The sequence below is a fragment of the Calypte anna genome, chromosome 2 (genome assembly GCF_003957555.1).
Source record: "Calypte anna isolate BGI_N300 chromosome 2, bCalAnn1_v1.p, whole genome shotgun sequence".
Classification (NCBI taxonomy): Eukaryota; Metazoa; Chordata; class Aves; order Apodiformes; family Trochilidae; genus Calypte; species Calypte anna.
This window is the reverse complement of record NC_044245.1, coordinates 98,290,109-98,350,445: the sequence shown is the minus strand read 5'-3', so window position 1 is coordinate 98,350,445 and position 60,337 is coordinate 98,290,109. Positions and strand designations below refer to the sequence as shown.

At 40.4% G+C, this 60,337-nt stretch overlaps 3 protein-coding genes across 5 annotated transcripts in view; 2 read left to right on the top strand and 1 right to left on the bottom strand.

The window, feature by feature from the left end:
• The window catches only part of MPPE1 (metallophosphoesterase 1), a 23,344-nt gene extending 19,644 nt beyond the window's left edge, over positions 1-3,700 (bottom strand). For both annotated transcript variants that reach the window (XM_030446557.1, XM_030446558.1), the window contains exon 1: positions 3,593-3,700. The gene's annotated coding sequence lies outside the window, so the exon portion shown is untranslated. The remainder of the gene's footprint in view (positions 1-3,592) is intronic.
• A 154-nt stretch (positions 3,701-3,854) lies between these two features.
• On the top strand, positions 3,855-24,515 carry IMPA2 (inositol monophosphatase 2). Of its 2 annotated transcripts, none has more exons than XM_030446560.1 (8): positions 3,855-3,964; positions 10,310-10,447; positions 14,992-15,096; positions 16,258-16,303; positions 18,652-18,760; positions 22,257-22,365; positions 22,868-23,019; positions 23,859-24,515. In XM_030446560.1, the coding sequence occupies exons 1-8, from the start codon at positions 3,855-3,857 to the stop codon at positions 23,972-23,974; spliced, it is 885 nt and encodes a 294-aa protein (XP_030302420.1). In that variant the 3' UTR covers positions 23,975-24,515. The 2 variants fall into 2 exon arrangements, with proteins under 2 accessions (XP_030302420.1, XP_030302419.1); XM_030446559.1 differs by lacking the exon at positions 3,855-3,964 and adding an exon at positions 4,916-5,020 and having other exon boundaries at positions 10,314-10,447.
• A 20,007-nt stretch (positions 24,516-44,522) lies between these two features.
• On the top strand, positions 44,523-59,476 carry CIDEA (cell death inducing DFFA like effector a). Its single transcript, XM_008505516.2, has 5 exons — positions 44,523-44,629; positions 48,774-48,930; positions 49,128-49,274; positions 51,844-52,025; positions 55,144-59,476. The coding sequence occupies exons 1-5, from the start codon at positions 44,601-44,603 to the stop codon at positions 55,274-55,276; spliced, it is 648 nt and encodes a 215-aa protein (XP_008503738.2). The 5' UTR covers positions 44,523-44,600; the 3' UTR covers positions 55,277-59,476.
• Positions 59,477-60,337: the final 861 nt, after the last annotated feature.

Genomic DNA, 60,337 nt, shown 5'->3' with positions numbered 1-60,337 from the left:
TAATGCTATGCTGTGTAAAAAGACCATCTGCATGGATTCCCACTGAAGTGCTTTAATAACAGCACAGCAAGCCTCTGGCTGTCATGCTGAGGAAATGCTCTTTTGCACTCAGGCTAATAATTCCAAAAGATTACTTCCTCTTTCTTTCCCCTCACCCTTCTCTGTTTTTATTAAAGCTGTTAACCACTTGCTCTCCCATTTAATTCCCTATTAAGAGATCATCCATCAAACCCATGAAGTGACAAGGATCTGCACTGGAAGATATCTGCAGATTCCACACTGATGGCTGGATAGCTGCAGAGAGGTCACCCTCCCACTGCAAAAACTACAACCAATTTTATTTCATCACCACAGTGTGCAACTACTGTTAAAGAAGAGAATGGCAAGCTGTTGGCTGAGGCATAATTAAACCAATTTCAGCTGCAACAGCTTCCCCTCTGAATGACCCTGCTTTTGCACCACAGACCAAGCAGACAGCAACTGGGAGCTCTGGGTGACACGCAGAGCAGCCACACTGACCAACGCTGCGCAGCAGTTTAGGACAGAAAGTGAAGGAGACTACTCCCTCCAGCTGAGCTACATCTAAGTCAGTAAGGGCTTCACACCCTGGAGGAGACAGAAATACACAATTACACTCTATTTTCTGCTCTGAGGTCAGAGGGTTTTCCCCTCTGCCGAGCACGCATTGTCTCAGGTAAGGAAGTTTGAACTCAACACGAGTCTGATCGAAGCCCAGGAGGATTCACAGACAATACACCTGAGAAACACTGGTATTTCAGGTTCATCCAGGATTAAACACGAGGCATGTGTGTAGGTTACAAAAGGCATGTGAGAGGAATGGGCTAGGGTTTAAGGTTATGAAAGATCAAAGGTTATGAAAGACCTTGGCAGTTATGAAAAACGAGCCAAGATCCAGCAAGGCAGAGAGCAGCCTCGACCTGCTTGGAGGTGAACGGATGTTCACAATCACCCAGCAGCCCACTGGAGGAAGCTCCTGCTGCCTAGCAGGTCTAGGCTAAGGAAGATGAAAACAGTTCAGTAGCAGAATAACAGAGAAACACTGCCATCTGTTTATAGGCATTACCAGCAGCTGTATTTTTTCACAAAATATTTTGAAGGGGCTTAAAAATACTAGCTACAGCCACTGATCTGGCCTTTTAGTTCTGTTATAAATCTGCCTCCACAAGCCACAAAGCTAGAATGAATCTGTAAAAAGCGATGGTTCATTCAGTTAGCATTTTTCAGTTCAGCCTTTGGTGATCCTTTTATTTTATGAAGAGAAGGTTGGTGAAATCTGACTGAGCCAGATGGAGTTGTTTATTTACCACATGGTACTCACACATCACTTAGAAGGAGGACATACTCCTGCATAGAAAAATATTAAGAGCATTTCCCCCCACGTTACAACAGTATTCCTCTGCAATGTGATGATGCTTTTCTACAGTTCCCTTCAGTGAGGATATTTCTGCATCCTCCTTAATACACTGCCATTCATAATGCTTTGTTAAAACACGACCTAAGCAGACCTCTGTGCCCCTTTAGATTAATCAGAACAAATCTCCAGGCATCACAGCAGACCTGAGACACAGGGGAGGAAACCATCTGCTCCACATCAGAACAGCATCGAGACTGTTTCAGCAAAAGGTACAGAGCATTTTACTCTTGCAGAATTCAGTAACTAGAACATCCTCTTTCATCCAGAAGAACAAAACCCACTTTTATCGTGGTCTGAGATGCTTCCTAGAATGTAAAGCCATGGCTTGCTGTAGATTTCCTTATTTACCAAAGTTAAAGCTGTGTTTACTACACCTCACCAATACACACAACTCCCCAGTAAATGCAGTTAAGCATTTGCTCCAGCAGAGAAAAGCTCTAGGGAAAGTCCTTAAGTCACCTCAAGCTATGCTGAGTATGGCCTCAATAAAAAGCACAAATTTCTAAAATCTGAGGAAACTGAGATGAAGGATTAATCCAGAGCAATTCTATTCCACAGTACCCCAAATAATATTACACATTTGTAGGGTTATTTCTCTTAATGAAACTAATGTTACATAAGGACAAAGCAGATATGAGGTCACAGGGAAGAAGTGACTTAGAAGCAGAATCATCGGTTGGCAGAAGGACTGACAAACATTTGCTGAGGATTTCTTTAAACAGGATTTCATAACTTCATAATTTTTATTTTAAAATTTGGGTATAAAAAATTCACGTTCTCATGATTTGTTATGGTTTGGGGTTTTTCTGATTCAAAATGGGGACTAAAAATGTTTTGCTAAGTAGATTGACAGCCTTGCTGCCTTTGTGACTTTCACTGACACTGCGAAGCTTAGAAATTTAGAGAATTAGTTCTCTAATTAGTTTTGTCACTTAGTTTAGAAGGAAAAGGACCAAGCTTTTTATCTTTTTAAGTGTCAATTATTTTTGTGAGCTATGGCAGGTAGTGTTATGTTCCTCTTATCCCAATGTTAACTGTCTTGTACAAGATAGAATAAACCACCAAATAAAAGAAAATAGATGTACAGTCAGGGCCTGTTAGGTTAACTACAATACCCAAGCCAATTAAACTTTGCCTAGTCCCTAGAAAATTTTCTAGCCCCTAGAAAATTAATGATTAATGTTGTGTTCATATCAGAGATGGTAAGTGGTGGTGTTATGCAATTTTCTTAACGCAAATATGGTCACCATCAAAGCATCTCCATTCCAGCCCAGAAATGTCACTGAAAATGAAACCCCAGACCACAATGCAGGTGCTGAAGGACAGTAACAGATTTCATACACTCGGTGTATTCAATGCCTTTGTCAAAAAGCTACCCTGACAGACTTCATCTGTGGGCTTTCTTTTGTCCCATTCAGTGCCAAGAGCGCACCAGAACAAATAGTTCGGAAAAGCCTCACTTCAGCAGCTAAAGTGTACGCTCCCAACACCCGGTCGGAGTTGGAAGTATTACGGACTGGGTGCCCTATTGCATAAGTACGTCCTCATCAAAGACCGCCCTTTTCCTACGAGGCAGATGTAGGATGGCCGAGCTCCCTGCCGCCAGCCCCCTGCTCCGCCGGCTCCGATGCCCGGCACTTTGGCTTACGAGAGGGTTCTGGAACAGTAGGTTCTCAGTTCTTGACGAATCCAAAACGACATACAAAGAGAAGTGGAAAACCGAAGGGGCAGTGCGTTTGTTAACACACATTTGAATTCCCAAGCGCTAACAAGCTGCGGGGAACTAAAAATCTGCTAAAATCCCTCCTTCTCCTCAGACCTTCTGCTCCCGGGGCCACTTTTCCCACACCTTTTCCTTTCACTCTGGGGATGGCCGACTCAAGCCGTCAACCCTGAGCTCTTTCCCCCACAGCCGCGGTAACGCGGATCCCCGGTTCCGCCCTTCGCCCCCGCCGCACGGGCAGGCCCCGGCCCTCCCGGCCCCGGCCACCAGGCCGCTCTCGCACGCAGCGCTCGGGGGAGGAGGGCAGCGGGACCCCCGAGGGGCGGCCCGGGCCCCCGGGAGCGGCGAATCGTTGTCTCGGAGGAAACATTCACCGCTCCTCGCTCGGTGGCACCCCCCGCCTCTCCCGGCCCTTCTCCGCCCCCGGGGCTCACCTACAGTCAGCGCCCAGCAGCCAGGCGCCGCGCTGCAGCCCGCCTTCCCCCATTGATCGCGGCGGCTGCCGGGCCGCCCCTCCGCCCCCACTCTCCTCGGCGGGGGCGGCGGCCGGGGCGCGGAGTGACAGCGGCGGCCGAGGCGCACGAGAGCGCGGTGTGTGCGCCGACACACTGCTCCGCGGCCGCTTCTCAGAGAGGAGCCGGGCCTCCCCCCTGTCCCTCGGCCCCTGCCCCGGGCACGGAGCCGCCACCGCCGCTAATGAAGCCGTGCGAGGAGGAGGAGGAAGAAGGGGGAGCGGCGGCGGCCGGAGGCGTCGGGGACCCCTGGAAGGATGCGCGGAGTGGCGGGCAGCTGGCGCTCCGTGCCGGCAGGTGAGAGCCGCGCCGGCAGCCGCCCGGGACACTCCGGGGAACGCTGCCCGGTGGCGGGAGCGGGGAGTGGGGCCGCGGGGCGGGGCGGGTCGGGCTGTCCCGCGGCTGGGAGCATCCTTCTCCCGGGTGGTTATATGGGGTGCGCGTCTAAAATTTTAAAAATAAAAAATTAAAACAAAAATTAAAAAATAACACAGAGAAAGGGCCGTGGGGGCACTAGGGTGATGCGGCAGAGCTGGTGAGGAGAGTGGCGGGGCTCGGCCCTCGGTGGCGGCAATGAGGCCCCCCCCTTCCCCTTGGGTTCTCCTTCCCCTGGGGGTCCCTTTTTCCTCGGGGTCCCCTTCCTTCGGCGGTCCCCCTTCCTTCAAATTCCCTTCCCTCGGCTTCCCCTTTCCATGTGGGTGCCCTTTCCCTCGAGCCCCTCTCTCTGGGCTGCTTCCCTCAGAGGCTGCATCCAGCACAAGAGTGAGGAGGCACCTCAAATGAAAGCAGATATATTTTGTGACCGGGAGTATTTTTTATTTTAATTTTAAAAGTAAATAAATAAATTGAAAGGCAGAGGATTTGTCAACATGAAGGTGCTTTAGTAACTTTTTCAAATATGCCCCAAACATCTATTCTGCTGCTGTAATGTTTTGGCGCATGAGGTGATGCTAAGTTTTAGTTTATTTATAACTGAGGGTTTATGCCATGCATAGCTTATCCACAATATTGTGTATTTGCACTTTACAGTACCAGCATTTGGTTTTGAGTAGCTTGTGCAGAGAAAAATAGTTATAGCAGGGAGGTTTTGTGTTCTTCTTATATATACCAATGCCTTCAGAGTGACTGAAATTCACTTGCTAGGGATAAATAAGCAGTGGTTCTGTGAAGATCTACAATGGCTTATTTAAGATCTGTGTTTCAACACAGCAGAAAGTTAGTCATCTCAGGAGACATCCTGGCCCCACTGTGTGCAGCAGCAAAACTTCCACTGACTCCAACAGAGCCAAGAAGTAGGATCAGCAGATTGTTCAGATGAGAAATTGGGTAAAACAGAAACCTCAGCAACATGTATGTCTCTTATCCTTCCATTCTGCTGTAGTTTGAAATACACTTCATACTTGTACACCAGGATTTAGGGAGCCCTCTTTTCTCTCGAGTCTAGGACTTGTAATTTTTCCTTAATACTTATTATTAAATGTATTTTCTCTGTAGTAGAAGACAGACAAAGATGAACAGAATGCCAGAGGAGAGGAGACTTGTTTTAATAATACACAGAATAAATGGATAATCCAAATTGGGATGACAGGTCATGCTCTCACAGACTCTCCAAATGGGAGTTTCTCCAGCATATTCATTCTGCCAGCCATTTCACAAGAGAGACTTTCATTACTTGCTCAAGCCTCCACACCTTGTTTCTCAAAATATAAATTCATGAAGACAGCCGTAACCATCTCCAGCATTTTAATCATCCAGAAGCTCACAGCTGAGTACCTTTTCCTGGAAGAAATAAACATTCCAGAAAATTAATCCCTGCTTCTTTTTAGTTCACAGTTTTCCTTCAGTACCTTGCAACTGGCAGGAAGTGGCCAATTCCTTGTCAGAACAAATTTAAACCAGTCACGGATGTTGTCTAATTGTCTAAGTAGAACTTTGGAACTGGGTACAGTTTTTAGTAACTTTGTAATGCTACAGAGTGGTTTTTGTAACTAAAAACATCAAAGATCCTGGTGGAAGAAAAAGTGCAGGTAGGGCTGTATCTTTTATTAAGTTTTCAAGCCACTATTTCAAACTATTCATAAAGAAGCTACAGATAAGGACACAAAATGCAGTGTAACACAGATTGGATAGGACTGGATTTTTGTTGAAAATTGCCTGATAAAATTATCTTCATTTTTTAGCACCAAAAATAGTCAATTCCACTGGTCAAGTTCATCTTTTTCTTGTGTTTCCCTTCCCACCCCTCAGACCTGTCCACCTCCGTTTCTCATCTCCATTCCCAGACATCTTCCCCTTTGACTTACACCACTGTTTGGGTTATATCATGTCATGCTTCATGAGTGCAAGTAAAATATATTTTCTTTCCAACAGAAAGGCTTCTATGCTCTGGAATAGTTTCTTCTAAGCTTAAAAGGTAGATAGATAAATGATTGCTTGAGTATGTGTCAAAAGTGATGTAGCTGGAGTGACTTCTATGTCCATTTTCCCATCCTGTTACTTAGTTCCATTATTTCTACAATCTCTGATTTGCTATATACGGCTGTTTCATAATGAGAAATGATTTTGTAATCTCTGTAATTGACCTGCATTAAAATTGTGTCTAACATGCTCCCTTAGGCCACATGCAATTGCACTTTTTTGAACCTCTCTTCTGCTTTTTCTGTGAGTAAACTCTGCCTGTTCATGAGAGGACACCCATTGGTTTAATAGGACTTTTTGCTGAAGAACATCAGGCACAGTAAGTCTCTGCATCTTTGATGCTACTGAGAGCACTGAGTATTTGCACAGTGCAATTACAGTTGGAGAAGCTTCACCAAAATGAGTAGATGTGCATCCTGGTGAAAACAAGGGTAAGAAACTGAGGCTAGAAGCTAGCATGTTGAAGTTCACACAAACTAACTTTTCTTTTTTGCCTTTTTTTTTCCCACAAAATAATTTTATGAGGCATTAGAGAGACCTAGCAGAATGCTTTTTAAAAAAAGGCAAAAGTTCCACCGGTAGTCTAAAAAGCCAAGATTTTTTTCTCAATATTTGCTTCCAGAGGGTATTGTTACACTTCTTTCTATGGAACATGAGCAGATTTTTTGCAAACCAGATTGGCATTTCCTAAATTATTTGTAGGTACCTCTTTGATTTTATCAGTGAACAAATATTCCAGGACAATATTTCAAGCAAGTTAATCCATCTTGGAGCTCCCAGAAGTGTGTGGTCCTATTAGTCTGGCAAATGAAGAAGGGAGCAGGGACAGCCTGGGTTTTGCTCTGTGATAGTCTTCATGCATGTGCTGGTGTAAATGCCCCTCCCTTTGCATAACTCCCTAAATGCTCTCAAGCAAGGTATTAGGATAAAATCACACCAATTCTTTATTAGAGGAGGGCCAGCCAGGGTTCTGCTGTAAAAAATCACACTCCCAAAAATTAGCTGCTTAGGAATTGCTGTAAAATCTCAATAATCTATGGACAATCTATAATACAGTGGTAAAGCCTAGTAAATTACATTTGCAGCCAAAATGCAGCAGGATGGTTGCCAACTTCATTGTACAGCACTGATAAGGAGCAATCAGCTGTTTTCATTTCTGAGGGCCCCTACATAAGAAGGGTGTGGATCTGTTGGAGCAAGTCCAGAGGGGGCCACAAAGATGATTAGGGGGCTGGAGAACCTCTCCTGTAAGGACGGGCTGAGAGAGCTGGGGTTGTTCAGCCTGGAGAAGAGAAGGCTCCAGGGAGACCTCCAGGGGCCTTGTTACCTGAAGGGGACCTACAGGGAAGCTGAGGATGGACTTTTTACAAGTGGAGTGAGAGGGAACAGTGTCAAGCTGAAAGAGGGGAGATTTAGGTTAGATATTAGGAAGAAATTCTTTCCTGTGAGGGTGATGAGCCACTGGAACAGGTTACCCAGAGAAGCTGTGGATGCTCCCTCCTTGGAAGTGTTCAAGGCCAGGTTGGATGGGGCTTTGAGCAACCTGGTCTAGTGGAAGGTGTCCCTGCCCATGGCAGGGGAGTTAGAACTAGGTGATCTTTAAGTTCCCTTCCAACCCAAATCATTCTATGACTCTATGAATTAATTAATTTTTAAAAAAGTTTTTTCATTTAACTTTTGAAAGTAAACGCTGTAAGTACATTGTAGATCTGGTTACCATAAGGCTGCTACAGAACCCTCTGGGACACTAAGGTATTTTTAGTAGCTATAAACTTGGTGAAGCATACCAAGTAGGACCCTGCAAAAATCCAGTTTGGGACCTGATAAATGTCCAGTAATGAAGGACTTAAATGATAGAATAGAATATTCTATCACACAGCATATAAAACCCACCAAGGGATCAAACTGAGAGAAATGGTGAGCATTTTGGAATCAAGTCTGAAATGGTCATCCACAATCCATGGAGAAAGGATCAGAAATGAAAAAGATTAAATTCAATGATGAGAGGTGCAGATGATTTTATTAAAAAAAGGAGAGATCAAGTGCCAGAGCACATGATAAAAAGCAACTGAGGGCAGAGCATATCCACAGGAGTGAGCTTTCACTCTCCACTCTTTTGCAGCAAGACTCAGGTGTGATCTTGCTCCTCTGCTGAGCAGTGGCACATAATGGTTTACATGGCTTCAAAACTCTCCTCGATCCCCTATGCATTAAAACAGCATAGGAGTCAAGAACATGACACTGCTAAAAAGAAATTCAAACCTTCTCTATAGAAGGAGTGTATTCCTCACCTCTTTCACTATGCAAAGTTCTGAGACCAGTTCTAAGCAGGGTATTTATTTATACATAGACAGTATAAAAGTAAAGAAGAGCAATTAAAATAAAAGGCATCAGTGTAGCAGTTTTTTTGGAATACACAACTGAGGTGAGTATTTGGATTTTGCTTTGGTACAAAGAGGAGCCCAAGGGCCTTCTTAGAGCTGCACTTTTATGCTTCTATGATAAAACCATTGAGAAAACCATGCAGGACACTGAGAGGAGAAAAGATTAAGTGTTTTTAATGTTTTATTATCTCAAACCAAAAAGTATTAACTTTCCCTCATAAGATCAGTAAATAGGCTTAACTAATGTTTTACAGTTCATGAATCCAAAATGTTAGTCCAAATACCTTCTGTAATAAGGTACCAGTCAGCAATATCCATTACTTGTCAGAACAATCAGCACACCTTTCAAATGTAGTATTTCATGCTACAAAACCCAAAAGCAGACTGAAATTTGGGAGTTATTGGTTCCCTTTCCCCTGCATAATGTAGCAGAGAAGTTTTCTGTGGTCATCAAACACTTCTCTTTAGATGTTTTTTACATCTTTTGATCAATGCAAATTTAGTTAAATAATTGAAATATATAAGTTTTATAAGGAATTTGAATATTGATCTGGTTGATAATATAACTGTACAAATAAGCAGTACTTAATTTTTTGTTTGTTTTTTTTGTCCTAATGTCAAAAAGTTTATCATTTTGACTGCTAAAAAAAAAGTGAGCTTCTTTTGCAAATTGAGCATTATCATCCTGCTTCCTTATATTTCATCTTAATGAGGGAGTGGAAAAAAACAGAAAGCAAATGGGAACACTGGGAAAAAGCCTTTAATGACTGTTTTCCCATATGTGCTTTTGCACTTAATGTGGTGTAGACTGAGTTTCTAATTGCAAAACCTTTGAAAAGGAGATAAAGACTTTTCCAGAAGAGAATCTAGGGTTAGATCACTGGTTCCATATCTGGGGAAAAGTCTAAATTTTTGTTTTTGTTAAATACATAGCAATTATTTGGAAACCAGTGGGTGGTCAGTACTTGGAGTTCCAAAAAACCTGTATACACAAGGAAAAATAAACTTTGTGTGTCTTTGTAGAAAAAAAAAAAAAAAGAAACCAATGAGGCTTACCTTACTGCATGTTTTTTAAAGTAAGAGAGAAGTGGAGTATTAGGCCTGTAAATTATCAAATAGTCATGGAATGTTTTGGGTTGGAAGGGACCTTAAAGATCAAGTAGGTACCCACTAGACCAGGCTGCACAAAGCCCCATCCAACCTGGCCTGGAACACTGCCAGGGAGGGGGAAACCACGACTTCCCTGGGTAACCTGTTCCAGTGTCTCACCATCCTCACAGGAAAGAATTTCTTCCTAATGTCTAGCCTATATCTACCCTCTTCTAGCTTAAAAACCATTACCTCTTGTCCTATCACTACATGCCTTGTAAAAAGTCCCTCCCAGCTTTCCTGAAGGACCTCTTCAGGTACATAAAGGCTGCTGTAAGTTCTCCTCAGAGCCTTGCTGAGGAGGAACATACTCAAATTAGAAAAAGGGGATTCCATGCAAAAACACTTGAGCTTTGAAAGTCTTCATTATCTTACAGGTATTTTTTCAAATTTCTGGAATCATCATCATCATCCTTTTATTCCATTACCTGTATCCCATTCATCAACCCTTTCCTGAACTGTCAAGAGAGGTTCTAGCAGAGTGATTCAAAATGCCATCTTCCCAAAGACTACTCATTATCTCAGAAGGATTTTTAGTCAAAAGAATTAGAACAGGCTCTAGTAGAAGTAGGCATACAGTTGTTTTTCAGGATTACCTGTAATTTTTCAGTAAATATATTATTTTAGTGTGCACAGGTGTGCAACTAATCTGGTATGTGTCAAAAAATCTGAATTGTAAACTTCTGTTTCAGATAATTAGAAAAGCTCTAACAGAAGAAAAGCAAGTGTCCACAAAGACATCTGCAGCAGATCTTGTGACAGAAACTGATCATTTTGTGGAAAATTTAATTATTTCTGTTCTGAAAGAGAAGTTTCCCTCCCACAGGTGAGTGCCTATGGAAAAAAAATCATCTATGACCTTTTTTTCTTTTAAGAGCTGTGTATCTGACTGGCATTTAAAGAGAATTTTTAAAGCCCATATATCTCTCTTACATGTTACCCTACTGCTGTTGGACACTTTCACAGGACTTCTTTTTTAAAAAGTACCACTTCCCTGTACTTAATACTATCTTTTCTAATAGTTAGGTTTGTTGATATATGTATTTAATAGTAATGTTTCCCTGTAGGCCATTATGTATGAATGTTTCATGTGAATATCCATGGTTTTCAGAATACCATTTTGCCCTCTGTTGTATAAAAATTATGCTTAGGATATAGATTAAAATATGGCTGAAATTAATGATAAGTTCCTATCTATCCTGCAGACCTTACCTTCATCTCATTTGACATTGTACATAAGCATTTACCAGCTGAGGACATATTTAATTAAGTATCATGTTTAATCACATTTTCCTTGTGTTGGTTAGAATCCTAAAATAGTCAGTGAGAAGCAGGGTTGTTTGTCATCGTCATTTGATGCATGTACATAACAGGCTATTACTATAAATTACTACATGGGGTGTCAACCCAAGGTTTTAAAAAGAAATCAGATTGTTGAGTCCTCTTGAATTGTTATGATCTGCTTGAATATAACAACTCCTAGCACATGGGCATACTAATGAATGGCTTTGTATTAGTTGGCTGGGCTTTGGTTTGATGCAGAGACTCAGAAATTTATTTCAGTATTTTACTTTATTTTACAAGGATAAAATTCATCTTTGATCAGAGCCAGTGCAGAGCCTGTGTATCCTTAAATACCATATGACTTCCCTCTGACTGTGCATCTCTGATGGAGATGAGCCTTGCACTCTAGCACTGAACTGAAATCAACAAAGATGAAAATCTGGAGGGCTCAGCTACTAATCTGCTTGTTGGTGATGCTGCTGGGAAAAAAAAAAAGAATAGCATAAGAAGGGGAAGAATAGTTATATACTAAATATGGCTTTCTAAATATTTATTGTATGTATCACATATTGAAGCAGTACAGTATAATGTGTGGTTCTTGGCTGCAATTCTCAAGAGAGTGCCAGGCTTTACAAGCCTCTTATTTCTGTAATATTCCTTATACTATTGCTGGCTCTGCTCTTTTCTCATCTCCACTCTTACGTTGTTGGGGTTTTTTCCTTTAACAGCCTGCCAGAGAACCTAAAATGTACACATTTCACATAAAATGAGAGTCATCAGAAGCACCTGAGTTAATTGGAATGGGAATGGAAGTTGTAAGGCCAGCATAGACCTAGCAACTGAAAAGTCCCTGACTTTCTTAAGTCTATACAGTTAACTTCTGAATTTTTAAGCCCATGAAGGGCCTTCTGTTACTTCGGAACATTTTTTTGGTGATACTGATTGTTGGGTTTGGTGGGAATTTGTTCTGACAGTGAATGCATTTAGATTAAACAATAGATTAAAATTAGATTTGACTGGACTAGATTTTAAAAATTGCAATGAGGAGTCCACAGTAGCAATCAAGGTTTAAATTAAAATGCAGTGAAAACATTTGAAGATCATTTAAGGTTTTTGGAGTCTTTCCCTTAATCTGTCTGTTGAAAGCAGTTTCTGTTATTTCATCTTCTTTTAAATCATCATTATTCTTACATTCTCTTAATCAAAAAACGTATCTTAGGAGATCAGAAGATGAGAGGGATCTCATTAACATCTGTGTCCTTTGCACCATGGCAGTGATGAGTCTTGAGATACTGGAAATGTACTTAGAATTAGAGAAATATTAGGAAAACATGTTAAAAAGTTAATTCTGTCCCATGTTTCTTTCTTCTTCTCTCTGCTTGGGTAAGTGATAAATAGAGGGGAGAATTTTTTCCCTGTGAGGGTGACAGAGCACTGGCACAGGCTGCCCAGGGAGGTTGTGGAATCTCCTTCCCTGGAGACATTCAAAGCCCACTTGGGCACATTCCTGTGTGATCTCCTGTAGGTGACCCTGCTCTGGCAGGGGGGTTGGACTTGATGATCTTTCAAGGTCCCTTCCAGCCCCTGACTTTCTGTGGTTCCATGACTCTATATGCATCTATTTTTCTGGTAGATCTTTGAGTTGTGGGAAGACATAGCCAGAATATCAGCAGCTATTGGTTGAAAAAGGCTGTCTTACTGTTTGCCTGTTTTATTCTTATACAGGTGGTCACCTTTGCTGTTAATTGTGGCCTTAATCCTGTAGACATTAAATTTAGGACACGGGCATTACGGAGAGTGACATCCAACTCTGCTTGCCCAGATTTCTGCCCTCAGACCCCTATAAGGGAGTAGGTGAGGGACGGCCCCAGTTGAACTTCTTGCACTCATATAAATATCACTCTGGCTGCAGTTTATCCTGTGCTAGAGTTTCCCTGATGTTCCAGCAAGGAATTTCAGAGTGGTGCCGTGGTATGAACAGATGTCCACTAAGGCAAGGCTAGAATTACTGGACTCATTTTCAGTGGGAGAAAACTTTAATCCAGATTTGAAGAGAGATCAAGAGAGCTGGCATGCTGGCATATTAAATGAACTACTGTAATAACATGGCTACCCTTCCCACTGTTCCTAAAATTTGGTCTCTTTAGGCTGAATGTTTTGCTTAGTTTGCATGCTTTTACAGGACAGAAAGCCATAGAGCAACACATCTGATGTTGGCCTTGAGAGACTCTCACAGTACCCAGTACTGTGTAACAGTAAAGGCTTTGTTTTAACCTATTAGCCCAAATTTCACAAAAAATGCACCCAATTTTTTCTACATCCATTTTTGAAAAATTGTTCCTGAACACCAACACTTGATCAATGGGGCAAGACTTGCCCCATTGATCAATACTTGAGGGCAAAGCACCCTACACCAGAACACTCTTGTCTTCAAAAAGAGGTGCCCCTTTCACCTTTCTTTGATGTGCTCTGGCTGAGGAAGCTGGCAGAGGACTGAAGCAGAGCAGAATTTATGGGGCATCTGAGATGTGTAAGGTGGGGTGCAAGGTGCTCCATCTGCAAGAAGAGAAGCTTCCTCTGCAGCCAGCAACACAGCCAAAGTGTATGGTTGGGTTTAGGTGCCAATTACAAGATTTGTATAAGCAAAAGCCAAATGATACAGCACCAACAAGACAAAATATTTGAATATTTAGGGCAAGGAGTCTGCAAAGGGTTATGTTTGACTGAGAATTCCAAGCACTTGTTCAAGTCTTTCTTGTTTCTCAGTCTCACACTAACACTTTTGTCCTTCAGCTGCCACTTAAAGATGAAGGTGAAAATAGTAACACTTAGTACTTCCCTTTCATACCAACTAGGGCCCATAATGCCTGCAAAATAGTCCCTTTCTACTGAGGGAAATGCAAAGTAGCATTTGGAAAATTCCAGAAGTCTCCTCCTGTGCTGTCTGCAGAACATTTTAAGCTCATGGTTGCAAGCACTACATAGAACGATGCAGCACATGTTCAGGGCCTGAGAGAAAACAGCTCCTACCCCAGTCCTAGCAAAGAAACTGTTTCTGCAAAAGGCATTTGCTCCTTAAATTATCCATTTTTTTTCTCTTTGTGTCTTCAAGAAAAACTTTTTTATCTTCAACCATTGAAGAATACCACTACCAGTTGTTAAAATATGAAACCAATTCAAGATTCAGTGCTAGCAGTCTGTGTACTGCCCCTTCTGAACATACAGGACTTTACTCAAATTTGTGAGAGTAGCACCTGCACAGCAATTATAGAAACAGACCCTGAGCAGCTCATGGGAGAGCAGGGATAAATAAGGTCAGCAGCAAATGTGCCAGAACTGGATGTTTGTTTCCCAGGAAAAAAAAAATCAAGCGGTATATTTACTAAAATAAATTGAGACAGAATAACACAACAGAAGATGAGCTAAAATTTCAATGTGTGCCTTGTGATTCCAAACAAGCAAAAAATTAATTTGTTGATTTTCTCTGGGTCATGGGAAAAAGAAAGTTCAGCTTTGTAAATCTTTCAGTTTTCCAGATGAGACTACTCTAAAAAAAATTCAAGTCAGAGAGACATGGTGGGTTTTCTAAGACTGCATTATTTCCTGCTGACTGCATTTGACTGCAAAAGAGAAGCAACTACTGTTTGCAGTTTATATTACTGCAAGAGAGAGGCCTAACCCATAAAATTACATTCTGCATGAAAAAACTTCTGGAGTTCAAGGGATGCCAGTTCAGATCCATTTCTTCATTCATTTTTATTACTTTCTTAGTAGTTTGGGGTTTTTTAAAGTGAACATAAAGTGAGTTCTTTTTTTGTAAAATAGTAAGCTATAAACTTACATAACTTCTCTTCGAAATTTCTATGAAAGTTCCCCAGAAGAAAAAAGCAATATGTGTTTATATATGCATTTATCCAAATATACGTTTATCCATATATACATTTATACAAAAATTGTAGGTGTGTGTATATATATGTATACAGAAATTAAGTATTTCTTAAAAACAGAAAGAAGGAGTTTGACTTTCCAACTCACATAGCTAAGCCAATTTTCTGAGGTACTTGTTTTACTCCACACCAAATGCAGGTTTATTGCAGAAGAATCCACTGCTGCTGGTTCAAAATGTGTCCTTACCGACAGCCCAACCTGGATTATTGACCCTGTTGATGGAACGTGCAACTTTGTGCACAGGTAAGTGGTCAGTGAACTGGGAAATGCATAAAAAAAGCAATATTTAGCTTCTCAGAAATCCTCCCTTCTGCTTCAAGCTGTTTTACTGTGATAGATTTGTTCCTTTGACTCATGAGTAGGAGTCACCCCTTTATCTTTTTGTACCTTGGGTAGTGAGTCCGAGGGAGTGAGTGTTTGTGCTGGGGAGAGCTCTATAATGTTATCTGAAGGTAAGATAAAGTTCCTGCTGATTGCTTAATGACCCAAAGCTCTTGACTCATGGTACATTTATATGTAACATGCAGGGACTTGGGCTGAACTGGAGGGGCAAGGCTGTGCTGCCATGACAAGTGGCCTGATGCTTCATGTAGTTGTTACGTGTTCCTTTTAGTAGTGGTGTTTACTCCACTTCAAATACAAATGCTTCATTTTTTTCCTGGGAAGTGCAACCATTGCATGGATGTAGAGTAGACATGAAAACCAAGTTGTATGTAGATATGTTTTTTCTAAATTTCTATAATGCCTCTTTGCAAAAAGAAATAAAGAGATCGTTACCACAAAGGTGCTGGAGTTTAATTCATCATTCGAGTGCTGGAAGTAGTGTACTAATGAATTTTCATCATACTTCTACTTAAAAACCTTAAATATGTTCTGCCTTATAGCTAGAGACTTAACATAACTGCAGTTATCATTAAAAAAAAAATTACTTCTGGTGCAATTACATAGAATTCAAGGAGAGGTGGAGGGTGTCAGGTGCTGGTGTTTCATAAAATTAAATGAAATCTTCTCTTTCTAGCAATATTTTCTGGACCTTTTCAGCCCTTTTTAAAACTTATTTTTAAGAAATGAATTTATTTCATAGTTTCAAAAGCAATAGTTAGACTTCAATCAAAATCACTAACCTAATTTTTCCCGAACCAGGACAAATTTATGACACATTTAGTGTAAAAATCCTGATATCTTCGTGTGCTTATTTCTTGCTTTCTCCAATAGTAAATTACATTTTTAAAAGAAATGACAAAGTTAAAGAAGCTGACAAAGGAGAAATAGTAGAATGTCAGGAGTGTTTTGACAGAAGTGAAAATCTCAGAGCTCCTTGTGGGTTTTGTTGCCTAAAGGAGTTCATAAGGAGTACATTGAGAGATTTTTCATCAATAGTATTTAATTTCTTATTTTTCACAGATTTCCAACAGTGGCAGTGAGCATTGGATTTGCTGTTAACAAAGAGGTATGAAGCATGTTCTTTAAGATGGATACCTGAGAGCTGGTTAGAAGCCTTGAAACCATGTGGAAACCTTAAAAAAATATTCTGTTTAAAATAATGAGCCACTACTCAAGTTTTCCCGGGCTTTTTAATTGCATTTGATCATAATTCTACTAGACTAAAATCATAGTCCTGCAAAACTTACACAAACTGACAGTTGCAAGACAGTTCTTAAAAATTGTAAATATTGTAAGATTTGTTTGGGGGAAGAAGGGAGGAGTACTGGTATGAGCAAGGTTTTGTAAGACAAAACCATAATGAATCAAATATACTGCTGCCTATTCATAATTTAAACATATATCCCAGTGTTCTTACGTTGTTGTTGTTGTTATTATTATTGCTTCTTTCCTGCTAGCAGTATCTGTGAAAGTTCACTGCTGCAATGAGGCAACTCAGAATTTATTTCTATGAAGAGTGCAAAATTATGGGCCTGGTTCTTTTCATTTGCCTTTGTGGTTTTCTTAATATAGTAAAATAACTATATTTCCCTCATGAGAGCTTGATTACATGGTGGGGGAAAAAGTCCCTAGTCTTCATATGCATTGTTTTGAGTTTCCTAGCTTTACTCATTCAGACTGGTGGCTTTTTCTCCAGATGCTGCCAGTTTACAGTTTGAGATATACAGAAGAAATAGCTATTCAAATTGCCAAGGAATGTGCCTCTTTCAGCCTAATTCCTCTATTTTAAATATACATAAATATATAGCTTTAAGTGAAGCAAGCAAGAATTCTGTGCAATAACAACATAGTTTTCAGATGTGCTAGTGGCTCTGACTGATTTAAACAGAATAATGATGTGTACTTCTCTAGTTAGACTTTTCAAACACAGAAACTGCAGAGAAACACTTCCATGCTTTTCTGAAGTCTATTCATTCCTAAAGGTCCTTTTGAATGCTGCATATTATTACGAGACAGCTTTCTCTAATATTTGTGTTTTTCAGAACACCATCCTGATTTTGATGCTGCATATTCTGGGTTATGTAAACTAAACAAAGCTGAAACAAAAATAAAGAATGATGTTAAAACTCCCTCAGTAAACAAAGGGAAAAGCAGAAAAAAAGTAGTAAGCTGAAAAGGAGCCAAAGTACACACAGGGGAACTGGCCTAAATGTAAGCCCTGAAGAGTACTGAAGAAATTCCTGCAGATGTCTTCAGGGGAAAAGTCTATTAATAGTGTGTTCCTCAAAAAAAAAAAACAAAACTTGGTTGAGATGGGACCTCAGGATAGGGGGCAAGGACAATCTATTCCTTTGAATTGTCTCTGCTGTACACCAATGATTATTCACATTGAATGGAGAAGGGCAGCAGGAAAAGATTTGAAGTTTAGAACATTTAAGATGTTTTCTCAGCCTTTCTACCAACTTCTGTGACCTTGGGCAAGTCACTTAGCTTTTGCCTATCTCTCCACCTCTAAATAAAATATTTCTGGTAGTACTTACCCAGGGGTGATTTGGGAACTGATCATTGAACCTTGTAAAGCACTTTAAAATCTTTTGGTGAACCCTATGAAAGTAATGGAAATATTAAATACCCTGGGTTTAAATCAAGGGTCAAGTTGTAACCCTCTTCTCATTGGTAACCAAATGCTCCCGTAAAAATTCCTATGTTGCTCATTCTCAAGCTTTCATTGAGGGTCATATTATATGGAATTTCTCTTCAAACTCCTTCCCTTGGAGTCATGTGACTTCATGAGATTCTCACTTTTACATGTAAACAGAAGGATTTTAATGAGAAACACTTGAACAAGTGATGGGACTGTACTGCTTTGGTTGAAAAGGCAGGCAAATTAAAGGCATCAAAGTGCATTTAAAAGTGTCCACTGTTACTAAACACGACTTTGGACTTTGGATGCCTGACTGATCATATCTATATACTTGGGGCTGCAAATCCTGGGGTCTGGCCAAAGTCAGTAGGATTAATTCTAGGTGTAACTGCTCACAAGTGAAAGTAAAGTGTTCAGAATCTGGCCCGTGGAGGACTTTTATGCTTGCAATAAAAAGATGCAACTAGATTTGAAATCAAGATAGCATTTAATCCATTTTAATGGGAACACAAGCTGCAAGTAAGAGTTCAGGAGATCACAAACAGATTACATTAACTTCTCTTTATGAACTGAATTTATAAATTATTTATATGAACTATATCTCAATATCATAGTAATAGTAAAATTACTCCCTTTCATTAGCATCAATATAATATTTGATTACATGTACCAATTAAAATATTGCTGATCTTTCTGCCATTAGTAGTTGTGTATATTTATGATGAGTAATTTGAGTTGCATTCATTTCTTTCCTTTTCAAAATCTTAAAGCTTGAATTTGGTGTAATTTACCACTGCACTGAAGAACGATTATACACTGGTAGAAGAGGTCAAGGGGCATTTTGTAATGACAAAAGGCTTCAGGTATCAAAAGAGACAGGTTGGTCTAGATTTTGTTAGAACTCTAAAAGGAATATGTTAATTTTGTTTCAGAGTTGTTGCAAGTCATCATGAGGATAATGAACATCATTATCCTGATGGAAAGTATTTCACCTGCATGATAATTTTGTTGTTATGTGTTTGTTTTTTTCTGAAAAATCACAACTTTCCTCATTTTCTTTTAAAAATATACATCTGAATATGAACTACTTGAATAATCCTAAATTATTCTGCTTCATAACCATTGTTTAAAATAAGTAAGAATGAGTAGATTCACCAGTTTCATTCCGTCTGTACACTGGCATAAGTTCTTATAAGCAAGGTGAAATGGAAATGGTGAATCAAATTCAGAATACTATGGTGGCCACTATTCACTTATTTTCCAGTAAACTTGTATGTCATAAAGTGTATTATGTCTGTAGGCATACATACTAACAGTAAACTGAAGGATGCATGCTTCATTAGGGGTTCTTTAAGAGGATGCTTCTGTGTGTGAGGGGTGTTTCAACATACAAATAGCTAGCAACACTTAGTACACACTTTAATGGAATTCTTTTATTGGTAAGCTGTAGATCTCTCTGTTTACCTAATCATAATAGATGACAAAATCAGATGTGTGTAGAGAAGTTTTCTTTTAAGCAATCACAATGCAGGGGAGAACATAACAATTGTAGACAGAAGCTGACATGCTAAAAGTGTGCATTATCTTACACAGGAGATGGTAAAAATTTCATCCCAAAAAGACATTTAATGAACTTGAAATACACTAAAATCAAACAACTTAGTGTAGAGATTTGGTGTTGTACTCAAAGCAGACCTTGCATCAAAACTTTCCTGAAATTTGGGGAAGTTTGGCTATTCACCTAAATTAATAATTAGGTGGGGTCTCCCTGTTTGGAGAAATGGAGCAAATTCTAAGGTCGGTGACCCTTAAGATTTCAACCCTTGATTATGCATCACATTGTTGTCCGTACTCAGTTACCTCATATTCCACAAAAACCCTGCTGGCAGAAACTATTAGGAAGAACTAGGGTGCACACAGTTGGGCTGGCTGAACCACTCTTGAAATGGCTTTGCTCTCACTTTTGCAGTCAGAGTTCTGGTTTCCCGTTGAACAAAGAAATTTTGGCACATGCCACTTTTGTCCTTTCTCTGGACATCCAGTCTGCTTGGGTGTCTAGGACATAGTGAGGGAAGTGGACCTTCCAAATGCTTTGAAATTTTCCTTTGTTTTGAGACATAACATTTGGTGGTGGGCAATTTCACCAGTGAAGATAAATCTTCTTTAATTTCACTTATATTGATGCTTTAAATGTAAAAAATCACACTAGCTGCTTTCCTGCAAGGGCTGTGGGTTCAGTGATGTCTGACTGTGGATTCCAACCCTGGAATAGAGTGTGTGTACCTGTACCTACCACCAGAACTCAAGTAGACTCCACTAATGCATGATGTGTTAGAGACCTAGGCTGTCATGTTACTTCATGCCTTTTTTTTTCAGGAAGTGTGACTGTTGTGTAATACTGATCTATGCCACATATTTGTTGTTCAGATTTAGTCATTTGAAATCCTAGCCCAGGCAAACAGTCTTCTTTGTCAATGCCAAACTTTGTGGAGGTATGGTATGGGAGTCCAAGCAGTCAGGATAGATTTAAATGAAGGATCCATCTTCCCTTTGATCTTGAGTGATATTACTTTTCATGCTTAGATTCAGGTTAGGTCTTACATGTGCTAATACAGTAAGCTTATTTTCTGTTTTTAATCTTCTGTTGTCAAGTTAGTCTTTCTCTCATAAATCTACCACTGTTAAATCTCTTCTACCAAGCCTCTGTATTTTTCTGGACTCTGTCAGAGTGAGGAGTAGTCAGTAAATTTCTTTCTGTATCTTGAATTCCTGCAACACCACCAGTTCTTGTGATCAGCCAGATCCTTTTCCTAAGAAGAGACCTCCTTCTCCCTTACCTTAGTCTCTTCATCCAATTTCTACCTGTAGCCTTGATGAAGATTGAAGAGATCCATTTATGCATTAGAAATAAGTTGAGTAACTCAAATGTACAACTGTCTCAGCCATGACCTAGCTATGACTGGTGTGCTGTGAATGCTTGGTGCATTTCAGCAATGAGGCATGCATTGAATGTTCTGTAATTAGAAATTGGGCCTGTTATGCAAAAAGATCTAAGATCTAAGGCAGATTGCTTTCACCATCCAGAGTTTTCAGTGGTGGCTAAGCAACAAATATCCTGCAGCATGTCTGCACCGGTGTTTCTGTTTTTCGATGCAGTAATTTAAAAGTGATTGTTAAATCTTTTTTCCTACAGTTAAGCTTTGTGATACCCTGTAACTTTTAATCTATTTGCATACCTGTTACTCACCAAACATTTACAACATTGTTTGAATCCATGATCTTCCTCTGCAATACTAAATTAATTGGTAGCCTGTTTAATTAAATATCTCACTCCAGTCTCATTTGCTTTTGAAAACCTCCTTGGTACTTCTGCTAAGAATCTTCAACTTCTGCAATTACCTGTAATAACCAGGTATACATTACCCAGCTGTATGAATGCCTTTAACCCAGGGTAGAAGATGACACCTGACACTTGGGCAAAGCCTAGTTAGTAAGTAATCTACTGCTAAACCTTTGAGTTTTGTCATACCTTTAATGCCTCTGAGTCCAGCTGGCACAGCAGAAGCAGGGACACTTGGCATTTGATCAACCATCTCCACCTACACTGGCACACGCTTGTTATAGCCTAGCAATATTCAGATCTCACGTGAGGACTGCTTCAACACCAACACCCTGCAAGTGACTGTGAGTCTTTCCTTTGTTCTCAAGGCTGAAGTCCTCATCTGCTGTAGGTCAGAATTGCCCCTGCTGAACAGAATACAAAAATAACATTCATATGCTGGTATTAATTAAGATACTGCTTTAGTTTGTGATTAGCAGGGCTGGTTTTTTATCAGTCATATGGTACTTTCAGTCTTTGAAATGTCGGAATGAAGGGAAGTTGTTACTGGATGACTGATGCTTTAGTTAGAAACTTTTCTTTCCTCTTACTGTATTCCTAAATGTTTATAATTTGTTGACAAATTACATGAAAGTTCCCTATTCAAGAAGTAACTGTTTTCAAATACTGTTAGATTAGCATCATTAATAGTTGCTAGATCACTGTATTCTTTCTAGTTGATTGCTAATAGTGAATTTGACAAAAGCTGACTGGTAGATGAAATAAAACAATGTATGGAAAGAGAAAGAATGTTAGAAGGCATTCTTGGTTTTAATCTTTCTTTGAAAAGTGTATATAAATCCAAGTATGTGCTATCAGAAATCTAGTCCTGCTTGAATTTTTATGTGAAATTATCACTTATGCTATGGAAGAGTTTGGGGTAAAAAAGGGGACGTCAGAATTGTTTTTCTGTGGGAAGTCTGTTAGTGTGTTTTTTTAAAAAAAACAAAATCCCAGAAGCTGTTGAATTAATGGAAACATCTGCCTACATTACAGATATCTCGAAGGCCTTAATTTTAACAGAAATTGGTCCAAAACGTGACCCTGCAACTCTGAAATTGTTCCTTGGTAACATTGAGAGATTGCTCAAGGCTCAAGCACATGGGTAAGATATTTTACAGCATGCCTCACATTTGTGACCAAAAGTCGTTAAAAACCAAACCAAAACAAAACTTAAAATATCAATTTGGTTGCATGTTTCATGATCCCAAACACTCAAAGGCATTTTCTGCTCTTTGTTAACATGTCCCCTTCCCATATTAAAAACCAAACCAAACCAAACCAAACCTTTAAATATCAAGTTGGTTGCATGTTTCATGATCCCAAATACTCAAAGGCATTTTCTGCTCTTCATTACCACGTCCCCTTCTCATATTAAAAACCAAACCAAACCAAAACTTAAAATATCAAGTTGGTTGCATGCTTCATGATCCCAAACACTCAAAGGCATTTTCTGCTCTTCATTACCATGTTCCCTTCCGGTATTAAAAACCAAACCAAACCAAACCAAAACTTAAAATATCAAGTTGGTTGCATGCTTCGTGATCCCAAACACTCAAAGGCATTTTCTGCTCTTCATTACCACGTCCCCTTCTCATGGGGTTTAGGGTCCGTGTCATTGGGAGCTCGACCCTGGCTCTGTGCCACTTGGCATCCGGCGCTGCAGATGCCTATTACCAGTTTGGGTTACACTGCTGGGACTTGGCAGCAGCGACTGTCATTATTAGAGAGGCTGGTGGCACTGTGATAGACACTTCAGGTGAGTAAAACGTCCTTGTTTTCACTGGCTTATTGGCAACCAAGTGGCTATTTTGGGACAGCTTGTGTTACCTCGGTACAGTCCTCCTGTGGCTCAGTCTCATTTCTAGCAATGTTCTGTGGAAATGTCTGTGCTCTCTACTAGACTCTGGCTGGTTATTCACACCACACTGGTGTCATTCCAGCTGGGGTTTCATCGCATCAGAGGTCTTCTGAGTCAAACTGTATTTCCATGACTTTGAGTAATTCCTTTAAAGCATCAGATTTGCAGTAAGAACCAGCTCAGGAGATTGGTAGATAATGCTCAGACTCTAAATAGGTTTCGGCAAAGGCCTGCTTCTTTTCCTCTCAGGAAAGAAGGAGTCTCAGGTGCATGTCTGAACACGTATGGCCAGGAACTACCTGAAGGGAGTGAAAAGCAGCACGGTCTCTGGATTATTATTTTATTCATTTAGATGGTACCCAGCTCAGAATAACAGTTTGCTGGTGGGTACAGTGCAAAGACATGGGGGATTAAGAAGATGGGTATGCTGATTGAACTAAGATCTGTTACTTGAAAAAAGGGAATATTGGACTTATTGTTGGATATGGAACAAATCTAGGTATTTGATGCTTCTGTTGCATACTTTGGCACCACTGAATCTAGAATTTTCTGAAATAATATTTTGCCTAAGATCTCCAGATAGGAATATCTGAATTCATTTGTCCTCCCCACCCCAAAAGGAGCTGTGTACAAAGTTGTTTCAGTGTCTCTGAAGTATCTAACTACAGCATGGTTTATATTTAAGAAAGCATTTTTACATCACATGAGACAGGTCTCATTAGTCCTCTTGTCCTCAGGGGGACCTCTGGATCTTATGTCCTGCCGGGTGGTTGCTGCGGGCACCAGGGAGATGGCTATGTTCATAGCTCAGGAAATACAAACTATTCACTACAGACGGGATGATGAAAACTGAATACTGACAGCGTGGAGTCTGCCCTCCTGAACTACGTAACTTTTGCCAGACAGGTGGCTTAAAGGGTATGGGATTTTCTGCAGGATGTTTTCTGTGGAGATCTTCTGTGTCAAATATTTTTTATAAATTTATTACAAGGTTGAGAGGCATAGGGAGATTTTTAACCTCTTAAGATTTGTGTTTCCTTTTTAATATGTATCTATTTCAGCAGTATCTTTTTTATAAGATAGCATATTTTACTTGTAGTAAATTAGTCTCAAAACTAAGTGGTAATTTCATATCTGTGGGGCTGATAGTCTTTTGTAACACGCAGCTAAAAATGGAACTTTATTTTTACAGATGCAGATCTCAGGTAAATGAGCTTTGAACTGTAGTAAGGATGAGCAGTTAAGATGCGTGCCTATAATACCCTTGTTCTATGATACTTAAGAATGCAGTAAAAGTGACATTATTGTTTCCTAACTACATCGTAGTCATATATCCATATATGTATATGTACATATATATGTGTCTGTGTGTACCTTTGTGTATATATATACACATACCTGTACATGTATATGCATGTATACACACACACATACCCATGTGTGTGCATATATATATATTTATGGGTATCCAGAATGTTTACAGCAGTTCAAAGAATGCATAGAAGAAAGCTAATACTCAGTTATTTTCAGGTAAAGCATATAAGTTACTTACATGATTTTGGTGGGGACTATCCAAATGGCAAAAAATGGAGCTGATGTTGGAAAATGTTTAATAACTTTATGAACTGTCCAGCTAGTTCTTGTTTTCCTTAATCCCTCTGCATGGGGATAAATCATCCTGTCCTACAGGCCTCTGTAAGATATTCAAACCTCCAAACACTACCATAGAGTAATTATAGTTAAAACCAGGAATATTGAACTCCACTGAGTTATTCACAGTGTTAACTATGACACAAAGTAGGAGGCCAGCAGAATAGAGCACAGTGTCAAGGAGCTGTCGATCTTACAGAAACTTTGAGCAGAACAGCAGGATTTGGCCCCTTACAGGCAGGTTATTACAAATATGCACATAAGATACGCTTGCAAAAAGCTGTTAATCACTTGCCTTTCTTGCACAAAGTTGTAATCGCACTTTTGATCAGAGAAACCAGCAAAATCAGCTACATACATTTCCTAAATACATAAATGTTCCCAGTCCTTGTATTGAGCATTGGCTTTAATTCCACCAAGATGATAATTTCTAGATTATTTTTAAATCATAAGCACAGAGAAAATACAGGCGTGTCCAGAAAAGTAGTTGAGATGAGCTCACGTTTATTTTTTCTCAAAAAATTGAATTTTAAAGTACCTTTTTTTGCAAAAGTGTAAAATAAATAAAAGAATGAGCCAAAAAAGTAAGTAGGTTAAAAAATGTTAACTCTTTATACACTGCGTACGTAGACTTTGTGATCATGTTCAGATAGCTGCTTAGAACACACAAACTAAACAGTATTTTTTAAAAATAACTTTACATGTGTATTTTGCAAGGAGAAATGTTTTTCACTGAATGTATCATACAATTCTATGTGATTTCTTGATGCTTTTTTTCACAAGAAATACAAAGTATTGACTGTATGAAGAAAGTGTAAATCCAACCAAGCATTTAGGAACTGATGGATCTTAGCAGAAGACTGATGCTGTCTGTCTCACTGATCAATCTTTTGTCACTCCTCCCTCTTACCCCCCCACCCCATCTCTTTGTACCCCCCTGTTTGGAAGCAGAGATTGTAAGCCCTCTGGGGCAGGGACGTAGTACTTTGGCTCTGGGTTCACGCAGTGCTCATAGGATGCAATTCTAGTCCACAACTAGGCACTGAGGTGCTATAATAATACAAATAATAAATACTAATAGGCTTGTTTGTCTCTTATTCGCTCTTTCTGACCACATGGGAGATCTGAGTGACCCAAGTGACAGATGCAGAGCTTGGTGGCACTGCTCTGGTCTCAGTGTGCTTAGCCTTGGGAGCAGCCAGGGCTTTACTTGGACTTTTGCCCGTGGCTGTAAGCCCCATAAGGAAGCTTGAGCTGGCCGGGGATCAAGCGTGGTGAAAGCTCAGCCTCACTTTGTCCACCCCCCACCTCTCTCCTCACCCCATTCTCCCCACTACTCTGGGAGAGGAGTGTGTGTGAGAACCTGCTGCATGGCTTCAGGGAGGTTTCCCATCAGCTCAGCCTGCTCATACAAAGAAATTCTCTGACCCAGTTAGGGCCGGTGTGCGCTGGAATCCCAGAGCTCCTCAAAGCAGGGAAATGTATGCATCGACTTCAGTGGCATGTGACAGCAATTCCTGAAGCTGACAGCCAACTATGATGGGAAGGGAGAGGTGCAGAAACCCATTCACAGGTTCTCATTTGTGCCCAGCATGCAGTTTTGGTTTTAATTTGGGCTGGAGTTCCAAGTGTGTTAAACTGGCAGTGTGTGTGTGGAGCAGCAATCCTGTCACTCCCCCACCTCCTCTGCTGCCCCTCTGCCAGTACAAACATTTCTGAACCCTTCCAGCGGACCAGATGAGTGAAGTGATCTGCCTGTAAAGTACCCTAGTAAACAAAAAAGGGATTATTTTACAGGCAGACCATTTTCCCAAGCCAATTCAGCCCCTGGCCACCACGAGCATCTGACCTCAAGCACCACAGAGGGTGGTGAAGGAGCAGGCAGGATGGCTCCCTTCACAGGTGGTGCAACACTATGCCAGTTCAAAGTTTTAGTTCAAGTGCAGCCTTAAAACTGTTTGCCTACACATATTGAGTGAAATAAACAGTACTGGGGGTTGTCCTCCCATCTGTTTTTTTCTTGCAGCTGGATGAAGCAGCTCGGCATGTGTGGCTGCCAGCTCTTCCTGTGAGCATTCGTAGAGCAGCGAGTGCTGTGCCTTAGCCTGAAACTTCAATCCTCCCACAAAAGTCTGAAGCACGTGGCCTCTCTTCCCTACTGGCTGCTGCCAAATCCTGCAAATGTTTTTCTGCTACATACATTAAGGAGTACATAAGTGCATCTGTAATTAGATGTCTGAGACAGATGAAGGTTTTCTCTGCAAACACCGGCACCAAGATGCCCGTGCTCGGGAGAGTGAGTGTGTCCTCTGCAAGCAAATGGTGCTCTGCTTCCCAGAGCCATCCCTCACCAGCTCACTGATGGAGAACATTTTATATCTCCAGGTTTGATTGCCTGGTCTCAAATGGTGTTTTCTGGTATTTTCCCTTTATTCAAGGGCAGAAATAGCTGTCAAGAAGATGGTTGGTGGCCGATTCCTTTGCAGTGTGTCTTCTTGGCTGATTTTACAGAACAACTATTGGCATGTTTCATACCTGCTAAAGGGCTGATATTTATCCTTTGATTACACTAGCTAATCTCACGAGCATTTAAAAAAAATCTGCATTTATTAGAGCCCTTATTTAGGGGCTCACAGTCAGTATTGACTGTTTTTTGTCTAGAATTTGGGTCCTATTGGTAATGGCTTCAATTAAAGCAATAAAAGCATCACTGCTCACCAGCCATTCTGCTTTGAGTATTGGAGCTGTGTGTTTCCCCAGCAAGGCTGGATCCGTTCAGTGTATGCACAGGAGATGTGTAAGGGGACCTTTAATGAAATAAGACTTCAGCCACTACATCAAATTAACACACTGCACCTTTTTTCCTGGTAACCTCAAAGAGCTACCAGGACTGTTTAAATTATTATTTTCCTTTATGCCAGTAGGGAAACTGTGTACCAAAATGTGCTTTCATTTAGTACTGTATCACCAAGACTGAAAATGTAGAGAAGTCAAAATTAGGGTTCCTACAGCAGTTTCCATTTCACAGAGGGTTACAGTTAAGTCTTTCATAAAACATCTCCCCGACACCAAGGAATGCGACAAATCATTCACCAGCAGCGGAAAGAGGATTTTCTGTTTTTCTTTTCAGAGATGACAATAGCACTATAGGATACTCCATTTTACATGCATGCTGTGCTCAAGTAGCAGAAGAACTACTTTTATTCAAAAGAGGAGTAGCTGTTGACACTGACTCTGGCTTTCTATGGGCTGACGTTTGAATTTTAAAATGCATTACAATAGTTTGTTTGTACTTCTGTATATTACAGCCAATTATTTTTACACAGTAATTGAATTTTAGAGGAAAAGAGACTGCAGGTCAATGTGTTCCCTTTCTCATTATGGATGGGAAGGTATGGCTTTCACACCACCAAGGAACAGAATTCTATATCTCAGCATACTAGATGTTGCTACTTTAGATACAAAAAATCATGTTGTTTCCCATGTATACGGCTGTGAAATCAGTTCATATAATGTACTACAGTGCAGCCTGGTAACAAGGTAGACAGACAGACCCACCTCATACAGATGGTATGAAAATTAATTAATGTTCAGAAGGCTCTTTAATTGCATTCACTTTTATACAGTTACTGAAATCAGTTCAGTCACCTTGAATACTTCAGTGCATAGGCTAATATAGAGCATTTATACATTCATTCTCAGCAACCTTTTAAGCACAGTACCACAACCTAATGCACTGTGCTTCCTTCAGTTTGCTGTTGACTTACAGTTTTACTGAAAGCTGCTGTTCTTTTGGTGAATGCTCAGGATTTTTATAATACAACCATTAAAACTATTGCTTCCCTGTTCACTGAAATAAACTGATTAAAAAATGAGGTCTGAGTCTTCTTGCCAACACTTATGGGATTAATTTGATAGATCAGTGGAATTGTACCTATTTGCAGAAGAAAAAAAAACCAAACAAACAAAACAACAACAAAAAAAAAACATTTCAAAGGCAGAACTTTCTGTCTGATCACAGGGAGGGAAAGCCTCCTCTGGCTCTGCTATGCCCAGTTTCAGCCTGGAATGTTAATCAGCTCCAAAAGGAGCATTTTCCTCCTCCTGGGAGGAAGCCCTAGCAGTTACAGTCAAAATCACTGCTATGTGCCAATATTATCTGGGGGAAAAAAAAATAATATCTTTCCATGAAGTCTTATTTTTCAGTATTAATTAAATAGTGCAACAATAGTATCTTTATATATATATATATATATATATAAGATTAAAATTGAGACCAGAACATTTTTTTATTCACCCATTACTCATGCAAAGGCTCACAAAACTTATCTTACAATTTCTGGGTGTCTGTATCTCCAGCCACTAGTCTCAATCAAATCCCAAGTACTAATCAATGGAAAGACAAACACTTACTCAGACAGGTTTTCTAAGGTAAGAAGGCTTGCAGACACACTTTTCACACAGACAGATTATGTCAGGTGTTAGAGAGGTCAATAGGGAAGGGATAAACTTTATCACATTAGGCTGGAAACCTCTTTAAGTGTGAAAGGTCTTTGCCTTTTAACACTGTTTTTCTTTAGGTATAAATATGCAATGGTCAAATTTGAATTTAAGACTATTTGAGAAATCAGAACTATATATTCAAGTGCACTATTGCTGTATCAGTGACACAAAAGTCCTTCAAAATACTATTACATTTATGGTCACTTGAATTGAATATATTCGTGGTGGAAATACTGGTTTATTCTATTTTGAAATGAATTCAAGCATTATTAGTCAGGCTCTCAGACAATATGGAACTAAAATCAGAATTCCATCACTTTTGTTTGTCCATTGCAATAAGCAACACATTGTTCTGAGAAACACAGATACTCTCTCTTGCCAAGTGTTACTTAATGTTGCTCTTGTTGACCGGTACCACCAGATGATGCCTGTGAGGCCAAGTTAAAAAAACAGGGGGCGAAGCCTCTGCTGGCACAAGGGGACACAACTTTGGTGATGTTGTGAGGCTCAGGGCATGGTGTGACTGCAACTCAGTAAGATTATCAGTTGTCTTTGTACTGAAATACCAGCTAAGAATCTTCTGCAATGCAACTCCTTACAGCCATTGAGCGACACGTAGTCAGGATTTCTGGAAACACTGGGTGATTATAAAATGTTATTTCAGGTGCTCAGCATGCCTCAGGGTCACAGGCAGCATTTCAGACAAATACTTTAATGATTCTTTACTGTAAAATAGAGTCACTACTATCCATACATGCAGAAACTTAGACATTTAATGCTGATTTCTGCTGCCTTGCACTGGGTGTAGTCATTTACTGTTTGTAAAAGGGATGAAACATGCTACAGTAATAGAATGTTTGGCATTCACTTTTCAAATGTAAAAATAAATATGCAACATAAAAGGCCTCACCATTTTTTAATACTGATCTTCCAAATTTTAAGAGAAAATAATTTCTATTTTACTGGAGATCATTTCAGATGCACTGTATCCCTGCAACGTATCATGTGGACACAAAACAGGAGTGGAAGGAGGAATTAGTCTTACAGAGGTAACCTGACCTCAAAACAGATTAAGGCTGGTTGTTTACACCAGCATAGCCCTCACTGATTTGCTACTCTGTAGTAAATCTGAACTTTAGTGTACATCTGGAAACCAAAAAGACATGAAAGTCATTATAATTCATACAGACCTTCTAATAATTTATACAGGCTCTTCTCCATACTTTTATTTAAGACATCTTTCTTCTGTAGTTATTATATGGGATCTAAGAATAATTACCTTTAGATGCTTTAGAAAGTCAAGGCAAAGATGGATAAGAAGTGTTTGGATCAAGAAACCAAAGACCTTACTAATTCTTCATGTGTGTGCAATTTCAGTGAATGCTCTCCCCCCACTGATGTCAGCTGAATTTAAGCTCATCTCTATCATAAAGAGATCGCATAATAAAAAAGTATTTTAAAAATTCAGAAGTATCTGTGTTGCAGTCTTGTGTTTCTCTTCTGCAACATTATTCTTTGTTTTTTTTGAAACTAACATTGGTTTTCTGCTGTACCATATACAAGTGTAGTTTTAAAGATTTTCTCATTATTTTGTAATAAATGCTAGAAAACAATGACCACAGAAATCAATAGCCCAGTGTGCAAATTAGAAAAACACTCAAATATGGTGAACTTGTCACTTTTAGGTACAAATTTATGTAATCAATATTATGACAGTGATCATAATATTAGTAGTAATAATAATACTGATACAAATATTGTTAATAATAAATTAATTACTTATGTGTTGTTGTATCTGTAAATAACTTTTAAAGTGTACGCACCTCTTGGTTTAAGAAAATTCTGTGAGTGTGTGAGCTTTAATCAAGCTATTTCTCTTCTCAGTTTTCCAATTCCTAAAGAAGAGACTGAGGAATAAGTCAACTCGGGGCAGTATGGTCAAACCTCTTTATTAATGACCTAGGTGATGGGACAGAATACACCCTCAGCAAGTTTTTGCAGATGATACAAAGCTGGGAGGAGTGGCTAATACACCAGATAGCTGTCCTGTCATTCAGAGGGACCTCAACAGTCTGGACAAGTGTGGAGACAGAATTTTATGAAGTTCAGTGAAGGGGAATTCTAAGTCCTGTGTCTGGGGAGGAACAGCCCCATGCACCAACGTTAAATCCAGAAGTTAATTGGATGGAGAGCAACTTTGCTTGAGTTTCTCACTGAAAAACAAGTTGACCATGAGCCAGCAATGTGCCATTGTCACAAAGAAGCCCTACAGGGTCTTGGGCTGCACTGGGAGGAGTGTTGCCAGCAGACTGAGGGAGGGGAGGGACCTTTCCCCTCTGTTCAGCCCTGGTGAGGCCACATCTGGAGCGCCGGGTCCAGTTCTGGGCTTCCCAGTTCCAGGGAGAGAGGTAGGCACCCTGGAGCAAGTCCTGCTAAGGGCTGGTAAGATGATTAAGGGCTTGGAATGTCTGACATAGGAGAAGAGGCTTAGAGAGCTGGGATTGTTTAGCCTTCAGCAGAGCAGGCTCAGAAGACTCATATCAAAGTACATAAATACACGGTGGGAGAGAGTAAAGAAGGTGCAGTCAGATTCTGCTCAGCAGTGTCCAACAACAGAACACGAGGAAAAGGGCAGAAACAAGACTACAGGAATTTTGTTTAAACACAAAAATTTTGTTTGCTTTTTATATGAAGGGTGACTGAACCCTGAGAGGCTATGGAGTCTCCATCCTCGGAGGTATTCAGAACCCCACTGGACACAGCTCTGAGCAATCTGCTGTGGTTGATTCTGCTTTGAGCAGGTGGGTTGGACAAGGCAATCCCCAGAGGTTCCTTCCAGCTTCAGTAATTCTTCAGTTCTCCGATCCCTTCTCAGTGGCAGTTGCAGGACCCTTTGACAACATCTTTTCCAAAACACAAAGGGACAAAAAATAAGCACCATCAAAAGACAGATGGTAGCAGTAAACAACTGTACCCTAGGGAACATGTAGATCTAAATAGATCTTTGCTGTTTTAAAGCTTAAAAAGAGCAAACTGAACAACATGTGCTAAGTAGCACCAGTCTTTAATCAAAATGCTGGAAAATTTTTTTGCAATGTAGTGTGACAGTAATGTGATGAGCAGTAGCTCTCTGCCATTGCAAGGCTGTATTGAAAAGTAAGGTACACAGGGAACCTTAGGAACTGATTTGGTTTTTTTCTCTCTTAAATTCTCTCTTTAAGCTTACATTAAGTAAACCAATACCTTGAGTGAGGTAGAATGCTAAAAGCAAACAAAAATCCTTCCCACCTCCAAATGAAATTTAAATTAAATTATAATTGCAAGAAATAATACACTGCCAAGCAGAATGTCACAGAACAGAACTGGTATGACTAGAAGATATCTCAGAACTGAATTTCAGAAAAAGATGTAATTGCTTTCTGAATCACATGAAAAGATCAAAATATCTTTAAACATAAGTGCTGTAAGTACATTTAATAAAACTTATAAGATTAAATATGGAAATGGACAGAAATATTTAGCTTTGGCTAGGATAATGTTCAGGTTTTGCCACCTCCTTATGCACAGCCCATCCATCCAATATAAGCCAGTTTTCTCTCTCAAAACCTAACTCAAATTCCTTTTTGTCATATGTTCATAAAGACTCTTAAATATCCATTTGCACAGAATCCTCTCACCTGATTAAGAAAGACAACTGCTTCCCGTCGTATAAAATAAGAAGATAACTAAAATACTGGGAAAGTACTTTCATTTATCCAGCACACATTATATTTTTCATCTAACTAAATTGAAATTTCCTTTTGACGAGACATGTGCAGTGCAGGATGCGGATTCAGTTTCCAAAGGAAGACTGAAAAATGCCAGACTGAGAATCCAGACCCTCAGCTCAGGGCACAGGGAATCCCTGGGTCAACCTTTACCTTTGATAGACGCAAAGCTTTCTGGGCTAGATCATGAACATTGTTTGGATAGCTACACAAACAACTTCAAACAAGGATATACTGTTATATAGTCATTAAGCTGTTGTTGCTGCAGCTGGATTAGCTTCAGGCTTTATCTGATCTGCAGCCCTGCCAGAGAGGCACTGCAGCAGCACTCAGCCCGATAGCACAGCGCACAGAGGAGCCACAGCTACTCCCATTGAAAGAAATGGAAAAATTACTTCAGGTAAAATCCTAAGTTTCAGTGATTCCACTAGCACTGTTGTCACTTGGTGACATCGTACCTCGAAAATGCCCCTTATATAAGTGGCAGGGACCTTCAAAAGAAGGCAAAAAACCCAGACCCTCAAACAGAGATAAAATGGTTGAGGCATTACTTGCAAACCTGGCTGCATGGCTGGCAGAGCTGAGGTGGCTGCTCTTAAAATGACATTTCCCATTGCAGCCTAATGTCAGCATTGCAATGCTTCCTTCAAGCAAGAGATTTTCATTTTCTTATCTTTCCCCTGACAAATATCTTCCTCAGTGACAAATCATAGGCCTTTATTATCTTCCTGTTGGCTTAAAAAAATAAAATAGAACATTTGAAACAGTTCCAGTTCTGTGTGTACATCAAGAACAGAACTGGGTCTTAGGATAGAGCCACCTGCTGACAGCCAAGTGTATTAATTTTAAATCCTTAAAATCAGACCTGATTAGTTTGAATCACATATTGAGAATTAGAAAATAATGGATAGAAAATATGTAAGTCAATTTTACAGAAGCCTCTTATTCCTACTCACTTTGAATTTGGACTGCTGTCACTGTTTCTTAGAGAACAACCATTCTCTAGGCAATTTTTTTCTGGCTCTTTATTTGTATCAAAGAGCTTAGAGGAAGAGAAATTTTAAAAATAGGTCATTAAAAGCAAACACATTGATGCAGCAATCTTGTTCTCTCTTTAAATATTTGTAAACCAGTACAGACACTACATGGGATATGTGAGAGAGATTCCTTCTGGCAGTTACCAACACTTTCTTGATTTGAATTTTAGAGGTGGACAAATTTCCATTCACCCTGAATCTGTTTGGTAGTGAAATGAGTGTCTAAAGCCAGGGAGAAAAAGGCTTGATGTGACACAGCACCTCTCTGACCACTGTTCAGATCAAGGACATCTGATGGAGTGGTTCTCTCTGAAAAACATGTTCAGTCAGCAAGATTAGAAGTGGCCTGTTTTCAGGCTGATTGTTCAGACCCCTCCGCCTTGTGCACCTGGGGACATTTCAGATGCCATTCCCTGTGAAGGCCCTGAGAGGCTGTGACAACATGCCTGCATTCAGTCCCTTTTGTATCAAACAACCAGTGCTGGTGTATTAGCTGGCAAGTACATGAGACAGCTTAAGGACATGCAAATGCCAGATACTTTCTGAAAATCCTGATTACTATATTTATTTATTGCTGCTTAGAATTGTACAAAGAAGTCTGTGTGTGTGTGGAGGGTGAGGGTGTGCCTATACAAGATCTTTATGTATCTTTTTATTTCCTCCTTGAGGCTGTATAGAAACAGCCTAACAAAATCTGATGTAGTAATTGATCTAGCACCGTTTGATCCCTTCCTGTTCTTGTTGTCCTGAAACGTCATTAGGTGTGACAAGTGGCTGCTGCCTGGGGCTACCCCTGGATGACCCATCCCTCACCACCCCCAACTCAGGAATTGTGGAGCTGTAACTCGCCCAAACTCGAGTCCCTTGCTCACACAAAAAAAAACCAAACCCAAACAAAACAACCCCAAACACACACACACACACACACACAAAAACAACCCAAAACCAAACAAGCAAAAAAAAGGAAAAAAAAAAAAAAGGAAAAAAAAAAAACAAACAAACCAAAAAAAACAACCAAACAAACAAACAAAAAAAAAAAAAAACAAACAAAAAAAAACCCCACAACAACCTTTCCTAGAGGCTAATTCAGCCGGGCTGGCTCGCCAACAGAGGGCAGTCCTATACTGGGATGGATTTCTGTGCCCGTTTAGCTTCTGTCAAGCAACACATAGGCACTGCATACGTGATGCTTCTGCACTTTTAAGGGTATGTGTGTTAGGGAGGAGAGACTCAATACATGATCTAGGACAGAAAGGATTCATCATAAGTGATCATGGATATACATGCACCCACTGCAAGAAGCAAAAGGGAGATTGGACACTGAGGCACAGGAGCCAGCATCACAGAAAGGTATGTGCTGTGCAGAAAAAACAAGTAGATGTTAATGTAGTTAATATATTAAAACGGGTTCTGCAGTTAACTAGGGTGGTAGAAATAACATGAAATAAGACCAACCTCTACGAGGTTGTTCCAATGTCATGGTTTAACCTCAGCCAGCAATTAAACCCCACAAAGCCACTTAGTTGCTCTCACCCAGAGAGATGGGGGAGAGAATAAAAGTGAGAGTGAAATAAGAGTGAAAACTCTTGGGTTGAGATGAAGACAGAGTGACAAATAAAGCAAAATTCGCAGACAGAAGCAAAAGAGAGCAAAACAATTAATTAATTCATTACTTCCCATAGGCAGGCAGGTGTTCAGTCATCTCCAGGAAAGCAGGGCTCCATCACACATAATGGTTATTTGGGAAGCCAAAATACCATCACCCAAACACATCCCCTTCCTGCTTCTTCCTTCAGATTTTATACTGGGTGTGGTGTTGGATGATATGGAATATTCCATTGGCCAGTTTGGATCTGTTCTTCTGGTTATGCTCCCTCCCAGATTCTTGTGCACCCACACACTAGCAAAACATGGGGTACTTGATTTCTTAGCATCAGCTGGAAGCATCAGTGTATTATCAAAGTTCTTCTCATACTAAAACCTATATTCAAGCTAAAACACAGTGCTATTTTAGCTATTAAGAGGAAAAATACTTCTATCCCAGCCAAAACTATCCCAACTAAAACCAGGACAATCAGTGACAGCAAAAAGATTTACATCAGAATGACAGGCTGGCCTAAGAGAGCATGCCTCAGAGTGGAAGCAAGTAGGTGGCATGTGGCAGGGATGTACAAAGCCTTTTCAAGATATCTGCAGCCGAGAGCCTTTAAGAGTCCACTCTGAGCAGATCTGAGCTCCTAGGTTTGGACTCAGCCTAAACCCAGCTTCCTTATCAACTCCTTCCAGGGAATGCAGCTCAGAAGGGAGCCACGGCATACATTTTGGCCTGATCCCTTTTCCCTGTGTTTTCCCTAAAAATTGAAGTTAATTGGCATAAAACTCAGAGTCAGAACAAGCTGACCTTTTACCTTGGATATGTTTGTGGCAGTATATTGTCCATCTAAAATTACAGTTCGTTCTCTCCCCCAGTAGTCTCCAAGAGTGCATCAGCATTGCTTTCTTTTTTCTTTAAAAACAAACACAAAGATCCAACTCCAAAACACTCAAAAATTATGAGTAGGCCAAAATTTAACTGAGAAATTTGTTGAGACTGAGGCTTTGGACTGTGCCCATCAAAATCATTTACTTAATCGGCATTGACAGAGCCCTGAGGGAAAGGGGCAAAGAGGGAAAACCTGTGCTGATTACCCACTAGCAAAGCAGGGTTTGAAATAATCTGATGCCATCTGTCTTGTTTTTTCTAACCCACACAGCTGGGCCTGAAGGGAAAATCCTTGAAGTAAATAGAGACCTAGTGCAAGAACTGTTCCTTTACAGTTTTTACCTTCTGCAAGGAATATCCCCATCAACCATGTAGGAGATTTCTTTGCATAATTACAACAAACCACCAGTGAAAAGGCTATAGCTGTTACATGTATGTGTCTGTATGCCACAGAAGTTGTAAAAATAAGTAGATTTCTTCAGCCTCAAAGAAATACAATAAGATTTCTATTTTGTTCAGAGCGGCCAAAAACATTACCTGAGTTTGTGGGTAGAAAGGAGTTTCAGTCACCTTTAATTAAAGATGACATTACCATCTCTCTCCAACTATATGGACATAGAGCTGATGACAAGAATGTAAAGCAGTGTTCTATGTGTATATGTCTACCTGAAGGAGAAAAAGGAATGACACCATGGAGATGAGAATTGCTATGGAGGATTAGATTATTGGATCCATTCTAACAGGAGGGCAAATCTTCTTCTTAGAGTAACCACTTATAAGCAGGAATTCAGCAGCTTAGCAGCAATCTGATCAGTATCCAGCCAGCACTGCAGAGGGGAGGAGGGGACATGATTGACCACTTGGTTAGGGGACTTGGAGTCTGTTTCTATGGGAAGGCACAGCATGCACAACACAGTCTGTGAGTCCCCAGTGACTCAGAACCAGCAAACAATCTTCCCAAAAGGATTTCAGTTATTTGCTCGCATTGCAAATGCTCAACTGTTTATCAGGCTCCTAGGCTAGTGAAATAACTTGAAATATAATTTCAGGGCAATGATACCACACAGAAAAGTTACAGCTCTTCTTTCTATTCCCTTCAGAGATTGTTACTTCAGCTGCAGATTTATGTTATTCCCTCCACCAGCTGATCAAGAGTGGGGGATTTTCTGTCAGAGGGCACTATCCTTCACTAAGGGTGAAATAGTCTTCTTTTAAGTAAATGTTATTTCCTGAGACCATCAGAATTCATGATCAACCTAAGATGATCTGCAGTAAAAAAGTTTTCAGATTCTAGGCAATTACTCTGGGTTTAGTCACATGAAAAATATGAGAGCCACAGAATGTTTTGTGGTACCTTCCCAAAACATCCAGAAGATTTTACTGACTTTGACTCCAATTAAATCACTCTCTTATTTCAGGTTTGCAGAAGACCCAAGCAGTACTTATAATTTTCTCAGCATATTTCATTTTACTGACAAAATGAAATTCTGGTATACCTTTAGAGGAGTTCAGTGGCATATCAGAAGAGATTAATTTGTATGGCACACGTGCCCAAAGATGACAAAACAATAATAAAGTATTTAACTTGGGTGACTAATGTGGAAGAAGCTTGTGATCTCTGCTGCATGAATGTAGATCTCACTGCATTTTTTTAACCTGATAGAAGCCAGTAGAATGACTGACATCCAGGCTCATCCCTGCTCTGCAAAGTTACTCTGCAATATGACATCACAGGAAAAGAGTCATTCTCAGTCACTCATCAAGGGAACACGGGTGAACATGACAGGGGATTTTCCAGCTCTGGGTATGCTTCAGAGCTCTCTTATCAGTGTGCACCTAGTATCTGTCAGAAAGACACTGGCTCAAATGTGACTGTGAGGTAAAGCTGGCAACCTCATATCCTCCTCAACATGTTCCACTTGCTTCACTTCAGAAACTAAGCAAGACTGGGCCAGGTGCTACTTGAGTGGTTGGAGCAAAGTGATAAACAGCACAATTTCTCAGGAATCATCCAGACTTATTGTCAATGCTCTTCTTTCACCAGAAGTGAAAGGGTACAGTGACTTTGTGCTCTGAAGAGTCATGACCCACACTGACTGGGTTTGTCAGGCACAGTATTTATGCAATGGTCAGAGTCAAAACCATCAAAAGCAAAGCTGAAGAGTGGATGCTCTAGGAGGCAGCTACTTATGTGGGCTGGGGCCAGCAGGGGGAGGCACAGACAGAAATCTGAGGTTGTGAGGTGGAAGAGGACAAGGACCTTCAGAGCCAAGGTGACCAGGGGCAGGAGGCTGCAGTTGAGCAGCAACAGAAAGCAAGGGGGGAGTAGTGAGGCTCAGACATTCAGATCTTGGAACCCTCACCCTTATGGCATAAACCAAATCCCCTCCTTCTGCAGCCTGACATCCCTCACGGCAGGCCTGAGAGAAACCAGTGGTTGTTGGGATGCTCAGAGAGAGATCAAAAGCATCTGAGCATAATCTAAAAGCAGTAAGTCATAGAAATATTTTTCTCAGCCATTTTCAACCTGCGGTCCATAAAAATTCCTTAGTGGAGATGTTTTGGAAATTTCACATGCACTTAGGTTACTGTGTAGCATCTATGAATCTGGTTCCTGCTTGTGCATCCCTTAAAAATGACTGAGCAAAATCAGAGGTTAGCACATCACAGGCTGGAACATGTTGACTGAAACACAGTGAGACCCTCAAGAAAGTCACCCATTAAGCTGTCTGACTATTATGTCTTAGATCTGTTTTGGGAAAAATCAAAAGACAATAATTATTATTTTTAATTAAACTTTGAACTCTTGCCATGTAAGACATAAACTAGAGATACCCCTTGTACAAGAAGATTTTGAAAATCTAATTTTTTTCATTAGTGCAGCTACCAAAGAATCATGAGCTCACAGTTCAGCCTGGGGGGGGCAGTAGCTCTAAGTGTTGCCTGGAGTCCAAGGCTCTTCAAGATCTGCTATAAAAATCATAACATCACTGAGCAGCTATGGGACAATTCCATGCTTGATAGCCTCTCATATTATGAAGAAAAGCCTCATTAAATAAAATTTAAATGCTCATAAAATAAAAAGTCATATTGCTGTCTGAATAATATTTTATTTTCTTCCTGTAGAGAGTACCACTACACAATAATAAACTGTAAAAGTATTAGCAACAAACAAATCAACACAATTAACAGTGATTTAGTTTTATTTGGAACTTGCATATTTCTGAATTTGCAACTTTGAAACATAAAATATTTCGGATTATCCTTAGCATGATCAGGGTAAACAAATATTGATTTTACAGTACATTATCATCAATAATGAATCTCTTGGGCAACATTTCTGCTTTTCATTACTGTTGGCACAATGTAGTTCTCAGTAAGTCAGCTTTCAGCTAAATGATGCCCACAAATAGCTGCAATTAATTTACACATACAGTGTTGCAGAGAGGGTAAATGAGGGTAAAGCCTGATCCTTGTATTTTAGCATTCTGCCTAACTATAGAGCATCTAAATTTAAATTTATTTAGAAGATTTTCACACCAATGAAATACTCTTGGCAGGATATTTTTTTTTCCACGTATACAACATATGCCCATCCATTGTCAGTGTCTTGATCCTATTGTTAACCTAATGGAAAACCAAAAAGAAAAAAATTAAACAAAATACTCACCCATGAATTCTCCCAATAAAGAACATTTTCTGGGCCAGATGGCTCGCTGAAGTGAAGGATTAGTCTTTTGTGCAAATAGGGCTTTCAACCTTTGCCAGCCACAGAACCATTTCCAGCCAATTACAGGAAATTTCAAATAGTAATAAAAAACGTTCCCAGCTTTCTCTGCATAACCTTGCAGAGCCGCGATGTTACCTTTAGGAGGAGCCTCAGCCTCTTCTGTACAGCCAATAAAACACTCCATAGCTCCTGCAAAACTGTTAGGCACTATAAAACAGTTTCATTAACAAAGATTCTGAAAAAGAAAGAAAACAATAAAAAGCAACCTCCTGAGATCTTTTTACTCCACGGCCTTGCCCCAAAATAATCAGCTCTATCTAAGGCATCTGTAAACCAGTGCTTTTCCAATTTGCTCTTCAAAACTTTCAGTGATGGTTCAGTAGTGGTTAACACAAATATTAAGAACGAACAACCAAATCTTTAGCATGAAAGGCCTAAAAAAAAAATAAAGCAGAACCAGACACAGTGGAGACAGAAACCTGAAGAGTAGTGAAAGCTACTGAAGAATACTGAAGACCCAGCAAGGAATAGAAAGTTGGGTCTCTATGGAAAGGATAAGAAATTATTTATTTATTTACTTAGAGTTGGTTAAAAGAGTGGTTCTATCAGAAACCATGATCCAGATTAGCTGAAAACAGGAAAGGGCAGAAACTGAACAGAAGGCTGGCTTTTGCAAACCTATGCCAACTCTTCAACTCTGTTACCTTTGTTGCTAACCCTGTTGTAAGGGCATTTGTTCACTCTCAGACTCCCTGTTTAGGTAAAGGGAGGCACGGTACAGGAACTCTTCATTCTGCATTAACTTTACTCATGGAATTTGACAGAGCTTTGAGAAACAGAATGTCCAAATTGATCATAGGTATTCTGATTTGTCCTTTGTGCCATTTGAACACTGGCCCAAGAAATACCTACACCTAACTGACTTAACATCTTTGGTAGGCCACTGATCCCTGCACCTAAGGTTCACCTTAGAGGTGAACTGTGTCTTAAAGAAAACCTGAATTAACCCCAGGTAATCCCTGGGAGGCATAAAGAAAAATTTTTTCCATTGCCCTTCCTGGAGTTCTCTAAAATCACTGAAGCTCACGATTCACACCTCCATACAGTTTTCCTATTTCCTTTTCTACACAGGCAATATACTTTATTTTCCAAATCTCTGATCATTCCCACTTTCCTTTGGGTTTGCTCCAATTTGTCAACTTCTTTTCTTAAAGGGTGGTACAGAAAACTTGATCTAATACTGTTCATGTGAAGTTGCACGCAACAAAACTTGGAGTGCCTTCTCTTCCCTGTTAAACATCACATATAGAATTTTTTCATAGCAATATGACCCCTTCAAGGAGTGACTTAATCAAACTCATTTGACTTGAACTGCTGTGAACAAGCAGCAAAAATGGAGGCAGTCACTGCATCTCAACAAAGGGACATATTGATTTAGTAAGTGGGATTAAAACAGTTGCTTACTTGACTCCACCTCTAGTGTTCACTCCCTTCAACATCAGCCATGTACCTTGACCCTTGCATGATTAATGTTTTCAGTGATGACTGAAGCAAAATGCTGCTAAGTATTCTGACCTCCTCACCTCAACCCACAGTTCATTTTTCCTCCTTGTGAAAGAGTAGAACAATTATGCCTTGTAGCTAGTGTATAATGTATTTATACTTAATCTTCACATACATTTTTAATGTCTCATTTTTTGCATTCAACTGCCAGATTTGGCTCATGCTACTGTTGTGTACTTTTCTTCAGTAGATTCTTTTAAATATCTCCAGGGACGGAGAATCCACTACTTCCCTGGGCAGCCCATTCCAATGCTTGATCACTCTCTCGGTAAAGAAATTCTTTCTAATATCTAACCTAAACTTCCCCTGGCACAACTTAAGACCATGCCCTCTTGTCTTGTTGAAAGTCGTCTGGCAAAAGAGACCAACCCCCACCTGGCTACACCCTCCTTTCAGGGAGTTGTAGAGAGCGATGAGGTCTCCCCTGAGCCTCCTCTTCTTTAGAGGCTGAACAGCCCCAGCTCCCTCAGCCTCTCCTCATAGGATCTGTGCTCGAGTCCCTTCACCAGCCTGGTTGCCCTCCTTTGGACCTGCTCCAGGACCTCGATATCCTTCCTAAACTGAGGGGCCCAGAACTGGACACAGTACTCGAGGTGTGGCCTCACCACACATCTGTACACATCTCATTTATACAGTCTTGCTGGTGTTCAGAGACACTTCTTTGCTGAGGCACTGAACTCCTAGGTCAGTAACTTTTGCCTACATGATGGCTTTACTGCTGCTAAAAAAAAAAAAAAAAAAAAAAAAAAAAAAAGGAACATTAGTGCAGCTTGTGAAACTACCAGTAATACCCTCCTCTTGTTACAGATCATGACAGACCTCAAAAGGACATTTTTTTTCACGTCACCACTGAGCCAACAGCTGTGTTTGTATTAGTTAGGACAATAGCCATGCAAGCTAAAGCACTCATGCAGCTAGAGAAGCATATCCTTGCAACATATGCCACCCCTGCCTTAGAGCTTTGGCTGGCCTCATGCTGGGTATGTCACCTTGGGGGCTGCTTGGCAGTAGCTGGACTGGTTGAGCATCTCTGCAGAGACTTCTAGGAAGAGGAACATGAGCAGAGTAAAGCTAAGCTTCTGCAAGTCTAGAATATTCACCTCTTTGAGACTTCTGAGCCCCAGCCTTCTCAGAAAAATCCTTAAGTTACTGCAATTTTCATACAGTTTCCAAGAGGCACTCTCCCTTCTCTTTCGAAGAGTCAGTGGGTAGGAAGAGACAGACCATCCAACAAAACTTCTTGTCTTTCTCCCCTGTTTTCTCCCTCCAGAGCAGGAAAAACTACAGTACGTATACAAGTTTTTTGACAGCAGAGAAATCCTTGGTTAGAATTCCTTACAGATACACCACTTTGCATAAATAACTTCAGCTGTGCTCCCCAGTCAATCCTGAGATGCAAGTCCAGGGGAAAACAATCTGTTCGAAGTCCAATGTTCAGAGAGCTATTTACTGTTCCTCACTTTCCTGCTCTCCATGACACATTGTCAGGGACAAATTACAGAACTGTAACAAAATGTCGTCAAAAACATGAAAAGAAGAAGTTAATATATGCAAAGAGTCTCCACACACCTGTAAGTCCTAAGCACCCTTAGGAGGAAGAGAGAAAGGTCTGGGCTCAGTTCCCCAGCTGAAGATTTGTCAGTCTAAGGTTTGATCTGAGAAAAATAGCTATTTACTACCCCAGACTAGGAAGATTATGACCTCCAAGAAAACAATTTGTCCTGAACTAAAAGGCTTAGATTTCACTTGTTTGTTTGCTTTTTAATAGCTAATACGGGCCCCAAAGCCAAGGACTGAAGACATTTAGCAAGTGTCAGCCTATCCGCTAGAGAAACCTGCAGAGTGAAGAAACACAGTGAGAAGACCTTGTGTACTAAACAGTCTGGAGCATGAAAAGCTATCTAGGTAACTAGGTAATTACCTATTCCTGACCCTGGGGTTAACCTGAGGGATGGTGGCCAAGGCCTCTGGAGTCTATGCCGGATCAACAGTAATAGGTCAGGCTGTTCTGGGAGCTGGGTTCTGAGGCCCCTGGCTCTGTTTTCCCTGACTAACGACAATTTCACAGCTCTGAGGAACAGAACTTGGTTTCAGAGCCAAAACCCACTGAATTCTTGCCCACAGGTACACATAAAACAGAAAAACTGCCTTTGTACCTGCTCAGCAAACAGAAGTCACTGCTCCCCTAGTTGTAGAAGTAACACTAATAATACCACCACTAAAGCTGTAGTATACATTAATCCAAGCTGTAAGCTTATTCACAGGCTCTAAAATCAGAAGCTGAGACATTTAATCTGTTGATTTGCCCTAATGCCGAGAGGCTGCAAATGAGATTGGCTTCCACTGTTGCTATATTAGCTGTAAATACGTAAAGTCCAGCCTGTAGCTCAGATCCACACCATGCACAATCCTTCTACCTCTTTTCCTCGGTAAATCATACAAGGCGAAAACGCCCCTGAAGAAACATTCCTTCCCAAGCCCGGTACGTGGCACCCATCACCACAACCCCCCAATAACGCGCTTGCTGCTCCGGGCAAGCCCTTAACCCAGCTGGGTCTCAGAGCGGGAGGGATGCCGTAGGAGAGCCTCCCCTCTGCCCCTGGGTCACTCGGGGGAAGGGATAGGGGCGGAGAGGGAAGGAGGAGCCGCCTCTCCACCGCCCGCCCCTCCGCAGGGAGGAGCCACCTCCTGCCCCACTTAAGCGCCGCGGCCGCCGCTGCCTCACGGCCGGGAGGGCCTTGGGGACGATGGCGGGCTACGCGGGATCAGTGGTGCGGTGAGTGCTGGGAACCCCTCTTCAAACATACACCACATACCACCCCCAGCATCGCAGACGCTGAGCCCGGTAGCGAATTCTTGAAAAGACCAGAGCGCGGATAACTCCGTGTTTGCTCCAGGGGTTCAAGGAGCAAAGGGCGGCTTCGAGCAGGACGTGAGGACTGCTCACAGCAGGTGTAGGGAGGGGGAGGTTTAATCTGGGGGAAGCTGTTTCTGTCGGCCTTTCCAGCCTCAGGTAAAGCTCTTCGGGAGGTGCAAGAAGAAGCTTTGGAGTTTTTGACTCCTTTCCGAGGGATAACGCCTGGGATGTGTCCGCCACCTCTGGGTGGAGCGGAGCGGAGCTGCCGCCCGGTGTGTCAGGCGAGGAGCCTCGGGGTAGTGAGGGGTCTGCTTGCACCCAGTGACAGCATAAGCACGACCCCCGGCCTCTGGTCCCATTTCAGGGGTGCCAACCATAAAAAGTGTATCTGGTTCTGTTCGACACTTAAAGGGATCTAGTTCTACCTGCGGTTCAGCTATCTCTACAGTTAATGTTGTAGAGCAGGGAAACCAAGTCTATAATCTGGTCAAAACCTGAGTCTTTTGACTGATTTGTGCCTTTGTTGCTTTTGGGGTTTTGGTTTTTTGATTATTTTTTTTTTCTTTTTGTTGGCTTTGCTGTTACTGCTGTTGTCGTTTGTCAGTGAACTCTAACCCAAAATCAAACCATGCCATATTCTGAAGCCACACGAGTTGTGCAATGTTGATTTTTGAGTGAAGTCTTTGGGTGAAGACTGTTGCACCACATTCTTAGATAAACATATGGGACACACTGCAAACAAAGGTAAAGAGTGAAATGTGTGTACAGGGCTCAAGGAATGCTTTTAATCCCAGGGTAAAAAAAAATAAAAATCTGTCCAATTGGACATGTCATGACACTGAACGCTTGGGATTATATCTTTGAGTCCCTCTCTTGCATTTTCTAGTTGCACAAAACAAATGGGAAGAGATGCTAGAGTTTGAAAACATTCACTCTTTCAGATATGTTTGTTTTCAACTGGTATTGGGTCCCTTTCTCCTTTAGGGAAGAGCTAGGACTTGATCCTTTTGACATTAAAGAGTAATAAAAGAATAGTGGGGTTGTCTTTACCCGACATATCACTCAGCTTTCTATTAAAGCTTTAGAATGTTACTGCTTGTTTCCTCATTTAACTTATATTAATTTCCTATTAAAATCTGACTTGGTAACTCAAATCCAGTAGAATTCCCTGCATCAGAAATTGGTTTGTCTAGTTTCTGAGGACAGCTGCAGCAAAAAGGGGGCTTTCTAGGTGGCCTCTGTGTAGGCCGATCCGTTTGTGGCTTTTGTTTGTCTGGGCAAACAAAGAAAAAGTAAGCTTTCAACAACAGGCCCAGAAATGGAAGGGTTCACACTCTGTTTGGCTTCTTGAAATCCCACTGGCTTTTGTTTCCTGGTACTTCTCATTAACTGAAACCTCAGTCTGCACTGGAGCCCAGACCCACTGCTTCATTAGCAGACTTGGTTTAAAGATTATATTGACTGGTTGTATTGAAATGTAGATGAAACAACACCAGTATTAAGTAACTCCCAAAGACTTGGACTCCTGTTAAGTGGCTGTCTGACGGAGCTAATGAAAGTCCTGGTTTGTTAATCTGTTTCTTGGGGTGGGTTTTCCCCCCTGACATTTTACATCTGAGGACCAGGCAGCAGTGTTAGGTGATTGGTCTTGAATCCTGAAGAAACAGCTGCTCAGAACTGCAAATTATGGCTTGTATAATTGGCTGTGTTAATGCCTGAGGTAAACCTTGAGCTAACAAGTTCTGCCTGTGAGCTGTACCCCTATCACTCTTTTATATCAAGATGTATGTTTTGGCTTTTGTGAAAGTAACTTGGCTTAAGTAATGAGAAATAAAACAGTTCAGATGGAGTGGTGTTTTCTGTCCTCACAAAAAATAAATTAAAAAAAATCTCAGTGCTGTCATCTACTGCTGAAGTAATTATTCTATGTGCTACTCTTCAAATGTGTGAGAAGGAACATGTTATCACTAGTTCCAAAAGCATTGTCTATTGGATCCTGAGCATTGCACTTTCTAACATCAGGGTACCTGTGAAGTGGTGTCATCAGCCCCAAGATAATTGAGCAGGCTTCATATTTGACGAATATACAAGTGATTCATATTGGGAGCTGCCCATGGATTAGTGGGGTGATTGGGGAATTATCAGCTTATTAAGAGATAAAGGAACACACCCTTCCTTTCTGTGGAGTATCAATGCTACTCTGGCACCTTGTCCTCCTCGCTGGTCTTCACACTACTTAAGGAGGAAAGTGCTTATTAGCTCTTTAATTTGAAAGAGTCCCCGTTTCCTCAGAGCCATACTGATTGCTCATTCTCATCACCTTTGTTACAGGAAGGAAAGAGGTTTCTACAAGTCATGTGTATATAAGCAAAATGTTGAAAGCCAGGGACCTACTGCTTATACAGCACTACCATGAAGGTATTAGCTTGACCTAGAATAAAAGTGCTGAACATCTCTCCCCCGCTTGTTTTTTTTCATAACTCCAGTAATGCCGAGGAGAGAAACTTTTTGTATACAAAGGAAAGACAATAGCCTAAAGCCCAGCAAAACAGCAGCTCTGAATGAGACCACAAAATAAATTATTTACTGAAATTATCTGGCCAGTAACAGAAATTACTTTGCTTTCCCAAAAAATATGCTTCAAGACTAGAGAAGACATTTGGAAAGGATAGTTTTTCTCCCTGTTCAATGTGGACTTCCCCAAAAAGGTGACTGGAACTTTATTAGCTATGTAACTTTCTATCATTTCATTGTTGCTCTAGGAATTCCTGTATTCATTCCTTGTCTGTAGAAAGAGATTGCCGGCCCAATCCTTCCCTCTCTGAAAGTGTTAGAATAGATTTTTCCTACAAAAACCTGGCATTTTACATCTACATTGGAGAACAAAATGGGGATGCAGCTCTTTCCCCCTCCCCCTCCCAGCATTCAAGAGAAAAAGATACACAGGGGTAAAGTCCAGGAATCTGGGAATCTGTAACTGTAAAAGTCTGTTAGAGACCAATCCTTTCCAGGTGTTGTTACAGAGGGTGATTTTTGCAAACTGGCTAGCTATTGAATTAACCAATATGATTTGTTAGTGAAAAGCTGTCACTAGATGTAAGTGGGAGCAGGTTGTACCTTGCTGTGGGAGCAGGCAGTTGCAAATTGTATCCACTCTAGTTTTCCTAAGGGACCCCAAACAGTTGCTATTAAAATATGCGATTACCCAGGAAAATTTAAAATCACCTCCTAGAAGCATTTGACTTTTAGCCTGCTCTAACACTATAAATTTACATACTTTGACCTTAATTTTAATTTCATTTGACATTTTTTGTTACATAGCACAAGCAAGTTATTTTCTCATTTTCATGCATGAAGTTTTGTTGATTGTAGATATTTTTTCTAAGATAAATACCTGGGCTGTTTGGAAGTCAAGTGTAACTGTATGAAGAGGCCCAATCGTGTTCTGGTGTTAAGTGTTATGAGTCTGGGTAATCATACCATAGGATCATAGAAAGGCTTATGCTGGAAGGAACTTTAGAGACCATCTACTTCAACCTCCCTGCTATGGTCAGGGATGCCTCTCACCTAGACAAGGTTGCTCAAAGCATCATCTAACCTGGCCTTGATAATATGTTCAATCTTCCTAAACAGAAGTCATATCTTATCTAATTAGTTAAAAGTAGTTTTGTCTATCATCTGATTGTTTATCTAGCAGGTAAAAATTATGATCTGCATGGCTTAATGAAGCAAGAGCTGCTGTCTTTCCAATACAGTGTTTAAACCTGCCAGCCTCACTATAACCATGACCTTAATATCAGCTAAGCTAGAGGTTGTCCACATCTGCTTGAAATGTTTTTAATTTTACAAGTGTTTTCAAATGTCACTGGCAACAGAAATTTCAGAGACAACACCTCTGTAGGGCTATCAAATTTTTAGTTTTGAAAGCAAGCTCCTGAGTCTGAAGTAACCTGTTAATTAGTCTCATAATGGTCTTGCAACACTGAGCTCAGCACTCCTCTTATTTCTCACACTACTTGACATTACTATTTGTATAACTATGCTGAATTTTTATTTGTCTTAGATCCTTGGTATCCATGGGAGCATCTGTGGGAGCAGTAACAAAACAGACCCTGTTCCCTCCACTCATGCCTGCAGGGAGACCTTTCCGTGTGTCCAATGCCTCCCGAAGCAGCCGGAAAGGGATTGTTGCAAGCAGCCTGAAAGAGCTCATCAGCAAGGTATAGCAAAGAGTCCCACCCTGACTGAAACTTGCAGTAAAATACATTGTCCCAGAAAGGCAATCCACTGATTCTTTTTCTTATAATAAATCATTACTGAGGAAATTCAGAAGATTTTGTCAGATAAGCAAGTATAAGTACCAAATGCTGGGCCTTTCAAATGCTAAAATCTACTGTTTTTTGGGTTTTTTTTTCAGACTTTAGATGCCTTCCTTATATCTGCTGGAATAGTTACTCTGGTTTTGGAGGAAGATGGCACAGTTGTGGACACAGAAGAGTTCTTCAGGTCCCTGGATGATAATACGCACTTCATGGTTCTAGAAAAAGGGCAGAAATGGACAGAAGTAAGTGCTGACTGCCTCTCTCAGAAGTGGATGGAAGAATGTCTGCGGGTACTGAAAGAATTGGAAAGAAGGGGGGAAGAGAAAGAAAACTTTTCTTAAACAAGGCAGGGTATCAACTCCTTGTTGAGCCTTCCTGGCTGACAAATCAAGTTCAGTTTATTTTGCTTTGTCCCCTGTTTGGACACAGAACTGTTGGCAAAAGATTTGCCACAAATATAAATGAAATTTTACAACTGAAAAGAAATGTAGGGGAAATCCCCCACTTTTGAAGATCCTCAGAAATAACTTTGTTCTTTAGCCTTTTTGTAATGTAAAGAAAACAAGCACTTTGGCTGCATGAAGTTAAAAATATAATGTTTCTAAGGGTTAGCTTTCAGAGGGGAAAAAATTGCCTGCATTAAGCAATATAAAAGAAGCTTTGCTTTGTGAATGCAGTATTGGTTTAGTGAAGGCTAAAAAAATGCCAGTGTTTAGTCTTGCAAATGGCTAAAATTTGTCATTAAAACTTAATGTTAGCCTACATGCTTTAAGATATTTTAAGAACTACTAAGGTCAGCTAGCTTTAGCCCTCTAATCATATTTGTGTTCAGTTTGTGGGGAAACAGTCATCTGTATGTCAATGAACTGGGATCAAACTCCTAATTGTGTCCATTAAATAGTTGTTTCTAGAAAGGTAGCATCAGTATTTCTTCCACCAGGTGCAGAGCTAGCTGAGGAGCTGTAAGCAGGCCTACTATTTTTTGTTTGTACACAGATTGCTCAATCATGTGGCCCCATTTTTTCAGTCTCCTATTGCAGCATGAGCAGCTTGTACATTTTTCCCCCAGATACCTCACTGGCTTATCAACCTGCTACATTTACGCTATGAGCTCCAAGAACAAAAAATTAGCTGCAGCCAGGGTATAACTTCACCTTTCTCCTTCCCACTCTGCTCAATATTCTGACTGGCCTGGTAACAGAACAAATTTTAATGCTGGCCCTCTTCAGGCTGGAAAAGACTTAGGGTCATAAAGTCCTATCACTTACTTGCACTGCCAAGTCCACCGTGAAACCATGTAACTAAAAACCACACCTGTGTGTCTTTTAAATACCTGCAGGAATGGTGACTTCACTTGGCAGTTTGGTCTGGTGCTTGACGACCCTCTTGGTGAAAAAAATTTTCCCTAATCCAAACTCTCCTGACCCAATTTGAGGCTATTTCCTTTTGTCTTATTGCTTGTTATTTGAGAGCTCTAGGTGTTGGTCTCTTGTCCTGACAACCTTTTTTCTACCTAGCTGTAGAGGATAACATCTCCTCTCAGCCTCCTTTTCTCCAGACTAAATGCCAGTTGCCTCAGCAACTCCGCAGAAGACTTGTTAGTCAGACCCTTCACGAACTTTGCTGCCCTTCTCTGGACTCACTCCAGCACCTTGGTCTCCTTCTTCTAGTGGGGCTCCAAAACTGAACACAGTATTTGAGGTGCAGCCTTCACCAGAGCCAAGTAAAGAGGCATCACTTCCCTAGTGCTGCTGCCCACAATGTTTCTGATACAAGCCAGGATGCTGTTGGCCTGCTTGGCCACCATGGGCACACTTCTGGATCATATTCAGCTGGCTGTGGTCCTTTTCCTCTGGGCAGCTTTCCAACCACTCTTTCCCAAGACTCCAGTATTGCTTCTGGTTGTTGTGACCCTTGGACCTGTTACCTTGCCCTTCTGAACCTCTTAAAATTGACCTCAGCCCATCAGTACAGCCTTGTATGTATTCAGAACTGTTGTTGATAGGAGTCCCTCCTGCTGGAGCTTGGAGGCTGTCAAACTAAAACAGGCATAAAAATGCTGCTGGTTAGTGATACACTAAAGTGTGTAAGTTGGTCTGACTTATCATGGCACTGTCTGAGTGCTGAGGTGACATGTACAAAAAGGCCCAGTTTTACATAATGCTGTTGCTTCATTTAGCAGGCAAAAACACTTTGGCAGCTGCCAAATCGTTTAATCTTGAGTGGGATGTCCTGAACAGAATATTCCATGTACCCACTAGGTGTCTCTGTAAATACAGGGCTGCTATGTCAGTCTTTTTCTTGAAGCCAGGGAGCCTGAAAGAAGCATCCTCGGACAGCCCTGAAGTAGATGAGGGCTGTTTTCAGTAAAGGAGGCTGGATTTAAGGTAGAAGATGACTTTGCACACTCCTCCTCCTCAAATTTTTCTTTTATACTCAGTACTACACCCTAGGCCTGATCAGTGGGAGTTTCCTTCCCATGTTATCTTTTTAGTAGGAAGAATAGGGACGTGTTATAAGCCAGGACTTGAGGTGAAGACCTGACTTTTTGCAGCTGACCCTAAGAGTGCCCACCAGTATTGTGTTCCTTCCTAAACAGAAGGACCTAATATTATCCTGGTTATTTGGTGACTGTTTTAGTGTGGACTAACTGTGCTACTTTGGCTAGCAGCTGGAGCATACTTGGATAATTAAAAGTTCCTGCTTTACAGGAAATATTCAGGAGGTGCATCTGAAAAGCTGCACTGTTAGTGATTGTCTTGCTGTAGTTTCCTGGCTCATTATACAAAATGTTTCTCCTTTCTAAATTAGGCAAAAAATGGAGTAGTTGCTGTAAGACAAAAGAAGAAAATGGGAGTAGCTAATATCACGTTTGATCTGTACAAGCTGAACCCTAAGGATTTTATTGGCTGCTTAAATATCAAGGCAACTTTCTATGAGATCTACTCTGTCTCATATGACATCAAATGTATGGGAGCAAAGAGCGTACTGAGGTAAGTGTGTTTCCTCTGCTGATGTAAAATCTGTGTTTGCTTATTGGTTCTATGAAGCAGGTGTCTTTATAGACTTAGTGATTTTATTAGTTGTTACATACTGGCCAATATTCTGATTCTTCTTTTGTTAGGTGGACAGTGGACATGTAAAAACTTAATATAGCTTTTTATGGTTGAATCTTAAATTTCCCCCAAGGTAAAATCTTACCAGCTTGTATTTACCACAAGGCTGTGGGTGCAGTCTCTTTGTTTTCCTGAGAGAATTTCCCCAGATTACTTTGACTTCTTTGAAGAATGCAGGAGGACAAGGAAGAAGCATCCGACTCTTTGAAAGGTGGGCTTCAAGAGGATGAAATGAGAGGAATTTGAGATGTAATGACAGAGTCTCTTGCTCAGACTTTGCAGTACCTGGCTGCCAAATTTACCACCTGACCTACATGGAGGCAAAGGAAAATTTGAGATATGACAATTAGTGTGAATTTGTCATCATCTGTAAGACACTGATGTCACTTTTTAAGCCAGCTGGTCTCTAAGCAAACTAATGAAGCCTAAAGGATCACTGTCTCTTTCAGGATCAATCTATGTTGGGTTTTGTAGAACAGACTGTCAAGAAATGCTGTCTCATGCATGGGCAAAATAATACCAGTTGTGTCCACTGCTTTCAACAGTATTGAAAGTCTGTGCCTTGTCAAAAACAAGCTGTCTGCTTGAGTTGTCTCTTTCACAGAGGTGCCATACTTTGATAGCTGCTTAAGTTGCAGTCCTAAATTTCTCTACCTGACCTTTCAAATTGTGTTGAGACTCTACAGTATAGCATTGCTGCATGTTATTATTTGAGGACAAGATCTGCTCTGTACAGAACAGACAGATGTATATGCCTGCAAGCAAGGTTTCATTTCCCCTGACCAATATGTAGTATTTAGTTTGAAGTCTTCAAATAGTCCCTCCTCTCATCATGCAGGTAGTGAGCATCATAATGCTAATTTTGTTCCCCATCTTTTGACTTTTCCACTCTATTTAGGTGATCCCTTGCTCAATCCTTCAGGCTACAGCTGTTATGACTGTAAATGAGATGCATCTCTCTGGTCCTGTTTCAGTGATCATCCAAGTATATGTTATGCCCACCTGTAGCACTGCCTTCTTTATGGTTCCTTCAGAGCAAAAGCTTGCTTTCAAACAGCTGCACTCCTCCAGTTCTTGTGTTTGTCAGGTTTCTTCAGCCAGCACAAACTGATTTCTAGCTATCTGCTGTGGAGATGAGTGTCAGCACTGGAACTTGCACTGTTAAGGAGGATTTGAAGTGAAAGTTCTGCCTCCCTGCTAACACAGGGAATCTGGTGAGAAAGAAATGATACTGGTGAACAGCTGAAGTAGCTGTGGAATTCTTTGGGAAGCACTGTTATGTTATAGCTGAGATGTAAGGCAAGTGTCAAGGTGGGAAAATAGCTAGCAAAAAACAAGATAACAAAGAAGAGAGAACCATGAATACTCATAAACACAACAGTGAGATGGGTTGTCTCAACTTGCTATTGAAACTGAAAACAGATGAAGTTAGGTTCTTGGTGCAGTCCCTCTGCTAATGAATTCCAGATTGCTAACTGGTGAGTACTCTTCTAGCCCACCTGTGGAGTATGAAGGGAAAGGTTGTTCATTGCTGCAGTTGTTCATTGCAGGGAGGGGCTCAAAGCCTGCCACATCTGATTAGTGCATTTCCCCAAACAGTTTGTCTCTAGTGTCAAATGTCCAGTTCATAACTTCCTCCATGGGTCAAGTGACAACTGCTCTTAAATGCAAGTGACACTGCAGCTGCTCTAAAGCTCAGTACCAGGTGCAGTTTTCTTTACAACTGTGAAGCTCCTTGGCCTGTACTCTGGTGGAGGGAAGGACATACTGAAATGGTATATTGTGTGAGAAACACAAGGGTTTCATTAAACTGTTTTTAAAAGGCTTCCCAGGCTTTAAGTACAGGGCATTCTATGCTTTTGAAGCAATAGGATTTTGACTGCAAATCTTTCATTACAGAAGAAAAAAAAATAATTTGTAGAAAGGTAACTTTGCTTTTTCTTCCTGACATCAAAGGAGATGTAAATAGCAGAGGGTTCACAGTTGCATGTTTTCTCAGACAGGAATTTAGAAAATCTTCCCTCTTTTGCAGAAGAGGAAGGCTGGTCGTGTTTCTGCATCATCAGAAACTGATTCCTTTTCAGATTTAGAATGGTTCTGGTTTTTGCATACCATTTCCCCAGTATTTCAGCTTTATAGTTGTGAGACCCAACTTCCCTTTCAGGTGATGAGGCTTGGCCATAGCTCTCAGCACTGGTGTCCCAATTCCTTCTTAGAGAATAAAAGGAAGTCACAGGTATAACTTAACTTGAATAAATGACCACTCAAATATAATCTGTTCGCTTTCAAGCTGTTGTGCTCCAAAGTCTATTGAAGAACTCTGATGCTTGTCTGATATTAGTTTATGGATCAGTGCTGATTCTCACAGTGTATTACATACTTGAATGCTGATACTTAGTAAAAATTAAAAAGAATAAAAGTTCTGAACTGAAAATTCTTAAGGCTTGCAGACTGGACAGTATTAATTGTCCTTGCTTTGCTTGTTTTGCTGTTGGGCATTCACTGTAACATGATTGCTCAGCTTCAGATCTAATCAAGCTTGACCTGTAGCTTGGATTTACATGCAGTGTTGAATTAGTGAATGGCCTAAAGGTGAAATGCAAAGTGGATTCATGCTGTAGGAATGCTGCTGGGCTCCCAGGCAAAGTCTTCAGTTGAGCTCTGTTAGCTTGAGTAATGGCTTTGCAAAAGACCTGGAAACATCTAATAGGATGATAGGCTGCTTTGTCAAGTGGGTTTTCTGAGTCTGCCAATATGTCAATAGTTTTCTGTTTATCAGTGGCCTCAGAATTTGCTCTAAAGCAGGTACAAAAATTACCAGCCTCACCAGAAGTGAAGAGGAATAAGAGTTCTTATGTGTATGTGTGTGTATGTGTTTATATATATATATATATATATGTACATACATACCTAGCTCAGCCTGAAGGTCTTGGGGAGGGGATGGGGCAACATCACTTTGGTCAAATTTTTGTTAAACAACTGGCTTTTCTTCTAGGAAGGTGCTTCAGCTCATGTCCCATGCAGCACAAGTAACTGGACATTTTCTTCTCTATACTGGAACATACATGCTGCATTTGATGGGTGAATATGATGAAGATGGCAAGTGTGCAAGATCAATGCGGGAGTAACGAATACCACTGCACTTCTGATACCAGACACATTTGTTTAAAGTCATTCTCTTGCCCAATTTTGATTCTAATGATGTTACAGTAGGGGAATGGCCATAGATATGAACTAAATTTTCCCATTTGGGAGTGCTTGTAGGCCTTAGTAATAAAGTAAGTGTTTGGTATTCAGAGGCTCTTAACACAGCAGAAGGATGGGTGCCTAATGTCTGAGAATTTGGCAAAAGGAGAGCAGGTTTCAGCCCTGGCAATTCAATATGTAGACTAAGTATACTTAGGAACTTGCATGCTTTGTAACCAGTGGGGTTTTCTTGCACTGATCAAAACAGTTTGATTGTTTTTTTCCATGGCAGTCTACTTGCCTTCTAAGCAGACTGGGCTGTAAGTTGGGGGTGGGGGAAATTTGGTGGTTTTGTTCTTTAATTCTTTAAAGTGCTGGTAATAGTGTTCAACTGGCACTGAGGTAAGGAGGGGTGAAGTGTACTTATTTACTTCTGCTGCCAATGGAAATACACAGTACAACTGAATCTTGGTTCAATCAATGACCACTCTGATGAAGTCAAACTGGAGAAAGTGCAACTATTAAGCAGAAGCTAAAATTTTAGCCTTAGTTCCCTTAAAACAAATAAAACCATTTAATTTTAACTCTTTATACTTTTTTTTTTCAAATCTTCAGAAAGTTCAGGTCAGTGAAGCTAATACCAGCTGAAGAAACTAAAGTATTTTCTTTCTGGGACTGATGTCCAGTTCTGCCTGAAGTATTGAAGTATTTGCCATAGTCTCATGAATACAGCTTACAAGCAACCAGCTGAGGTTTCCTTAAGGGATTAAATCATCACTTCTCTTGTTCTTACCATTCAGTTGCAAGATGACACTACAACCCAAGCAGTATTTGAGGTACATGTAGCATGAGTCTCTAAGAGATGCTTGTTTTTTTATGCCCCTGTGTTCAGGGGAGAGCAGCAGGACAGTATCTGGTTTTGTGTCAATGTACATATGCACTTAACTGGATATTTGCAGTTTTAGGGTCTCCCAAGGAAATCTTTATTAAAGGTCAGAGTTTTTAATCCTTAGGTATAATTGTCCAAAATATTTCCTACAGTTAGGTAACTGCTAGTCTGACCAGCTTTCAAGAAGCTTTTCCTCAACAATGTAGAAAACTGGAAAATGAGCAGGGTCAGGCATCTTGTGTCAAAATACAAAATCCTATTGCTAAAGGAAAAAAAAGTTCATATGTTTGGCTTTTGAGGTTTTCATTTGCTTGCACACAAAATCTTAAGTTTTTTAGTCTTGCTGAAGACTAAAAGCTACTAAGGAGACAGCAAATACAGGTGATATGTCTCGCCTGATGGCAAGTGCCATCTAGAAAGAGAAGCTCTGGTGACAGTGAACAAGGAGAAGAAAGCAGTGGGAGCAAAAGGGGGAAGGACCAACATGGACCCCACAGTGGTTGCTGTGCCTCTGCTGAGACAGGAATCCATTAGCTAGGTACATTGACTGCACTGATTTGTTGGGGCAAAGCTAAAAGAGGAGCAGGTGGACTAAAAAGAGCAAGCATTGTGTGGTGAGATCCATTCTGACCCGTCAGCTGGGTCTGTTCACTTCAAACATCACTAATATGTAGGAATATTGCTCTTTTATCTACCTGCAAATATCACCTTTGTATGCTTACTTTTGTGTTGCCTTTATGAATGTGACTTAGCCAGCTGGAGCTGCATCTTTCAAACCACAGTTATGAGGAAAAGCAACCTAAATCGAAGTGTTAAGGGGTCTGATGGACACAACTTCACTATGTGTCTTGTCTCTTCACTAAAACTATTAGAAATAAGTAGACAGCTAAGAAGAAAAACCTTCTTTTTTCTCATAATCTCTGTTGTTTGCCCTCTACTTCTCAGTGTTTGCTGGAGGGGGGAGGGTACACAGCTCTGGGCAAGGTTCTTTCCTATTTTCTTGCAGGAAAGAATGTTTATAACTTGGGGCACTGTCAGGTTATCTTCTGAAGAAAACGAACTATTCTGTGAGTAATGAGGAAGAGGCTGTGCTAAAATAGAAGCTTTATACAGCATCTGTATTGTTTTTACCACCTCCTGCCCCCAGTGGTTGTTGCCACGATAACCATTGGCCAAAATCTTTCTACCCCTGTCAAGGAATTGCATTTAACTGGTGCAGTGCTAGGACTTTGTCATTAATTCTTTCTGCTTTAATTATCATTTTTTTCTTATAAAATAAGCACATATCTAGAAAGCAAACTACATGTAATACTTCTAAGAATATTTGTTGCTAATGGTGGGAGCACAAACATTTAAAATAAAAAAAAAAACCAAAAAAATACCAAACCCCACCCAACTTGCATAGTTGAATACTGCATTAATTTGTGTGAAATGCCTCTTAAACATCTGTAATACAAAAGTTTCTGCAAGTCTGACCTATGCAGATCTCAAATTCCAGCCTTCTATAGCCAGAGGCAATTAATTATTAGAGACAATCCACTCCATAGTGGAAACACTCCATAGAAACACTCCATAGTTTCCAATGGCACTATCTCAGAACCTAACATGATCAAAAACTCCAGATGAATTTGCAGTCTTTTTAGGCAGCTGTTTCTTTGGCAGCTTAACACTTAAAACTTGAGCTGCTGAAGGTCATGTGAGTCTCCATCTCAGAGCATCTATCTCCTCTAAATCAAAACACAGCTGAAAAAAGTAACTCTTACCTGATATTTTTCTCAAAATGGGAAAAGTGTCTTGCAACATTTGAAGTGTTTGAAATGTTCATTCTAAATCTGGGTTTTGCAACTAAGTATTTTGGGAGATGATATTAGCTACTGTACTAACTTCTTTCCAGAGATAAAGCTTTGGCTTTGGATCAGACTGGAGGAGTATGTGATTCTCTGAGTTGGAGCCAGTCTGACTTTTCTTTTCTTTTACAGTTTGCTTAGGAGGCGTAGCTGTTATTTCAGCTGGTATCTGGTACATACCAGAGAAGAACTTCTGCATTAGCCACCTATCAGAAAACTATTTACAAGCAGTGTACAGTATCTTGCAAGAGGCAGGAAAACTAAAAGCACAGGCTCTTAACTGCAGGTGTGTAGAGATGAATCTAGCTTTTCTACTCCATATTTTTAGCTTTAAGCTTTATACCCATAAAAATTAATCTGATTGATACTGTTGCAGTCAAGGCCAGTATCACTGACCTGTGGAAGGTATGAAACATGTTTACTGCTTCCTTGCTTGAGCTGGCCCTTTTTGCCTGTTGCTTTGCATCACTTACTAAGAATGCACCAAGTCATCCTCTCTAGTTACCAAAAAAGGAATTTTCACTGAAGTACTCAATCTTGTTGACTCAGGCACTATTCATGTTCAGCAAGCAAAACAAAGTTACTCTCTTTATTACTAGAATGAAGGATCTAATAGCTTTTCTGTGTGTAATTTATAGTTACTTCATTTCCTTCCTTTCAAACCCATGAACCTATTGCTTTCTTGCACCTTCCTATTTTTTATCAGTAGAAATAGGATTACAAGCTCTTCTGATCAGGGGAAGAGGAAAAGGCAGGGTCTAAATTCTTTTGACCGTTTGGAATATGTTCTAGGAAACATCCTGAATCTCTTCTCTACAGAGAAGGGAAAAGTAAAGAAAAGAAAATAGGATTTGGGCTTGAAGGTTTTTCAGTACAGTGAGTAAAGAGGTAGGTATTAACTACTTAGGGGATGTTTGTAACTTTAAATATTAACTGTGAATATAACTACATATGGTCATTTGTAACTTCCTAGAATTAGAACTCTAATTTTCCTAAGGTAATACTTGAACTAGAGGCATAAGTTTCTTTAATCAAAAACTAATGAAAGCTTAAAACCCAAGTACATTTTTTTACTTGATACATTAAGTTTTACTGGAGTTATTAATGTGTTTAACAAACCACTGAAGTTTTAACAAAACAATCAACTATTCTTACGGGTTTAGCATTTATCATTGCTTTCTCTATCTTACCGTGTCAGTTAAGATATATTTACAGATATGACCACTGCTTTTTTGCAAAGGGAAAAGAATAGTATTTTACTACTTCACAACTTTCAAGCTCAGTAATTTACTTTGCTAGGAAAATTGAGATGGGTGAGAATTGTGTGTGATTACAGTCTCTTCTGATAGTGGTGCCAATTTTAAGGAACACTGTTCTTGAATAAATAAATTCAAATGGTGGCTTTGGACATTGTCTCTTAATTTCCAGAATAACTTATTCCTGAAATAATCCTGAAATAAATGACTGTTAGTGGATCTAGAGTCAGCCACAGAGAGTTTCCAAATACTGGTTTACAGCACTGAAGTAACAGTATACTATTATATGGCTCTTAACTCTGTACTGCTGACTCACTTTCTGGCCTCAAAGAAACCATACAAACTGTGTTTCCTTTCATAAAAAAGGGAATGCCTTTCTCCATCTTTTATTACAGCTGCAAAAGGTTTACAAACCGCTGAGTACAGAAGACAGACAGCTTCATCAGTCTCTGGTTTTCACCAAATACTGTAAAGATCAAGGACATTCATTAGGAGAAATAGCATGCAAATATGATTGAAGTACTGTACTTCCAACTAGTGAGTACAGCCTCTACTCAGCTTAAGGGGCAGTTTTGCAGAGCTTGACTACTGAGCAGTTCCTCCCTTGCAGGACAACCAAGGTCTGATCTCTTGCTGTGAAAAAGTGCAAAATAGCACTGTATTTGGTTTAGTTTCAACATCTTAGTACTGTGGGGTGGAGGGATGCTGTGAGAGTGGCCTCTGAGTAGAGACAAGGGGCTGCTTCTGCATGGTACAGATCTGTGCACTTGGCTTCAAAATGAGCCCACTGTTGCCCAAAGCTGAGCCCTAAAGCAAGTTTGTGGCACCTCTGTGGAAATGTAATATAGGGTAAAAAAAATGTTGTGAAGCAGTTGTGAGAGGGCTCAGAAAAACATGAGACACAGAGGTCAGAAAATTAAGTACTCCAGGTGATGGAGCAGAGCTTCTCCTGCAGCCCCTGGAGAATACCATGGTGTAGAAAGTAATCCCCCTTCAACCCATTGAGGACCC

Coding starts and splice junctions, on each gene's coding strand:
- IMPA2 (XM_030446560.1), top strand. CDS start 3,855: ATGAAGCCGTGCGAGGAGGAGGAGGAAGAAGGGGGAGCGGCGGCGGCC. Junction 16,304..18,651: donor GATTTGCTGTTAACAAAGAG/GTATGAAGCATG, acceptor AAAATCTTAAAG/CTTGAATTTGGTGTAATTTA. Junction 22,366..22,867: donor CTCAAGGCTCAAGCACATGG/GTAAGATATTTT, acceptor CATGGGGTTTAG/GGTCCGTGTCATTGGGAGCT.
- CIDEA (XM_008505516.2), top strand. CDS start 44,601: ATGGCGGGCTACGCGGGATCAGTGGTGCG. Junction 49,275..51,843: donor AAGGGCAGAAATGGACAGAA/GTAAGTGCTGAC, acceptor TTTCTAAATTAG/GCAAAAAATGGAGTAGTTGC. Junction 52,026..55,143: donor GGAGCAAAGAGCGTACTGAG/GTAAGTGTGTTT, acceptor CTTTTCTTCTAG/GAAGGTGCTTCAGCTCATGT.